This window comes from Lissotriton vulgaris, chromosome 9 (genome assembly GCF_964263255.1).
Source record: "Lissotriton vulgaris chromosome 9, aLisVul1.2, whole genome shotgun sequence".
Lineage (NCBI taxonomy): Eukaryota > Metazoa > Chordata > Amphibia > Caudata > Salamandridae > Lissotriton > Lissotriton vulgaris.
The window spans coordinates 964766793-964838881 of record NC_141697.1 but is presented as its reverse complement, the minus strand read 5'-3'; positions in this window follow the sequence as shown (position 1 = coordinate 964838881).

Sequence of the window (72089 nt, the reverse complement as noted above, 5' to 3'; positions counted from 1 at the left end):
TATTTTTCCTCTTTCCTCTGTCCCTCTCTCCTCAATGGAGGGTGAGAAGTGTGATATCAGCTGCGGGGTCTCTAGCAAGGGGGGAGCCATGGAGGCTGCAGCGATAGAGATGGAAGATGTCGGAAGTCCGGATGAATCTGTTTTAGAACCACAGCAGACAATAGAGGCATTGGAGGCATTGGAGCAGGGAGAGGCTCTGCAGAAGAGTATGGCCTTAATGTCAAGCAGTTCTCTGGTTGATGGCAGTGGCAGTGGCGTATTGGTGGCAGCCTCTTTGGAATCCATGTTTTCATCCCTGTCATTAGATATAAAAAAGGGATTTGAGGTCTCAACTGCCAACCAGACAGAAATTGGGAATTTCTGCGAATCTGGAGAATAAAATCGATGGACTTAACGCCAGGACGGTGGTGTTAGAAGATGCGGTAGCGGGCCTCTCACTAGATCTTGACAAGGCCAAAGCTAACATTACTAACCTCAAAAAAGAGGATCTCGCCCTGTCTGAAAGAATGGAGGTTTCGGAGAACAATGCTCGGCGCAGTAACCTCCGAATCCTTAATATTCCAGAGGGGAGTGAGGGCACCGATATAAAGCAGTATATCATCACGCTTTTAAGAGATTCCTTAGGGCTTGAGCAGTCGGTAGAAGACCTAGGTACTGACATTCAAAGAATTCACAGGGTCCCCTTTAGAAAGAACCCACAAAGATCTAAGCCTAGGAAAATTCTAGTTAATTTTCACACTTATTCTCTTAAAGAGTTTATCCTTAATCAAGCCCTAAAACAGAAATCCTTGAGCGGTAAGGGGTTCACTTTCCAAATAAGATCAGATCTATCTAGGGCAATCCTGGATAAACAGTGGGAGTTGGGGAGGAAGTTAGACGCCTTTAGGAAGTTAGGGGCCGTCGCACAACTCAAGTTTCCAGCTGCATTAAAAATAATGCATAACAACAAAATGCACAACATCAGATCTGTACAGGATGCAGACGAATTGTTGCTGGTCTTGGGTAAAGAGGAAGGTCCATCAGGTTAGCCTTTACCGAATCCTGGCCCTCTAGTAGAGTCTCCTTCTCTATCCACTAAATTTAATAGTGGGAAAATTTGTTTTGTAGAATAGGTTGGTATTTATAATCCCTTGTAATTGAAAATAATGCTGATTTTTAAAAGCCTTAAATAAAAATAAAAAAGGGAAAATATAAAAAAGGGGAAATATATATATATATATATATATATATATATATATATATATATATATATATATATATATATATATATATATATATATATATATTAATTTCTAATCACTATTCTGTGGACAAGCTATTAACCTTTCTGGCATCTTGGGCTCTTTGCAAGGAGTAGAACATTGCGGGAGTCTGGAGGGGCTCTATCTTCTGGACTTGCTCCGGATAGATAGGGCAAGAGTTTCCCATGGAGGGGGGATGGGTAGATCAGGGCACGGGGGAAGTGGGTGGGTGCTGCAAGGGAAAAAATCAAAAAAGTTCCCTATTTTCTTCTTGGAGTGTTCTCTTATTTTTTTTATTAGAGAGATTTTTGGTGTAATTATCGCATTTTCGGATGGGTTTCGGAGGGCTTTGGCTGGCAATTGTACAGATGAATGGGGGAGGCAACTTCTTTTATGAATAGTCTGCGGATTCTCTCCTGGAATATGAATGGCCTTCGCACCAGACCTAGAAGGGACAAGATCCTGTAATATCTTCGCGACTCTGATGCGCAGGTCATTGTTCTCCAGGAGACGCATCTGACAGAACCGGAGATGCTTTCCTTGGCTAAAAAAAATAGATGGATTGATCTATTTATTTATTTATTTATGTATTTATTTCTGAGATTTATAGAGCGCGAACTTATGCCCTTGGGCGTCTCGGCGCTGAAAACTCAGTTCATGACTATCCTGATGTTGGTTCCCGAAGGGTTACTGGTTAAACAGCCAGGTCTTTAAACTTTTACGAAAAGAGAACAGGGTGTGACTTAATCTGATTGACAGAGGAAGAGAATTCCAGAGTCGGGCTGCCGAAACTGGGAACCTTTTGTCTCCCCAGGAAACTGTTTTAGTGCAAAGAACAGTTAATTGGTGCAAGGTCACCGATCTAAGTTGTCTTGGAGGACAGTAAGGTATTAGCTGGTTCTATGTTTCTCTACAACACAAACTATGAACAATAGGGGAGTCAAGATACTTTTTAAGAAATTTGCAAACGCCCGCCTTATATCTAAGTTAGCAGACCCAGGTGGCAGATGGGTTATTGCAACAGTAAACATTGCAGGGGCACAAATTGCAATAGTAGGATATTATGGTCCGAACCAGGATGACCCCTCCGCTTTGAAATCCATTTTTTCTCATCTATTGTCCTACCCAGAACCCATTATTTTGGCTGGGGATTTCAATATAGTTTTGGATCCCCTCCTCGATAAATCTCCAAATAGTCGGGCCTCAATTCCCTCTAAAAATAGGGCTTTTCTATTGGATAATATGAAACGGTATGGCTATTTAGATGTTTGGAGAATAAGGTCTGGACAACAACTGGGCGTTTCATTTCAAAACTATAAATATCACCATCAATAAAGGATTGATTTTATTCTGATTAGCCAGACACTGAAAAGTGTAGTAAAAAACATTTCATACCATCCCGACCATTCAGCTGTATGGATGGTAATGGAAGGTTTTCCCAAAGTTCCCTCTAGAATCTGGTTGTTTGACCGCTCACTTCTTTCAGTGCAAGAGGAGACTTCCTTTCTTGAAAATGAAACTGAGTGCTTTATGAACGCGAACATTGGCTCTGCCTCACTAGGATGTGTTTGGGATTATATTAAGGCCTTTTTAAGGCGCCAAATAACTAGTAGGGTCATTTATACGAGGAAGTTATATAGAGAGGAGGTATCTTCTAGTGAGGCTGAAATTGTTAAGATACAAGGGGAAATCGATTCGCACTCAGTCGCCTCGATCAACACCTTAAAGGAACTACAAAACACGTTATTGCGTGTAAAGTGGCACTTGGATTCATTGTTGATTGCACGTGTTCTACAAAGGTGGAAAGCCAGTAAAATTGCCAATTTTCAATATGGAGAGGGAGCAGGGAGGCTCTTATCCTGGAAATCCAAGACTGACCAGGTTCGGAATAATATTGGTTCAATTACTCATGATAACTTGGTTTATTCTTCAGATGAAGACATTAGTAGAATTTTTGGGATATTTTTCCAAGATATCTATAATGAGGATAAATGTATTGAGGAGGATTGTATTGAAGACTGGTTGAATGAGATACCATTGCCATCGCTGACCTTGGAACAACGTGCCTCTTTAGATTGGGTAATCTCACGGGACGAGTTCAAAGCGGCTATTCTGAGTAGTAAGAAGGGAAAGGCGGCGGGCCCGGATGCCCTTCCCGCTGAGATTTATAGGGCCTTGGAGGAGGCAATTGTTCCTTTCTTAACTACTTTATTCAACCAGATCCTCCAGGAAGGGATGTCACTCCCAGCTTCCTGGGATAATGCAACCATAACTTTGATTTTAAAACCTGGTAAACCAGCATCAAGTTGTGGGTCTTATAGACCGATTTCCATTTTAAATGTTGACTATAAAATCTTTGCCTCTATTATGGCCAAGAGATTGGGGTCGGTTGCAGGTGACATCTTGCACCAAGACCAGAGGCGTTTTGTCAAGAGCTGACAACATTTTGAACTGACCTATGATCCTATAGGGGCTATTGATATTGCATCTACTGACTCTATCCCTTTGGCTGCTCTTACGCTCGATGCTACTAAGGCCTTAGATAGGGTGAATTGGTCATACCTGTCGGGGTCTTACGTAAATTCAACATCGGAGATAGATTTCGTCGAGCGGTGAGATTGCTATACCAGAATCCCTCAGCCTGCCTCCTGGTGAATGGAGCACTATCAGACCCATTTAACATCACAAGGGGAACACGTCAGGGCTGCCCTCTCTCCCCTCTCCTGTTTGACCTTTATATTGAACCCTTCGCCCAACAGCTGGGATGACCTTAATATCAAGACTTTTAGGTACAGGGGATGGGAGAAGATGGTGGCATTTTTCGCTGATTACATCTTGATTTTTTCTTCAGAACTATGTACAGCCCTTCCATCGGTCATCAAATTGGCTCAGGATTTTGGTGAAATCTCTGGCTATGAGGTTAATGCCTCTAAAACAGAGTTTCTTAGCCTAAAATCTGGATTTCAACCTCCTTCATTGTTCTTGTTGACAAATGAAACCTGCATTATCGTCCACTTTGTTGTTTAATATTTCTATCCTTTGTTTTTCTTTTTTCCTTTGCTTGTTGATTGCCCCTATTCTTTGCTTAATTTGCTCTCTTTTTCTTTGTCTTTGGTTTTTGGTGCATTTTGTAGTTTTAGTATTTTGTTTGTCACTTGTGCTGGATAGGTTATCATCCTTGTTCAACCTCATCAATGTGATTTTGTCCACAATGGCACCTGTTTTGCCACATGGGGGTTGATGGTCCTTCTCCTGGTACTTTATCTTGACCAGACCGCACATCCAAGCTTACTTCTATCTAACATTATGGTGGACATGGAAATGTTTAGGGAAAAGGTATGCGCCCTTCTTATCTTATATTTAATACAATCTTTGTGATATCTCCCAGCCGTCCTCTCTTTGATGCCTTTTTCATACTTTTCCAACTTGTTTTGCATCTCCTCATAAAATCATTGCATGTTTTTTTGCTCCCCATGCTTCGTTAACTCTTTTTTATTTCTTCAATCTCTTGCACAGCTTTTTAGGTCGAGCCTGGGAAGAGAATGTGGTGCTCTGCGAGACATGCTGTATTTAGGTTTGGACTTCAATCCCCGCCCATATTCCGCCCATCTTTTCAATTGGCTTCTCTTACTGTCCTTTCTAAATCATTGCTTTTAATTCATAAATATGCTTAGAAGTCTTTCCTTAGAACCCCCCTGTCTACTTTGCAACTTCCCATGAGTACTGGACATTTTACTTGTGTTGTTACATGGTCTGTTTTATCTACAGTCTGTGAGGCACTATTTTCTTTAATGTTGCAGGCACGACAGGCTCTCCCTAGCCCACCCTGTTTTCATGACAGTGCGGCGGCGCCCCATCATGGACGCTGAACTTTATCTTTAAAAAAGCTCCCTGCAAAGCACCGCACTTCTGCACGTGCTATGCTGCTTAACAAAGGCTTTTTATTTGTAAAAGCACACCAATCTGTTGTGTAGTTCCTATAAATCTATATAGGATCTCTCCGATTTAGGCAACATAAACTTAGGGATTGGTGTGCAGACTGATTCTAGACACCCCCAGATGATATGAGCTAGCTTACAGTGCCACTACAATCTCCTAACCTTACCAAGGAGTGAACAGTTTCTGGCAACTATTGAATATGACAACTCTGACCCCTCAGGGATCGTGGAAAAAGTATGCTACTATTCGCTCAGTCACTGGTGCTCACTTTGTTTCTGAGAGATATGCAGGTTAAATGTTGTCGACATTTTCAATAAGCATTTATTAAACCAGCGTCATTCTAGTATAAAATATGAGTTCTTCAACAGCCAACAGATATATACGGTTACAAGCAGCAGCAGAGTAAAGAAAAGGTAAAATTCTATCATAGTACTAAAACAGTGAATACATGCAGGCATATAGATAGATTTCTTGTAAAGGTAAATACCCAGGCAGGCTAGAAGTACAAGAGCTGGCTGAATGGAGACAATATTTAAATACATAAAAAATGTAAAAAATGATTACTGCAATGGACTGAAATGATATCAAAAAAGATATACTTTAATATAGATATAAAAGATAAACGTATACATAAAATTAAATAAATTGCACAATAGACATATTATATCATGAAGTTCATTTGAATCTTTTCAGAATATATAAAAGACTTCACAGAACATAAAAAAGATTCTTTTTCTTCAATAATCTTCTCTAATTGTAGAGAATATGGCTGTATATCGTGTGTCTACGCGTTTCGACAAAGTCATTTGTCTTCCTCAGGACAAAAATGGATGTTCAGCCAATTTTTCTAAACAGAAAAATACAATGATGACATTTAGATAAATTTAAAATCACAGTGCATTGCTCTCTTATAAACAATAAAATTATTTTTAAAATTAATCAAGTTACTCAGCCAGACTAATGTAGTGATACAAAACACATTTAAGAAACGTAGTTGGAGAAAAACATACATATTTCATCTTTCACGATTATTACAAACAGAAATCTATTCTTAACATTAAAATTGCAGACATGTGCCATACCTTCATAGAAGTTGGTGTGTCATTCATAAAGTCTAATATTCTAGAGAAGGTCACCCTAACTCTTACTTAGAACTATTTAAACCCAGACCTATTTTGTTGTTCCCTATGTATTTTATCTAGCATCTCATTTGGGTTAGTCTGAGCATAAAGGAAAGCCTATACAGGATTATGTTTAGTTTATGTTACTTCATCAAGTTATAAAAAGAGACAGGTTCAGGCTATAGATAGTATGGAGTAGGTGGTTGTTATGGGAGACGCATCTATTAATCCAAGAGCTTAAAAAGGATGACAAATCAATATTTCCAAGTTACTATAGCGTTAGTAACTCACTGAGTTCATACAGATTTAAACTGATATCTAATAGGAAATCAGACAAAAGCATGCTTTTCGCACTTTTATTTTCAATAAATCTTCTTACCTAAAATAGTTAATGACCAGAAGGATACAAAGTAGTTGTAGGGAGTAAGGCACCTTTCCTTTTTAAAATCCAGAATCGGTATGTGATAACTATACAAAAGGAATCAACATATTGGTATTTAATTTCCTATTGCAATTCACCTAAGGTAAACATGATTCTTTCTCTTTCAATTCATTGATTATGTCAGGTACCAATCTCACCTGTTTACTCAGTGTTCACTGCCTCCATCTTACTACCACCTATCGCTACTTTTCGTCTCCTCTTTTTTAAAACAAAGGAGGGAGGGAAACCTCAAGCGTTTAGATCCATTTCCGTAGTCGTATGGCGGTTGGTACACAAAGGTGTTTATGGCTAAAATGAAATCATGATTATAAGTTTAGTGTGCTCTAGAGATAACATTTTACTGGTCTGCAGATCTTGGTTAAATCATTGGTATTTACGCTTGTCTCTTACATTTGTCATTTATTACAACAGGCGTGATCCTGAGCAGCCACTGATGGTTGTTTAAACGTGACGCGGCAATGGAAGCCGTTGCGTGTTTTAAAATCGCTCGCGTTCCTCGGGGGCTGTTGTTGTACGCCTCTTTTGTTTGTTTCGGTCAGAGTACGGCCCCTAAGAAATAGAGAGGTATACCAAAACGGGAAACCAGAATTAGCAGGTCTCAGACGGATTTAAAAGAAGAATGAGAACAGCTAAAAGTTAACGGGTTGAAAAACGGGTCTTAACAGGAAACAGTAGAGAGCTCAAAAGAAGGCTCCATACTGTCGAATGCGGGTTGCGGAGTAACGTTTAAGCTAATATGGGGTTTTCGCGTAGCGAGCACAGATCTTACCTTGGTTACGGTTCTGTGGCGCCTCGACCTCCCTCGACTCCTCGTTTCGGCAAGAATGATTAACTATAGTGCAACTGACGGCACTCTTTTATTTCCTGAGTAGGCTCCGCCCATCTGAAACAACCTGAATTTGTACCGCCCATTTTTAAAGCGATACTTTGTTTATGGGTAACATGACTATGGGCCCTGGGGTAGGATTGCTGTGTACATAACAACGAGTGGGACATCAAAGTCACTGATTAGGGTTACGGACGACAGAAGACATAGAGATAGCCTTCCACCCTAAAAGCCACTCGTAAATGACATTTTAGCATAAGATTATTAGTTCATCTACAGAAATCCTGCTTATCAATGTTAAAATTATGATGGTATTAAATTATCGCATTCTCCCACGGTAATTCATGATTCAGTCCATGACTGAAGGTCCCGAGGGTAAAGATCCAAAAGACCTCTCTCTTTTTGCGAATTTTATCTCCACCTTGATTCTTTTGCAACTGTATCCTCTCTAAAATACGCCATTTCAGTTCTTCCGGTTTATGGTTGTATTCTAGAAAGTGGTTCACTAAAGGTGCGGTGGTTTTCTTAGTTTTGATGGCTGACCTATGCTCCGTTAGTCTGGTTTTTATGGCACGGGACGTCTCGCCTACGTATCCGAGATTGCAAGGGCAAACAAGTAAATACACAACGTTCTTTGTGTTGCAGTTCCAGAGTTCCTTAGCTCTAATTTCTGTTTTATTGAACTCCATTGTTTCGCCTGCATTGATGGTATCGCAGGATTGACAGGAACCACAGCGAGAGGTACCTTTGATAGCATTTCCTCCGTTGATTGATTTTTGGATGAAAGGGGTACTTCTAATGTTGCCCTTATAGCGAGAGTGCACTATTTGATCTTTTAGGTTTGTTTCGCTTATGGGCAAACATAGGTTTCTGTAATTTTCGTTCGTTATCATCAACATTTAGTAGGTGCCAATTCGAGTTGATTATCTGCCTTATCATGGAATCCATAGTCGAGTGTTTAGTAATGCATACTAATTTCGGATCTGTCTTTTGTTTCTGTGAGTGTAACAGAGTATCCCGATCGTAAAATTGGGCTCTCTTGTATGCTCCTCTAACTAGCCTATGTGGATATCCTCTTTCTATGAACTTGCGCTTCATAATTTCAGCTTGGGTGTCAAAATCCTGTATGCTGGTACAGTTCCGCCTTACTCTCAGGAACTGAGAGAAGGGGATGCTGTCTTTCTGACAACGCGGATGGTAGCTTTTGAAATGCAGAAGAGTGTTGCGAGCAGTGGGCTTTGTATACAGGTCCACTTCAAGAACCCCCTCTTTATTTTAGACGTTTATGTTGATAAACTCAACTTTTGATTCACTGGTATGTGCAGTGAATTTAAGATTCTCATCCGTTAAATTCAGCCACAGAAGAAATTCGTCCAAAGTCTGTTTCCCATCGGTCCATATAAAGAAAATATCATCGATATAGCGATGCCAATGGGAAACAGACTCGGAAAATGGTGCGATCTCATTGTAGATGAACCTACTTTCAAATAAGATCATGTAGATGTTAGCTATTGATGGGGCCATTGAAGCCCCCATGCCTACACCCTTGATTTGCAGGAATAGTTCTTCGTCAAATTCGAAGAAATTTTCTTTCAACACCAAAGTCAAGCAATCTTTGACGAATGACTTGGAGCAAGGAATTTTGTGTTGATGGATAAACCACATTGTGGCATCTATCGCTTCTGCCTGAGGTATATTACTATATAATGATTCCACGTCTAGAGTCACGAGGATATCATTACCTTCATTAAAAGCTAAATTCTCAACTTTTACAATCATATCTCCAGTGTCTTTTACATATGATTTTGATAGTGAGATATAAGGGCGTAATATTTGGTCCAAATATTTCGACAGAGCTTCCAAAGGGGTACCAATTGTAGAGACAATTGGTCGATATGGTGGATTTCTTTGGTCCTTGTGGATCTTAGGTAGACCATAAATACAGGAAACCTTTTTTTCTGATTTATTCAGGAAGTCGAACTCTTTTTTATTTATTATACCTTCACTCAACGCTTTTGTAGTTAGCCTATTTATCGTTTTCACTATTTTCTCGGTGGGGTTAGTTCTGATCTTTTTATAAAATGAAGGATCATTGAGCATGTTCATCATATTTTCTTCATATATATTACAGTCTACTAGGACTATACCTCCACCCTTGTCGCTGTTTTTAATTATATTGGTATCATTGTTTTTTAACTTTTCGAGGGATTCGTGTTCTTCTCTGGATATGTTGTACCTAGGTTTTGGTATGAATTTTAAAGCTTGATCAAGTCGTTTCAAGACGACTTTTTCAAAAATACCCACTTCGGGTCCTACCTGCTGTAGAGACGGAGTGAATGTTGATGGTAAGGCCACAATGTTGTTGCTCATATTATCTAGATCCAATGGATCATTTTGTAGGAAAAACTTTTTTAATCTTATTTTTCTTAGAAAAGAGTGGATATCTTGATAGAGTTCAAAAATGTTCACTCTTGTATGGGGGACGAAAGATAAACCTTTGGAGAGGAGGGACAGATCAGAGGACTCAAGATTATAGGAGGACAAATTGAAGATAGGGATTACATCCCGTTCCTCCAATATTGCTTGTTCCTCGTCTCTAGGTACTGTTGAGGTTCCTGGGCATATTGGTTGGCTTGATAATTGCCCCTTGTGTGGTTCTGGAACCGGACTTTCTGACGGCCTCCTCTCCCCCCCCCCCGGTGGCCTAAAAAAGGTTGACGCATGTTCCTTTGACCATTTCTGGGATTAAAGGGTCTGTCATCCTGATATCCCATGCTATCTTCTCCCTCTGAGTCTGAGTTTGATGCTGAGGAATGAGAGAAATTGTTGATCCTATGTTGGAACGTGTGATTATTTGTTCCAGGTTGTGACTCGGTTTTATAAAAACCTTCCACAATGTAGGGGTATGTTTTCTCTACTGAATAGAATCTCTTATCTTTCACAAACTTGTCTTCCTTCCTCTTCTTTAAATATTCAGAAAATGATAGAATGTCTTTTTTGATTGTTTCTAATTGTTTCTCAGCTTCTTCTGCAGTTGTAGATTTTTTCAATTTATCAGCGACCAGTAAAATGTTATCTCTAGAGCACACTAAACTTATAATCATGATTTCATTTTAGCCATAAACACCTTTGTGTACCAACCGCCATACGACTACGCAAATGGATCTGAACGCTTGAGGTTTCCCTCCCTCTTTTGTTTTAAAAAAGAGGAGACGAAAAGTAGCGATAGGTGGTAGTAAGATGGAGGCAGTGAACACTGAGTAAACAGGTGAGATTGGTACCTGACATAATCAATGAATTGAAAGAGAAAGAATCATGTTTACCTTAGGTGAATTGCAATAGGAAATTAAATACCAATATGTTGATTCCTTTTGTATAGTTATCACATACCGATTCCGGATTTTAAAAAGGAAAGGTGCCTTACTCCCTACAACTACTTTGTATCCTTCTGGTCATTAACTATTTTAGGTAAGAAGATTTATTGAAAATAAAAGTGCGAAAAGCATGCTTTTGTCTGATTTCCTATTAGATATCAGTTTAAATCTGTATGAACTCAGTGAGTTACTAACGCTATAGTAACTTGGAAATATTGATTTGTCATCCTTTTTAAGCTCTTGGATTAATAGATGCGTCTCCCATAACAACCACCTACTCCATACTATCTATAGCCTGAACCTGTCTCTTTTTATAACTTGATGAAGTAACATAAACTAAACATAATCCTGTATAGGCTTTCCTTTATGCTCAGACTAACCCAAATGAGATGCTAGATAAAATACATAGGGAACAACAAAATAGGTCTGGGTTTAAATAGTTCTAAGTAAGAGTTAGGGTGACCTTCTCTAGAATATTAGACTTTATGAATGACACACCAACTTCTATGAAGGTATGGCACATGTCTGCAATTTTAATGTTAAGAATAGATTTCTGTTTGTAATAATCGTGAAAGATGAAATATGTATGTTTTTCTCCAACTACGTTTCTTAAATGTGTTTTGTATCACTACATTAGTCTGGCTGAGTAACTTGATTAATTTTAAAAGTAATTTTATTGTTTATAAGAGAGCAATGCACTGTGATTTTAAATTTATCTAAATGTCATCATTGTATTTTTCTGTTTAGAAAAATTGGCTGAACATCCATTTTTGTCCTGAGGAAGACAAATGACTTTGTCGAAACGCGTAGACACACGATATACAGCCATATTCTCTACAATTAGAGAAGATTATTGAAGAAAAAGAATCTTTTTTATGTTCTGTGAAGTCTTTTATATATTCTGAAAAGATTCAAATGAACTTCATGATATAATATGTCTATTGTGCAATTTATTTAATTTTATGTATACGTTTATCTTTTATATCTATATTAAAGTATATCTTTTTTGATATCATTTCAGTCCATTGCAGTAATCATTTTTTACATTTTTTATGTATTTAAATATTGTCTCCATTCAGCCAGCTCTTGTACTTCTAGCCTGCCTGGGTATTTACCTTTACAAGAAATTGTTGTCCCTGACCCAGGAGTCGCATCCGCATCAGGGGGTCCTTGTTACCTACAAGGCATATAGATAGATGACAGTAATAATGCGTACTTCTACAATGCAAACCCTAGCTAGATGTACCTAAGTGTACCTAGCATGTACGTAGGTGTGTAGACAAGAATCCCCTTTGGATAGAAACAACCCCATTACCTGATGTGGGAGAGCAAAGGACCCCGTCTTAGTTTCAAGATGGACACACCGCAAGGGATGTCAGACCACTGCGTGCTGTATTGTCTGCATGCAGGGACCTCAGTGTCTTGTGTCAGAGTGTCAGCATGAAAGTCTTTTCTTCTATGCTTTGCATGGTGAAGATGTGTGTGGTTTCTGGACCAAGTTCACATGTTGTACTGCAGAGCGTTCTGGGGGATAATGTCCATTCAGAGACAGGAAAAAGACAGTCACTACACCTATCCAAAGGACTAGGAAGAGTAGACCAATTGTAATCCAGAGCTGTAGCCAGGGAGAAACAAAGTACGTTATTTTTTTACAGCCAAAGGTAGATATTATAATAATTTTCTTTGCGGGAAACATAAGTTTGCAGTGACTCAGGTTCACTAATATCCAGTGAGACGGCATCAAAATCGATGAAGTAGCCAGACACTATTTGATCTATGTTTGGTAGCTCAAAAGTTTTTGTTGAACTTGCAGATGAATCGGTGTGAGAAATAGTCACATAGATGTCAGTATTAGGCCACATTGAGAGTGAGTGCTCATTTGTAATTTGGAGTTGTTCAGTTTCAATAGGTACGAGTTCCATTCCATTGTAGGCAACTCTGTTATTTCATAAAGTAGAATCTTCAAATGTTATTAACCTTTCTGTCTGAACCTTCTCTATGGTAGCGAGAGGAGATACTCTATTCGGTAGCAGTAATGTGATTAAAATGTTAATCTTCTCATAGTTTCTATACATTTTCCGGGCTATACCCTTGTTAATATCCTCAGGGTACTTCACAAGTATAGAGAGAATGTGTTCCAGGTTCCTATGGGGATATCGCCGGGCAAGGAGAGCACTGAAAAGCTGCAAATTACCTCACGATAGAGGGGGTTGGGGTATTCCAAATTTCCAATTGTATCATTGGATGGCAATAATGCAAGATATGGATATTCTTTTATTACCGGAAGTCCTCATAGATGAGTTTTTATCTCCGTCAATCTATGAAATGCTCCTGGGCACAGAGGCTAAACAGTGTCTAAATCGGATAATAGAGCCGAGTTACTATAAAAAAACAAATTTAAGACAGTAGAAACCGCTTATCTGATTTGGCGATCTATTAAAAAGAAATTTCGGATTAGTACCAACTTAAATCGGTATACCCCTCTACAGAATTGTTCTATTATTCCAGAGATATTTAATGACGGGGTAATGCCTAAATGGAACACTCTAGGTATCAGGAAACTAGGAGATTTATTCATATATAACAATTTTGTTTCTTTTGATCATGTATTGAATACCTATCAAATACCCCTTGCTGATTTTTTTAAGTATCTTCAAGTACGCAGCTTTTGTTTACATAAAATTTCAAATTCCTTAATTTTTTTAGGGAGTATTGATATTCTTGAAGCAATTAAAAAGCGACAAAGAATAGGACCTCTATATCAAATAATCTTGGAACAAAGGGAGGATGATTTGGAGGCCATAACGATTAAATGGCAGAGCAAAATGACTACCCATAGTGTAAATATAGAGAGAAGCTTAGTAATAGCCAAAAATGTTTTACTGAATGGTTCGCTCATCAGCCAGCATTATATGTCTGTTTTTGGGCTGTATTATACACCAGCGAAGCTAGCAAAATGGAGCTCTGGGCGTGGGACAAAGTGCAGCTGCTGTAACTTACGTGGGGCTGATGCTGTACACATGTTTTTTGACTGCCTGAAACTGGTGTGATTTATTGCAGAGATAGAGCATTTCTTTGCAGTAAAACTGCTTAGTCAAGTTAAACTAACAGCATCAATGGTAATTTTTGGATGGGATGAAAATTAGGCAAATGTAACCTCTGATACGGATATAGGATTTATGTTTGTTTGTATGTCTGCATACCGCTTCTGCATAACATCATGCTGGCTTGATGTAGAACCACCTAACTTTATTATGTGGCGAACTAAGCTGTTGTCAATGTATTATTTAGAAGCTGCATTGTATAAAATGAAAGGTATTACTAAGAAAACATTTGGGCGTAAATTATGGTCTCCAATCGCAAAATGGACTGGAACATGAGAGGTCTTAACATTTAATTTCTTGATATTGTAGGAATATGTACCAAGTAGAGTAGCACTCTCTTAGGTTCGCTCTGTTTTGGTTTCTGTTGTGTATTGTATTGTTATTTTATGTACTGCTGCCAATTGAAAATTCAATATAAAAAAAAAAAGTAGCGAGAGTAGATCAGCGGCAACCCAGGAGCCGACGCCACCTGCTATTCTGTATCGGCCACATAGTTTGGTTTGATCAAACCTTTTCTGCCTGAAAGAGGCAGAAGATGTACTGTTCTTGCTCCTTCGACACCCAGGACAGGTACAGGCGGCTTTGTAAGATGGTCCAAATTCATTTTTTGTCCACAATCATTTCTCTGACCAGATCCCCAATCTTTGGGACCCAGGCAGGTCTTGCCAAAACTGCTTTAACTTCCCCTGTGGTGGTGCATTTTACTTGGACGATGCTTTGTAGTGCCCATAATTCACTGAGTTCCTGTAAAAAGGCCAAACGATCATTGATGTCAAATGCTTTTTCATACGCCACTGTGCTGCTACAATCGACGTCGGGTACCCATATTCTCGTCCCAAGCATGATCTTTTATGGAGTACGGCCTCCCGGGGAGCTTCATGGCATGTTATTTTGTGCCCTCTGGACCCTGTATAGGTGGTTGACCTAACTACCACCGAGCCTAATACCCTTGCTCTTAAGGATTGCTTTTGGTCTTGGCTTATCCTCTCCACAATTGAATTTCCCTCAGGATGATTTTGAGAGGAGTACTGCAATGCTGCACCTAAACTTCCCTTGGCTTCCTTGTACGCCCAAGAGCTGAACGTGTGGCCAGAGTCAGAATGTAATTTGCAAATTGTGTATGTCCCTATGACGACTCGCAAATCCTTTATAACAGTTCGGCCCCACAGGAATCAAGAGTATGAATCCACTGCCATCAAGTTGCACTTGTAAACCCTGTAAGATTGTAGGGAACTACAGTGGTCTAAATAGACATATGCGAGAGGTCTGTCTGATATTAGTAATGGTGTTTGTGGTGGACTTACTACGGAGGAACCCTTCATCTCCTGACACATGTCGCACTTAAGGACAAAGCCCTTGGGCTGCTTGGTAAGACCTGGCCACCAATAATGTTGTTTCAGAAGTGAAACCGTGCAGTAATACCTACGTGTGCTGAGCCCAGACCCTCATGTGCCGTTAGTATTAAACCTAATCTGAGATCCATTTGGTATTACTGTATCCCTCACTCCTGGAATTTGAGCATACAGTTTATTTTGTGCATCTAACCTATAGGAGTATACTTGAATGGAAAACCTTTTGGCAAGGCTGTGCTGTTCTTATATGAAGCAATGACAGCTACCGTTATCTGTCCATCTACTCTTGTGCTAGAATGAGTGATTGCAACTGTGGCAGCAGTTCGCACTATCACCTTGGTGGCTTCATCAGCCAAAGAGTTCCCTTCAACGTGCACACCAACACGTTGATGACTCAGCGTATGAATCATGTGAGCCCTCGGCAAACATTTTTTTAGCTCTGCCACTTGTTCTCAAAGTAATGTATGCATTATTGTGCAACCTTTTGAATCTCTAAATCCATTTTGGCCTAGTAGTGAAGATATTCATTGTAGGACTGGACCCAATAAAATGAATTGCACATAATTAGTGTGGTGAATGTTTGATCCTTGTTTTAAGTGCCAGTATCAGGGCATTATGTTGTGCCAGCTGAGGTGTCCAATCTCCCAGAGACTGCGTGCGCGTATTGCTAGGACGGAACTTACTGTCCAACATATGTCTCTTTACAATCGCACAAGTTGCGCTGTTTTGTAGTTTACTTCCTATGGCTGGCTGAGTTGAACTGTCAGTATAAATTATGTATTCATACTGATCTAGAGGAATTATTTCATTTGGGAGAGGATAATCTTGTTCGTATTGCAAAATGCTTGTGCTTTTGGTGTAGAAATAAATGTGTAGTCAACAATTGTTGCAGTGAGAGAATTAGACCATTGTATCCAGCGCGGATGCAGTGCTTTAGTGTTAGGAACGCTTCCTTTTCTAACAGCCTCTAAGGTTAGTACCGGAGTTACGACAATTATTTGTTTCCCCTGAGCCAGTGCTCTTTCTCTCACTACAGCAGTCTGCACTGCTGTCAGTATATTTTCCGGTGGTGCAAAACACATTTCAGCGTTTGTGTACAAATGTGATTCGTATGCAATTGGTACAGTTTTGCCTTCATTGAAGGTGAGGTGTGTGTACCCTGATTGTCCCCCGACTATGTGGATTACCAAATTTGTGGTGTTTACACATGTGTGTAGGTGCTTGGATGCTATCATGTCGGCTTGCAAGGAACAAAGAATTTCTGTATGTTCCTGTCTCTAATGTTGAACTGAGAAATCAGGTCTGATAATGTGGGAATCCTAAAATGGATTGTATGTTTTTCAGAGTCTTTGGAGGTTGGAGCAGCGCACATTTTTCTAAATAAATTGCTGCCAGACTGTTCCCTTCATTTGAAAGCTCATATCCTAAAAATAGGACATTGAATTGGGCAATTTTTGTTTTTTTATAGTTACATTTGTAGCCCTGTGAGGCAAACCCCAAAATGATATTGTTCACCTGTGCCAAATAATCCAATAGTTCATCATCAATCAGATATATATCATATATATAGGACAATGTCTTCTCAGCAAAATTTTGAAGTAACTCTGATACTCTTGCTGAGAACAACCTCGGGCTAATTTTATACCCTTGGGGCAGTCTACACAATTGATTCTGAGAGTCTAGGGCTGAGAATGCTGTCAAAAATCTGCTCTCAGGCTCTATATTTTGGCGAAAGAATCCATTTGAGATATCTAGTGTTGTTTTGTATTTTTTCCACACAATGTTATTTATTAACCCTTTCGCCACGGCCCCGGTGCGGCTAGGGGGTGGGCTTGGCACTCCCTCACTCATGACGGCACCACGTTCTCATGACTCATGGGCGGCCTGTGCTCATGACGGTGTGGAGCCACTCAGCCAGTCAGTCAAAACACTTTTATTCGATAAATTAATATCACTCAGTAATTCGCCCGCACAGGCGGGGAATTAGTGCCACATAGGCGGAGCGTGGGCGGGCGGCAGTTGCATGACGGCTCGACACCGTCATGAGCACACACCACCAGTGGCTCATGACGGCTGGGAGCCGTCATGAGCATGGAAAGGGTTAATGCAGCACTATGTGCATTTTGTACTGCAAATGTTTTTGTGCATGTGTTGAAATGCCTGCAGTCTAAAACAAGACGGTATGAATTGTCAGGTTTCATTAAGGGAAACAAAGAATTATTCATGGAGGAGGTGCAATTTTCTATTACACCTTGGTATTCAAGTTGATCCAATATCTCCCTGACTTTTTTTTAACATCATGTTTTATTGGGTACTGTCTCTGTGGTGTAGTAGTAGTTTTTACTGGGATTTCATTGTGAGGGGACTCAGCATCCCACCCTATATGACTGCGGTATAATGCAGGAGCTAGTGCTACCGCCCACTCCTGCGGGTATGAATGTTTTGGGGATATTGAAAGGAGGTCAGAGAAGTCTAGTAAAATTACTGTTTCTCCCTTTGGGCAGTCCATAACAAACTAAGGTGGCCAATCTTTTTCTGCTAAAAGAATGTTGTATGCAAAGGACAGGTTCTCCCAAAAGGTACCTTTAACATTTCTTTTTTTAAGGCCTGCTACTTTTTTCTTTTTAAATTGAGGTTTACTCTTTGGTTTATCTTCTTTTTTTGATAATGTAGTCTGAAATGTGATTTGTGTCTTTTGACTTTGCTCGCTCTTCTGATCTGTGTTCTGACCGTCCTTCCCTCTCGGAGTTTTTTGATGAGCCCTGAAAGGAACGAGAGGAATGTGTATCATTATCCTGATACCTGTCAGGTTTTTTAATGTTATTGCGGTTTCTAAGGTTATACCTTCTGTCGGAGGTAGCTCCTGTTGAGGAGACCCACCCTGTGATTATGATAAATTTTGCTTATTATCCCATTTCTTTTTAGAAGATTCTGGTGCTTGCTTAGTGTTATCCTTTTCAGGATTACCTATTGCTTGTGGTTTCATAGGTCTACCTCCCAAATGATCTCGGCCAAATTCAGCCTGTGTATCTTCGATAATTTTGGGTAAATCCCACTCCTGTTGTGTAGGAGTGCATTCTCTCATGCGGTGGCATATAGCCACAGCAGCCGCCTCCCCTTTTATGTTAGTTAACATAATTGTAGATCCCTGGGAAAGATTACCTATTAATTTAATTCCTAAATTCAGAGCAGGTTCTGCTCCATACTCATTCTGTATTCGTCTTAATATTCTGGTATTACTGCTAATGAAGGGGTGCCATGAATCCTGGTATAGATGGCAGCGAAGACTGTACCCCTTTTCCGAAAAAAATTAAAGACCTGGTTCTTCTCCCAGATCAGATCTTCTCCCAGATCTAATAACTCTCGTTCCTCCCCCATTCCTTCCTCTGAGATAAGGTCTTCAGCGCCGGGACACCTCCGTCGGAGGTAGCTGTGCGCTCTATAAAACACTAAATAAATAAATCCTCTATCGGGGAAGCTATCCCCATTGGCAAGCATATCACTAATATTCTGTGTTTTTCTTGTTGGCCTGTGTGTGGAAACACTGCTTCTAATTGTGGTATCTTCTGTGCTATCCAGAAGGGCATTTGCTTACGTTTAGTGGGCATTCTTCCCATAATTGCGTTCAGTGTTTGTGGGGTGATTTTAGTTGCAGTCCCTTGTAGTTGACCTGCTGGAGGAACCCTTGTGGGCTGAATTGTGAATGTTCTGATAAAGAACTGTGTCAGATTGCTGTAAAGTTTGCTTATTTCTTTGCGAAGTGGACGTAAGTCTGCTATTGGTAATGTATCAACTTCTGGATGTGGTGTGTAAGCAGCCAGAACCGGGCAAGTCACTCCATCTCTGCTGAGCGGACAGAGTCCCAATTTTTCTGTTATGTGTGGGAGGGCACCTTTGAACTAATTATATGCTGTTGGTATGTGAGTGGAACTTCTATGTCCTCGTATGGACAGTATTCTTCTGATTATTCATCCAGAGTATTAGAAGGAAATGTATTTGTGCGTGCATCTGCAGGTTGGAATTTAACCCATGAATAGAATGCCCCTGTCCTGAATGACTTGTGGGCCTCAGTCACGAATATTATGGTCCCCCCTAGTGCTGAGAGACCAAAATTGTCTAATGTTGTACTAAGTGCATTTCTGACATTTTCTGAAATGTTTAAAGCACCTTCCTGCTCTGTCTCTCCCGCTGCATTTGCAGGTAATGCTGCCGCAATGTTATCTTTGACAGACATTGTTAGAAATAGTTTCAAGGAAAATAAGCTAATGTTTTATGCACAATGTAGGGAAGTATAATCCTTCAAGCTTGAACAAACCTACAGCGAATACATAGAATATACCTACTCAACTGTGGTGGATTTTGTTTTACCTTGCCACATCAGATATCTCTGGATCTATACGAGTAGGAGTCTCTGAGAAAGCATGACTGAACTAGTCAGAATTGACCATTAAATAAGAACCAAACCAATGTTGGCAGCTCAATGTCGTGTAGTCCCTATAAATCTATACTGGATCTGCACATTTTAGACAACATAAACTAAGGGATTGTTGCCCAGACTGATTCCAGACACCCCCAGAGGATATGTTAGTCTGTAGACCAGCTACTTCACAGTGCCACTACAAACAGCCAACCATACCAAGTAGCGTATAGTTTCTGGCACCTATCGCACCTGACAACTCTGACCCCTCGGGGATTGTGAAAACAGCATTCGTGCTCCTTTGTCTCAGAGAGATATGCAGAATAAACGATGGGGACATATAAAATATCTGTGCTGCAACAACCATGAGACATAAACATATATATATTGTTATAAGCACCAGCAGGGTAGAGAAAAGGTAGAATTCTACCCTAGTGCTAAAACAGTGAATATATGCTGGCATATAGATACATGACAGTAATAATGCGTACTCCTACGATGCAAACCCTAATTCGATGTACCTAAGGTTACCTAGCATGTTTGTAGGTATATAGCCAAGAATCCCCTTAGGGTAGACCCAACCCAATTAACTGATCTGGGAGAGCAAAAGCCCCTGTTTTGGTCTCGAGATGGACACCCCGCGAGGTGGATTGTCTGTGTGCAGGGACCTCAGGGTCTCATGTCAGTGTGTCAGCATGGAAGTCTTTTCTCCTCTGGTTTGCCCAGCGAAGATGTGGTGCTTATATACCCGAAAGGTACCCTCAGGGGTTCTACCTAGAAGTGTGCTATGGGCATGTCAGGCAAGGATGACAATAGTGGTGACCCTTATACAGAGTTATTATGCAGAAGATGGTAATCCTGCTGCGATACTGAGAATCCTCATGCATAATAAATAAGGCTAATTTTCGGAGAAAACAACACAACATTTATGTAGCACCTAACTAGGTAAAAGGTCAGCGCTAGACCTGTTATGTAGAATAATGGTAAGACAGATGTAGGTAAAGGGTCATACAACTACCTACATCTATATTGGGGTACATTGGGGTTCATAACAATACCACCCTTTTACTTTAATCGCAGACGCGCGCGTCTCTTTAGACAAGCCACATCTAAAGAAAGGGGCATGACCGCTATTAAAGTGAAAGAGTGGCATGGGGCTCTTTTTACAGAATTGTCCATCACCGCGCTTTCACTTTGATGGCAGCCATGCACCTTTCTTTAGATGAGCCGAGTCTAAAAAAAGGGGCGTGGCTGACATTAAAGTCAAAGCGCAGCACGGGGAGCTTTTATAAAAATAAATGTGTTTGTTAATTTATACAATGCTTTTTTTTGTAAACATGTCCCATACTGTGCTTTCACTTTAATAGGAGCCGCTCACCTTTCTTTAGATGCAGGTCGTCTAAAGAAAGGGGGTAAGTCGTCATTAAAGTGAAAGCACAGCATGGGGCGTTTTTACAGACAAGCATTTGTAATGCAATAGGTCTTGCATTGCAAGAGTTTAAGCTATTGACACTGTAAAAGGCAGTGCCTTTAATTTATGCTTTAAAAAACAAAACATAAATAAAAGGCATTATCATTTACAATGCCAATAGCTCAAACTCTTGAAGGTGCAAGACCTATTGCACTGCAACTGCTTGTTTTATTGAGCCCACAGGGGACCCTCCTAACCTACAAATACTTTAGATGGGAAGTGCTTTACAACCATTTAGTCAAATTAACATTTTGAAGGGATCCTCAAATTCATGTGGAGTTCTGCGCTTAAACTACTGGGCAGTGCAGGTTATTCGTTCTTGGTAATAACCAGTTGTGCAAGCTAGTATTTAAAAATGTACCCTTCCTCTTCTTTATCAAAACTGTAATGATTTCTTCAAGTGTCAGCCTTTACGTGCACACAACAGCTGACCAAGGTCAAGCACTTAAATTCCACCAGTTTCATATATCCCACACAAGTGCAACTGCTCCCGGCATCCGCTGCTGATGGATGGCAGTTAATAGAGAAAGTCCACAAGAAAGAAAGGTGAACTCTCATTGAAGCCAGTCTAGAAACACATGTAGTCCAAAAAATCTTTTTTTTATTAAACTTTTTTTTTTTAAACCGGCACATGTGTATACTTCTGTGTCAGCTTTCAGCAGGGGTGTCCAATCCTGCAAGCCACTCATTGCATGGATGGTGCTCCCGGAAATAGACATCCATGGTAACAGTCTTCAGTGTCTCGTTTGCATGAGCAATCAAGTATATGCTCTCTGTGGTTTAATCACGTTGCTCAATGCTTTTCTGCAAACGCAGGGCTCTTGTTACTATGGGATAAATTTAACAGGAATGGATGACTCCATTTACATTGAAAGTAACTGTCTCAACAAAAACTCATAGTTAAGAGATGTATAGGAAATGTGCCAATTTTTATATATTTGAACATTTTCATGTATTGATTTAAGATATGGCATTTCATTGTTTTTTCCTTATGGTTTCGAGTCACAATTTTGGACTACATTAATTGTTTTCAGGAGTATATGTGAAGTTACTTTAGTATGTCTTTTATGTCATTTGAACATGGTGAGTAGTCCTTTGTCAATATCTATTACACTTTTAAATATGGTGCCTGATTTAAAAGCAAACAAGGTTATAATCAAGGCATTTGCCGAAACACGTTATCCTCTTTCGGTTTGTTGCCACTTATCATTAATTATATCTATGAGTGCTGTCTCTTCAGTTAAACTGTTGCTGAAGCTTGGGGATTTAATACAGTGCGATGCAGGCCACCCGAGGCGTGCACTGGAGTCAAAAGATGGTTGCTCCTCTTTGTTACTTTAAGCTTGGATTATATATAAATATATTTTAATATATTCCTTTTTAAGTTTAATGTGTATTACAATATACATTATTTGTCTTGACGGGTTTATTCGGTTATAGTGTGGGTAGCGTTTCATTAAAAACATAACTTTTTATTTAATTTGTTTTTAAATAGAGCGTTAAATGTAAACTATTTTTATATTTTTGAGTTATTATACGTGATATTTAATTTTTGCTATTTTTCCAGGGTGTGAGAATAATGGTATTGGGTAGGCAGTGTTTTACTTTAGTGACAGATTAATTAATATTAATTTTAATAATCAATACGTGATTTATTTATTCTTTTTTAATAATTTAATTAATTTCAATATGTTGTATTGTATGTAATATTTCAAAACATACCATATTTTACCAATTAAAAAAAAAAGTGTTTCCTTTTAGCCGGATTGAGTGAGTAATGTTTTATTAGTAGCAGTGTACTTTATGAACATACTGAAAGATTTTATTGCTATTCATTTATTTTTTAATTAGTATTGTAACTTTTTAAAGCATCATCAATTTATTTTTGGGATATAATAATCCATAAAACACAATGCATCAAGATTACAGGAATTGAAATGAAAACACTTAGGGCCCGTTTACGAGTTTGGCGGGGTGGGAGCAGGACCGCCACACTGCTGCTCCACTCCCACACCACCAAACCTATGTACATACTGCCCGCCAGATTAAAACTTTCACAGTCAAGGGTGGCCAGTTCTTTGGCAGTTCCACTGCGGTGCCTATGAAATAGCCACCGTATTGGGAGTGTCAAAGGCAATACCTGCACTTCATGGACTGGTGAAGTCCATGCCGTGCAGATACTGGGGTGAATTCACACAGGGGGGCAAAACATGTGCCGCCCTGCATGCATCCCATGGCCCTGAGGCCACAGGGCACCCTATAGGGCCCCGTATAGGGCCCCCTATGTTTCCTCTCTGCCACAGATTTCATGCAGTATGAACCGCCAAGAAAACTGTGGCAGAAAGGAAACTCAAAATATGCTTGGCAGGACCTCAAGGCAGCTGCTCCACCTCCTGGGATCTCTTCTTCACTTTTACACTATGAATGCGGGTGTGCCAAGCAGCATGAAGAAATGTGGTCATTGCAACAACAATCACCTCTCTGGTGTCAGAGCGTAAAGCGTGCAGTGCAGGCACTTAGGGTAGCTAAATACCGGTCGGTAATGGCCAAAATTCGGTAAATTTGCCTTTACCGACTGGTATTTAGGCATTTGAGATGTAGGAGGCCAAATTTAAGGATTCGGTAAATATGAATCAGTAAATACCGATTCATCATTACCGAATTCTACATTACCGAATCAGTATTTACCGAATTCATATTTACAGAATCGGTAAATAAGAAATGGTAAAAATGGGAATAGAGATGTAGGTAACTTCTAAAATACAGAATTTCATTAAATTCAGTATTTATGAGTCGGTAATTACCATGGATAGAAAGCAGGTGGTAACCAGGTGCAGGCCATAAAACAGGCCCCAAAATACAACAGTGTGATCAGAATGGCGGCATTCTACCTGATAGCAAGGCGGCTACGGCTACAGGCAGCAGGAGAGAGGCACTGGAGACAGGAGGAGCAATTCTACAGACAGCGGATCACACTCTTCTAACTTACTGAGGCAGAGATCCATGAAAGGTACAGGCTACACCCCCACTCCATCCTGGACTTGATAAGGGACCTACACTCACTCCGGGAGCACCCAACACCAAGGGCGCACGCCATACCACCACATGTGCAGGTGCTCTGTAGCCTACACCTGCTTGCATCTGGCAGTTACCAGGGGTGATAGCTGCTGTAGGAGGGGTGTCCCAGAGCTGCCTGTCCTGTGTCTTCAGGAAGTTCCTGGAGGCCATGATGCAGAAAATGCATCTTTACATCAGCTTCCCTGACACACATGCGGAACTGCTGAAGACAAAGACTGACTTTTACCAAATAGCACAGTTCCCACATGTGATCGGCTGCATTGATGGCACACACATCCCAATCTGCCCACCTGCAGCCACAGAGTACATCTACAGGAACAGAAAGTCCACACACTCAATAAATGTGCAGGTAATCTGTGATGCTGCCAACATAATCACAGACATCGTGGCCAAATTCCCAGGTAGCACCCACGACTCCTATATCTTCCAGAACAGTGGGATCTACACACGCCTGACAGCCGGGGAATTTGGTAAAGGATATCTTTTAGGTAAAAAACTGTAACACACCCTAATAGAAACTGCAGATGTAGGTGTTGTTGTGCTTGTGACTAATGGCTCTCTCTTTTCCACATAGACGATAGTGCATATGCAGTCCGCTCGTTCATCCTGACACCCTACCTGAACCCATCAACCCTGAGTGAGAGAAGATACAACGTGGCACACAAATCTAAAGTTGTGGAGCGCACCTTTGGGCTGTTAAAAAGCAGGTTCTGCTGCCTCCATAAAAGCGGAGGCGCACATCAGTACTCACCCCTCATCTGCTGTAAAATCATTGCAACTTAAGAAAGGAACAGCAGTAGAACTGACAGATATTGAGGATGACGATGATGAATGTGCACACCCTGAGCCCAACACAACAGGAGTGGCACAAACAACAGATGGGAGACAGAGACGGGCAGAGATCACATGCAACTATTGCTAAGTAAGTAAGGAGACACAGCCAGTTGTAGTATGTACACAACGTAGTTTAATTATTTTGCACTACGCCAGTACACAAAGTCCCAAATGTGCCATCCCAATTGTAGCCATCCATTATGGAAGTCCTGGGTTACTTCACCCATTCCAGGTCAGGTGGTTTGTGCATCCTCAGTGTTTGCGGGCACGCCTACCGGTGCTCAATGCTAATGGCTGGCTGTCCTCACTGGCAGTGTGGGCAGTGCCAGCCCCATAGAGCCTGCTGCTCCTCCGGGTGTCAGGAATTGGAGGAGTTATGCTGCTCCTACTGGTGCTCTCCTCGCTCTCCACCACATCCAGAGCAACAGTATTTGCTGACTGACTAGTCAGCAGCACCTCCACTGCACTTGTCACCCTCACAAGGCCCCTGGAGACTTCACTGCTGCTGTGTGCCAGTCCCTTTTGCATTTTAACGCAGTGCCTGCGAAGCAGGTGTGTGGCTGTGGCTAGACGCTTGACTGCCCTTGTGTGTTGTTCTGCCCTCTGGCTCTCCTTCCGCCTTGTTGTCCTGTCCTCATCCAACTTGCTGCACAAGAGCAGCACAGACTGGGACATGTCTCACATGCAGCCATCTCCCTCATTCCCTCCGCCATTGAGCTGATGCCCTTTTTAATGTTTTCAACATTGACATTTAGGTGCTGCATCCGCCTTTGGAAAGACTGGATGGCCTTCCCCTGCATCTGCTGTACTTTGACCATACTGGCCTCCAGTCCGCAGAAGACACCAGGACCCTCACCATGTTGGGATTGACTGCTGTCTCTGGACCTGCGGCGTCTGCCACCTATGTGTGCCCCATCAGAGGTGGACTGCTTATTGGCATTGCTGTCCTCAACTGCCACGGTTGAACTGTCATCCCCCAACGTGTCCCCTACAGAAGACTCCATTTCCATTTGTGTGTCTACGACATGCCTCTTGGTTTTCTGAACTGCAGGTTTTCTTGCAGCTGGTGACACTACCAGTTTAGGTGAGGACAGGAGTAGAGGTGAGCCAAAACGCTCTGGGGAGGCCTGCAGCTGTGGTGACGCTGGAAGGTCTTGGGAGGCCTGCAGCTGTGGTGACGCAGGAAGGTCTTGGGAGGCTGGCTGTGCTGTTGATGCAGCAGTTTCCTGGGTGGTTTGCCCTGCGCTGGTGCTCGCCTCCTGTGTGTCTTCCCTCTCTGTGGTGCACTCCCTTCCTTTTCCTTGAGACGCTTGTGAGATGCCTCGCCTGTGGACAGAAAATCTAACATTAGCTCTGTGTTCCTGCAGCCCTGCTTAAACAAATAAATTCACATCATTGAAACTCTGTCGCTATTACCTCAGGTTGCTCATCACTGATGTGTATCGCATGCCTTGTTCTTTGGTGTGCTGTATGACATGGTATGTGTTTCAATGATTACATCTCCCATAATGCATTGCTGGTATATTCCAAATCTGTACTAGAGTGGGGTTGACACTACCACATTGGGGAAGGGGAAAGGGAAGAGGAAGGGGTGGGGGTGATTGCTGTGCATGCTTCTTACCTTTTCTGCTAGCAGCTCGGGCTGAGCTGTCTGCATCCCCAATCCCACAGACGCTGTCTTGTTCAATGGTGGAATACACCAGCTCCTCAAGCTCTGTCAGGGCAGGTGCCCTGTTCCTCCCTCCTCCTGTCAGGATTGCTTCTTTGTGGAGCTCAGCCATCTTCCTCTTAGTCACGCTCTGGAGGTCATACCAATGTCCCGTGGGGTCACTCCAATTGCCTGTATTGCCATCCAGATTTTCCTTTTGGCAGATTCTGCCACCTGCAGGGACTGCTTGCCAAATAACTTGTGGTGTTCCTTGACAACCTCCTCCACAAGGACCTACAGCTCCATGGTGCTGAATTTGAGCTTCCTCTTTCTCTCTCCACCTTCCCTGTCAGTATCTTTGCTTGCCATTTTGCAGTTTTCCAGGAGTAAAAGTTTCCTAAGGGCTCAAGGACTCTGCTCTGCTCTGCTCTCCCAGCCTCTCCAGCAGCTTCGGATTGAGTGCACCTGCATGGGTGTGGCCACTTCCTGGTTGGGAGGAGGGGTGGTTGCACCGGATTCCTTAATTGTTTCTGTTTTTGCATTTCCGATTCGGTATTTACCGAATCAGAAATTATAGATCGGTGTAGGATATTCGGTATTTCTTTACCGATTTTTACTGATTCCGCATTTTTTACCGAATTTTTACTTATACCGATTTCTAATTACCGATTCGGTAAAATTCGTTAAAAATCGGTATTTGGGATTTACCTACATATGGCCCTTAATGTCAGAAACCCAAAAGTTTACCCACAGATTGTAATCATCGTTTGCGTGGCCTAGCATAAGCAGACAAAAGAAAGCAAAGTGAAGAAGATTTTCTTCAGCTAGCTTACAAGAGGGGCACATACCAGAGCTACTATACTTCACGCCACATTTCACTCAAAAACTATTTACCGGCAGGACCCAATACCTCCATTTTAAATAAAGTTGCAAATTGGTAGATCCTGGAGGAAGTCAAAGAACAATTCATAAGCAGGAGTGATTTTTATATCTAAGACAAGGTCTTTCAGGCTCACAGTTTTGACATATTTCAATTCTCTCAGCCACAGATGCTCTTTTAAATGATCTATAATCATAGTGAAGAACTAGTTTAGCTGTGTCCAGAGTATCCCAGAGGGAAGACAGACCTAATTCAATCAACAAAGACTTAATATAGGCAAAGCAGGTGATCTTCTCACAACCCGGAGATTTTAGAAGTGGCTTAATCGAGACTCCTTAGATTTCCAGTTAATTTGTGAACCAAAGTCTATGTCAGTTTGTTAGAACCGGGGTCTCTAGTTGGCATTGGTTTGCACACTATCCAAGTAGGGACCCTATCTCTAGTCAGGGTACCTACATTACACACTAAGAAAAACCTGTTCTCACACCCTTTGTAGTTTGGCAAGAGCAGTCAGGCTTATCCCTAAAGGCAATGTGTAAAGTGTTTGTGCAACTCATTGAAAACACCATAAAAGCACTCCACACCAGTTTAGAAAATAGCCACTAATTATCTGAGTTTCACAAGACCAAAATGGCAAAAAAGCTAACATTTTCAAATAACCTTACGGAGTGCTCAATATTAAGTAAAACTCTGGTTCTTAGGAAACAATAGCTCCAGCTGGCAAATCGGGTCACGCTTGACTGGGACAAATCCACAAGTTCCGTTCTACCGTAGGCCGTAGACCACTGCACAGTACCTTGGATATGTCAAAAATCAACCAGGATGCGAGGGGCAGGGGAGGTGAGGCGTAGCAAAAGCAGGGACGCCTCGGTTACTTACTGCTGGGCAGAATCGTTTGCGCTCGGGGTTGGTGGGTTGTGCAAAGATGTGAGGCGTGACAGTAGCAAGAAAGGTGCCGGTCCCTGGAGGCACTCTAGGGTCGCTTAGCCACTAATGCCCAGGGACGATGCAAGGCGCAGCGGAGGTAATGCGTCGGTTGCAGGTGTGGTATCTCGGTTCCTTACTGCCGTGTGGTATCAAAGATGAAGTTGATGGTCAAGCCACGAGGCCTCAGTTTCGCGGTGTTGAAGTCGAACCAGTGGGTAACATCTGTGGTGTTGGAGCGGTGCATCAGGGACATCGGGGCGCGGTGCTCAGGACTTCTGCAGTGGCAGTTCTTCTGAGACGCTGTTCTGATGCCGGAGCCTTTGCTGTAAATTCCTGTTATTGCATCAAGTGGGGACCATGGCTTTGGTGCCGGCAGCATCAGACTTTCAGACAGGCACTGGTTCTGAAGTTGCTCAGTGTCATTTCCTTCTCGTGGCATGGAAATTCACTTTCAAGGGCCCAGAAACTGGAAATGGCATCACTTGGCAAGTAGGGCTCTTTGTAGATGAGCCCAGGTGTACAGGTGAAGTTTTGATGCCCCTAAGATGTCCAACAGGAGGCAAGCTCAACCCTAGCTCTTGGAGAAACTTTAGAAAATAGAATGCAGAGAGAAAAGACCAGTCCTCTCACTCCGAGGACAGAAGCGGCAGGCCAACACTGCAAAGCAAACAGCAAAGTGGTAGTCCCTCCTGCAGCCCAACAGCTCTTATTCTTGACAGAATGTCCTCAGTCCAGAAGTGTTGTGAGTATATGGCATCAGAGGTCCAGTACTTATAGCTAGTTTGGCCTTTGAAGTAGGAAGACTTTAAAGAAAGATCTTTGTAGTGCTCATGACCCTGCCCGTCTTGGTCCTGGCTCCAGACACACACTACAGGGAGTGGAGACTTCTTTGTGTGCAGATGAAGGGTTCCTCCGTAGTAAGTCCACCACAAACACCATTACTAATATCAGAACCTGTTGTAATTCCACGCGAAGAGGAAGATGAAGAATTGCCTTCAACAACACAAAAGGGTCGTGAGGTATGGCAGTTCTTCACCATACCCAGTGGTGAAAAGAAAGTCTCTACAAGATTTGTGAACTGCAACCTCTGCGGAAAGGAATTGTCTGATGGCACCGCAAAGAAATATAACCAAGGAACCAAGGAACATCAAACATGTGAAAACATATCCACACAATCCACAAGTGGGTATATGTGAAGATGATCAGGGAGAGGGGAAAGAAGAAGCTAAGATGCTGCAGCTGGATCAATGACTTCTCATGCCACTCCATCAGAGATCACAATGGCAGCTCCCTGCAGCAAACTGGCGAGGCATGGTAACCCACTGCGCCACCTGCCACAAGCTTGTGATAGTGAAGGAGAAGGATGTCACCCATTTGTTCGTACAGGTGAAGAAGCCACTGCTGTTAATTTTTTCACATTTTGTTTTCATCTGACTGGTCTACGGCACCGTTGTAATTTGAAAATGCATAGTTTCTACATTTTTGTTTTTTGGGTAAAGTTTGCTTCAATTTATTTGAAGTAAAGAAAAAACTAAAATGTTTACCAAAACATAGCAAAAAATGGTTCTTGTTAGAATCACCATTCAATCAAAGAAAGGGCTATGCCTGACTCTTTATTGCTCTGGTGTGTTTTTGTTTATGCTGTGATAGGTGTATCAATAACTCTGCTTAAGCGTGTGTTAGTGTATGTAACAGTGAGTCCCAGAGTGTCTCAGTGTTTATATGAGTGAGTGTGTCAGTGTGTCAGTGAATGAATCAGTATGTCAGTGTATGTATCTTTGAGTCCCAGGAGTGTGTCAGTGTGTGTATGAGTAACTTTGTGAGTGCATCAGTGAATGGATCGGTGTGTGTATGGGTGTGTCAGTGTATTTATCAGTGAGTCCCAGGGTGTGTCAGAGCATATATGAGTGAGTATACCAGGATGATTCAGTGGATGTACGAGTGAGTGTCTGAGTGTGTCAGAGAACAAATGAGTGTGTGCTTGGGTGTTTCTGTATATGTATGAGTGTGTCTCAGTGTGTCTGAGTGTATGTATGAGTGAGTAGCTTGTTATGTCAGTGAATGTATCAGTGTGTGCATGGGCTTGTCAATATATTAATAAAGTGTGTCCCAGGGTGTCGGAGTGTATGTATGACTGAGTGTCTGAGTTTGTCACTGAATGCATCAGTGTGCGTTCTGGTGTGTCAGTGTATGTATCAGTGTGTCCATGGGTGTCTGAGTGTATGTTCCAGTGAATGTGTGAGTATGTCAGTGAATGTATCAGTGCGTGCTTGGGTGTAGCAGTATATGTATCAGGATGTAGGAGTGTATCTTTGAGTGACTGTCTGAGTGACTAAGTTAATGTATCATTGTGTTTCTTTGACTTTGTTAGTATATGTATGAGTGTGTCCTAGGGTGTCTGAGCCTACGTATGTGTGAGTGTTTGAGTATGTCAATGAATGTATCAGTGGGTGTCTGTTTGCACCAATATATCTATGAGTGTGTCTTGTGGTGTTTGCCTGTATGTACAAGTAAGCGTGTGAGTGGTTCAGTGAATATATCAGTGTAATTACTCGGCTGTGTCACTATCTGTATGAGTGTATCCCGGGTGTCTGGGTGTATGTATCAGTGAGTGTGTAAGTGACTTAGTAACTGTAGCAGTGTGTTTAGGTGTGTCAATAGATATGAGTATGTGGCAGGATGTATAAGTGCATGCCTGGGTGTTTTCATGTACACAACAGTGTCTACCTGGGTGTATCACTGTATACATGTGTGTGTGCCTGGATGTGTCTCTCTATGCATCGGTTTATGAATGGGTGTCTTACTGTACACTGTAGTATATACATGGGTGTTCATGATGTGTTACTGAGTGTGCAAGTATATGTTTCACTCTGTGTGTGTCAGTGTATAGATAAGTGTGAGGTTGGGAATACCAATGTATACAACCAGTGAGTGCATGGATGTGTCAGTATGTGTATCAGTGTTTGCTAGAGTTTGTCACTATATGGAGCAATATTTACCTTTGTTCCTCATTTGATGTTTTATAAAGGGTAAAGCTGTGTTTAGCCACCTACATTATTGCAATGTAAGGTCCCATTGATATATGGCAAAAGCGAAAAAACATAAGAAAAAGTTATTGTTACATGTAAAAAATTTGGATGCCAAAGTTTAAGTTTCTGTAATAAAAATGTGCATGTTAATAATAACAAATCACACAGGTACAAAATTGTGAAACAATTATACATTTTATTTAACTGTCTAATTGCCCCCTTTTTGCTGTGCTCAGTTTTCATGCTTGTACACTATTAACAGTGTACTGCATGAAGCTTCATCCTTGAACAGCAGGGAAAAAACAATAACTTTTATTGTAGATTGTAGAAATAAAAGCAGAATTGCAAAGTATGGCACTATAAATAACACTATGCATTGCACCGACTATAACTAGTAGCTACAGCTGCTGAACTAATCTAAAGAAATATATTGTAAAAAATGAAATGTTATCATCTTGGAAGTAGTCTTTTACTCAAAATAGATATAAATTATAATTGAATAATGCATTAAACACTGATGATCTACGAAGACCAAAAACTGAATAACACTTTGTGAAGAGAAATCCTTCTTAGAACTTTGGTTGAAGAAAGAAGAGGTATGAATTTGGAAGTTTGAAAGGCTATTTTAGTTTCAATATAAGCTTACTGTCATTGAATCCTGTATCTCCACTTACACTTCTTAAATACACAGCGTAATGTCCTGAAGTTATATGAAGTCCTTCATGTAGTGCTTTGAAGTTTCTAATATACATTTCCATTTTAGAGCCATCTGCTCTGCATCGTTGCAGCATTAGTATAATGTATTTCCCAGTTCTCTGTATCTGCAATGGAGACAATCTGATCTGCAATTTGAGCAGGTCGTGCTTTGGCTAGCCTTTTTGCTCAGCCTCTCAAAAGGCACAGTTTTAGAATCTGGTAATGTCAAGTAGAGAAATTACTCAGAATGTATTTCAGTGGTGGATGTGAAAGAGCTGTCTTCACAGTCATGGTTCTATTTGTAACTCAGTCCAACACAACGTCTTAATTTGTTGAATTGGATTTACAAGATGTGGTAAAGGAAACAGTACACTGAGAACATCATTTGCATAGCAGTTGACGCCTGAACTGTTTTCAAACTTGTATTCTACAATATCACCCTCATTTTCTACTTTTTTCTTCTTAACACCTTATAACTTCTCCTTGTTTCATTTCTTTTTTTTGAAAATCTGTTGACTCTTTTGTAAGCTTCCATTTTGGACAGAGTAGCTGTTTTTCATAAATAGGATAAAGACCTAAGTGTGGAGCGTACAGACTTCTTAACCGAATGTACTATCTTATACAGCTTGCATCAGTACTAACTTTCTTATCGTCAAAATCAAATGAGAACAAACCAGACAATGTTCTAACTCAGGATAATGCTACATATGACATATCTTCTTTAAATGCTCTGCTTCCAGCACTAATAAAAGCTGAATCTACACTTAAACTTTGACATTTATGGAGAGTTACAGCTTATGCTAGAGACACTGGAAACTGATGCCGCCACTCATATAAGTCTTTCAAAAGCAAAAAACATACACTCATCAGACAATCTGCTTCACGCTATCAATCTGATCTAATTTTATGGCTAAGTTCTCAACCTCATCCCTATTTGGAATCTTAATTAAATCAATAACTGTGCCCATAGCATCATTTACTAAAGTTCCCCACATTTAAATTACGCAGCAAAAGTACTCAACACTTTTAACACATGAGTAAACAGTTTTCTAATTTTGCAGTCCTCGACACAGACTTTTCCAAAGAATCCAATTTTGTTTGTAGTTTCTCTCTTAGTAGAGTCAGAGTCAAAAAGGCTTTATTTCGACATATAACAATATCTTAAAAAGCATACATACAATAAAAAATACTTTTCAGTGCATTTAAAATAAACCGTAACTTTCTGCTATCGGAAAATGGATCTATAGGTTTTAAAATAAGCATTTGGTTTAAAACAGACCATGGTAAAAAATGTAATTAAACAATTTGCCTAAGTCTTTTTGACCGGATTCGCCATGCCCACCCAAGGTACTTCGAGGTGGCACATGCGTAAAAGGTACGAGTGTCCGAATAGAGAATCCTTAAAGCCACGTTGCAATGCCTAGTGCCCAGAGTACGACACATGGGCTTGAGCCATTTTGACCGTGGAACTATATATGCAGGACACTCAAATGAAAAGTGGGGGACAGATTCTCTGCGCTGTGGGCAGAAGGGACACCACGGAGCAGTCTGGTATGGGATTTTCCAGTGACAAGTAAATTCCATTACAGGGAGAAGACCAGTTCTGAATTTAAAGTACAGGGACCTTTCCCAAGGGGCTGAGATAGTGTCCAGATACAGTTCTCTAAAGGGGGTATCTTTGGACTCCATGAAATTTCTAGTCGACTTGCATATCGAGGTGGAGGAATTCCTTCTATTTGTTACCCAATTCCAATAAAGTTGTTTTATTGTGGATTTGGGGGGGGCTGACTGTTGGTGCCATGCTTCTTCCAGCCCCAGATTGGTAAGTAAGGCTTTAATATCCGTTAGCCACTTTATTTTCGCCCACCCTGTCGATCTTAGTATCTCCCGTAGACCATCCGCATAACTTGAGAGTTCAGGAACTCTCCAGATGCGAGCCCACAGAAGCAAAGGGCGTAACTTCGCTAGGTCTTCTATAGCCCGACAGCCCATGTCCAATTGCAGAGGCAAGATGGGGACAGAAGGGCCAAGGGACATCAGGCTTCTCAAGAAGGAATTCTCAGCTCGAGTAAGGTCTTTCAAGTTCGACATTCCCCATAATTCCGCCCCATACAAGGCAGCACTTACTCCTCTGGCCGCGTAGATGTCCAATACTGCGGCTATGGGTTTAGTTGAGGCTGCTCTCTGCTCTTTTAGCAGGGTCCCGGTTATTCTTTTTAGGTTTAACAACATCTTGAGCAGATGCTGGTCCCATTTCATGGAATCCACCAACCTGATGCCCAGATAATCGAAGGTTTTAGTCCTGTCCAATGCCACGGAGCCCAATGTTGGCGGAGGGCCCAGTTTTTGCGGAGGGTTCAAAATAAGGTACTTTGTTTTGTCTGTATTTATACAGAGTCCTCTTTGTTTGCAAAAATCGTCAAAGCCTGAGAGAAGCTGTTGTAGGCCCATTGGCGATTTTGACAGGAGCAAAGTATCGTCCGCAAAAAGCAGGGTGGGAATGGAGCGACCTGCCAGACGAGGGGCATCTGCTGGAATCCTTAACAAGTGGTCCACCACCCCATTAACATAGAGCGAAAAGAGTGTTGGGGCAAGAACACACCCTTGCCGCACTCCTCTGTTCACATCTATTCTTCGGGTTTTTTGGCCATTGGGACCCCAGCGAATTTGGGCGTAGTTGTTTTCATGAAACTTCATGACCAGGTGGAGCAGGTAAGGTGGTAGGCCAAGATCATTAAGAACCTTCCATAGATTATTTCTGGGGACCAAATCGAAGGCCGTCCGGAGGTCGATGAAGGCCAGATATAATGAACCCTTCCCAATTGTGACGACCTTCCAGTAGATCATAAGAAGCCTTAACGATTGTTCAATTGTTCCAGTGCCAGCACGGAACCCTGCCTGAAAATCCGAAAGGATCCTGTTCTCATCTGCCCATTGCTGTATTCTTGTTAAAAGAACCTTGCCTGCGACTTTTTGTGAGCAGTCGATCAGGCTGATTGGCCTGTAGTTCCCTGGATCTTCTCTCGAGCCTTTTTTGTGAAGGGGAACCACTTCAGCGGCCATCCAAGAGGCAGGCAGAGGTGCGCCCTCCAAAGCAGCATTCAAGACCGAAGAGATCAGTGTGCTCCAATCATCTATGTCAGCTCGGAGCAAGTCACCCGGAAGACCATCGGGGCCAGCCGCCTTGCGTGGAACCAGAGATTTTATTGCACTTTCCGCTTCTATCTTAGTAAACAGACTTTCCTAGGATCTTTCCATCACTCTAAGGGGCTGTGGTAAAACGAAATCCAATGCTTCAACTGCGGTTGCCGTATACAATTTCGAAAAATGTGTGAACCATAAGTCCTCGGTTATGTTACAGGTGATAACTGTATCAAGGGGTCTGTTCTTCTTGTGAACTAAGTCCCAGAAAGCTTTTGCGTTTTTTCCGCCGCTGGCAGTTCGGAGATCCTGCCAGAACTTGTCTTCCCAGTCTCTCTTTGCTGTTTTAAGCTCCGATTTATAGCCCTTCCGTTCAGTGGATATTAGGGTGGCATTTCCACTTTTCACCGCCAGTATCAGGGCTCTCTTCTTGGCACGACACTCCTTCGTGTACCATCCTGACTTGCCTTGTTGGTTATTGCGATTAGGGTTCCCATTTTTTACTTTGGCCTTGAAAAGGTCCCCAATTGAGAGTGAGACCTCACAGAACAATGCTGTAATCTGATTAGGGCAAATAGGCTGACTTTTTAAAATGGCACAGGCTGTGGAAGTAACAGTTCTGATACATGCCATTTTCTCCTCATCTATTGCCACTTTGTCCCATTTCAAGCGTCTTAAGCAGTTTGTTGGGACCACTCCTCCCAATGGCCCTGTTGCAAGAGCATCATGATTTCCACTTCCAGGGAAGTTCTCTTTCCACCAGGTTGATAGGGTCAAAGAAAGGGCGTTATGGTCACTGTCCAGGGAGGGTAGAACTACCATATCCTTCATGTGTGCCCACAAGGAAAAGTTTAGAAGGATATAATCGATCCGGGAAGAATGACCGACCCTGTTATATGTATGAGCCCCCACTAGGTCTGATGGTGTCCTCCCATTGGCTGCCCTTAGGCCGTGCTCTAAAGTGAGGGAATTTAGTTGGATGATTCTGGGGGTCCAACTATTTATGATGGGCAAGTCAAGTGACGGGACACCTCTCCTAGAATCTTCATCATTTAGATCCAGGGATTCATCGGGTAACAAAGGCTCGAATGTGCAATTGAAGTCCCCCATGACCAAAATTAGGGAATCGCTACAGCACTCACCCAGGGCTACCTCCAGGTCCAAGAGCGTTGGTGACAAAGCTCTCCCGGAGGCCCCTCGTGTATAGATGTTAATAATCTCCAGTTTTTCTGCTCTCCTCGGGCAAGTTACAGTGAGGTGCATCAAATCTGGAGTTTTTTGGGGGTGATGGTGTACCCTCCATCCCAAAGTAATGTTTATCCAAACCAAGAGACCTCCGAAGGGGCGACCTCTTCCCGAAGCTGGAATTTCTGCCGGGACAAAAAAGGTGGCATTACCTACTCGGTGCCTTGGTTCTACGCACCATGTCTCTTGAAATGCGCAAACTGAGTGGGGTTCAACGAGCGCCACCCAGTCTGGGACATCTAGCTTACTGCTTAAGCCTGCCACATTCCAACTAATGATTTTCAAAGGGGCATGATGCTGGGGCTCATTATAACCGCTATTCCCACCCTGAGGACCCGAAATTTGAGGTCCAGCCACTAGTTCAAGTTTATCTGTCCCATCACCTGAAGGAATGGGCAGGATTGGGGTAGGCGAGGGATGGGGCACCACAATATTGGTCAGCGGTACCTCCCCTACCAGAGAAGTTGTGTTAGCCCTTTGGGGGGAGACATTTGTTACCTCTAAGGTGTTAAGTCACCAGCCCCAACCCTGTGGAGTGGTTGGTTGGGAGGGGGTCCATACCCTTGCTCTAGGATCCAATGTTGGATAATGAGGGAACCATACGCCTCTACCCCCATCTTGAAAGAAATTATTATTATTATTGAGCCCCATTAAGGGGGGGGGGTGGTAAAAATACCCCAAATCCCTAGTTTGTATGTCGCAAAAATTGTGCTGCGACTGTTGGCTACAAATCATACCAGCAGCTCTGGGATCATTGAAATTGATCAACACACAGTCCCCGGTAATAGCCTTGCGTCTGTTACCGATCCAACCCACCCGTCGGACGAAGGCTATTCTGCCATCAATGTGCCCTGGGAGGGGTCTATTAGCTTTTAGCCAGGAGAGCGTCTTGTGTTTGAGTTCAGGATAGGACTCACAAGAACCCTCTTCAAGCTCGGGTACCCCTGTTAGGATAACCACATAAGGCTTACAGCCAGGCGGAAGGCTAGCATTTGGCGTACGCCGTTTTATCCTGTCTTTGGCTGGGGATTTTGTTGTGGTTTTTGCTGGGGATTTGGGCGCTGCATGCGAAGCAGAAGTAGGAGGGGATGTGATTATGATTGTGGCGCCCTTGCTTACGGTCACTGTATCTCCAGTTGCCTTAGTTTTGGAAGTGGTAGGCTTGGGATTTGCAGCAAATTTGACCTTAGGTGCCTTTGGTGCATGGGTGCTGGATTTGTTCATTGGACAGGCCATACTAGACTCAGGGGTAGGGGTCGATGGGGGGGGTATGGTTCCAGTATTAGGTTTGGGAGCCTTAGCCAAGGCAGGCGTTTTTAAACTAGGTGAGGGCTCAGGGAGGGCTGTCGGAATAGACGGAACTGTTGGAGCGGCACCACTCCTTAGCCCACCGTTTTCTTCAACCTGGGTTTTAGCGTGAAATTTAACTAACGATTTCACTGCATAAAAGTTGTCCAGCATTGACTGCTCAAGTGAGGCTAGTTTGCGTGTAAGGCCATCGATCTTATCTACGAGTGGCATCACCACAGACTTAATAATGCTCTCGACTTGGGGGAAAATGCTAGCATCTATAGGAGCCAATTGCCCAGGAGTACCCTCGACAGCAGAGTCTCCAATATGGGACGCTTGGGGTTTTGAGTGAGGAACCTGATTCGGGGTAATACCCCCTTTTGGTGTGATGTTCCTACTAACCTTACTGTGAGGTTTTAGAGAGCCTCCCCTACGGGGACTAGTGGGACGCTTTCTCTTCTTTTGAGGAACGGTGCCTAGGGTTAGATTCCCTACAGGTACAGTTTCAGGGACTAGCACTCTAGGAGTGTTAGTATCAGAATGGCCTGCAGTGGATGGGGAATTCACAGCTATATTAACAAGCACATGGGGGCTCGAATCATCAGGGGTATTGGGAGTACGATCTGGAATCTGCCTCTCTGGTGATGGAATACTAAGAAGAGAGGAAGTGGAGTGTGTCGGGTCGAGCACAATACTTGGAGCTGTGGTGGTTACCCTTTCTAGACTAGCCCTAATCCGACTCACTCTCTCGTCAATGGTGGGGGAATCAACTATTAATAAAGGAGTTGATGGAATATGACCAGGGCTATCAGCTAGGGCAATGGCGCCCAAAGAAGAGCGCTTATTAGACGTGCTAAATGAGTCCCGAGACAACCTTCGCTCTGCCAAGATTATCTCTTTCTCAACTATGGAAACAGCACGGGTTATGAACTGGTCCATAGTACCTAAAACAACGTCTCCAGCAGATTTCTTTGTCTTGCAAGACCGGGTTCCTGAAGCCATAATCCTGGTGGCTGGATATCCGCTTTATGGAGCCAAGGGATGTGGCCCAGCCCGGCCTCCTCCGGCCCCGGACGGCCACAGACGGTCCCGCCCTTGTCCCGGGCTTCTCCCGGCGCGCTCCCGCTCGCTCCCGCGTAGCGGTAGAGCAAGTGTTGGTATATAGGTTGTGTGATTGGTGAAGGGGCGGGGCTTGCAGGGAGAGCGGCCCAGGTGTTAGCTGCCGGGCTATCAGGGACTCCTGGGATATGGAGTCCCTGACCACGCTGCTCGCAGCCCTGCAAGGCTTACCGGCACCCTTGGCGTCTGCACGCACTCCCGATATTCCTCTGCTTCCAAGCAACGAAGCGGGACCCGCGGAGCGGGTCCGGCGAGGAGTCGTTGGGTCCACAAGAAGAAGGCTGTTCCACCAGCACACGGGCAGCAGGTACGCAGGAAAAGAGTCCCAATGAAGCGATGGGAGCGAGGGCTTTTAGCTCCGTAGGTGAAGGGGCGGGGCTTGCAGGGAGAGCGGCCCAGGTGTTAGCTGCCGGGCTATCAGGGACTCCTGGGATATGGAGTCCCTGACCACGCTGCTCGCAGCCCTGCAAGGCTTACCGGCACCCTTGGCGTCTGCACGCACTCCCGATATTCCTCTGCTTCCAAGCAACGAAGCGGGACCCGCGGAGCGGGTCCGGCGAGGAGTCGTTGGGTCCACAAGAAGAAGGCTGTTCCACCAGCACACGGGCAGCAGGTACGCAGGAAAAGAGTCCCCTCTCTCTCTTAGTAGTTTTGCTGCTTCTTGGTGCTTCATTTTATCGACAGCTGTCAATTCTAAAATATCTTCTTTCTACGGTTTCAGTAATTGTTCGTTGAAGTTGGAACACTCTTGAAGTGTAGGCATTATACAGACTATGGGTTTGTCTATTTCAATGAAATTGCACAATAGTTCTGCTGCTGTGTTGTTAGATGAAAATAGTTTTTTGATAAGTCGAATTTCCCAAAGCACCTTTCCCCTCTTTTGTCAGAACACCTACTCTAATGTCCTTAACGATTTCTGCATATTCCACATTGGATGCCTGGTGCATATTCTTCACTAGTTCCTTGTATTCAAAGTTTAGCCACATTTTACATTTCCAATACTTCCTAACAAATTGCTTGTTTCATTATGGGACGTGTCTTCAAAATAGGCTGTCCTTTGACAGGGATAAGTTGCAGTAGGTCACGGAAGACAATTAAATGCTTTCCTCGAAATACCACGTCATACTCAGTGCCTAAAATCTGCTGCATTCTTATGTTTACGAAGGAATGCATTACATTGAAACCATGCTCACCTCATCGATGATTAAAAGCTATAATTTCCTCAAAGTTCTGGACACTTCATGCCTAGCTTCACCCGATAACGTCTCGTATTCCAGTTTATTCTCGTGTTCAACAGGTAGAATAAGTAGTCAGCATAAAAGTGATTCCTTGAATGTTGTGTCAGCTAATCCAGTTCGTGCTATTAGTACACATGATATATTTGATTCTGTAGACTTCTGTCTATAAGTGGTAAGAACTTTAATTAGAAACCATTTGCCAGTGCCAGCTTGACCACTGATGTATAGCAGTATTGGTTTAAACAAAGAGCATTCACATGTGTTCCTCTCATGCACATGCTCTATTTTATTTTTTACTTCAATATACATTTCTTTCTGTTTATTGTTCAGTTTTGCTATGAATTGTTCATGCTTGTTGCATTGCAGTCTCCAGCTGACACATGGCTGTAGCTGCTTCATGTTGAATAACTGGTTGTCCAAGTGGATCTTGAATCAGTGGTCCAGAACTTTGGATGCTTTGTGAACTTTCTTTACCTCAGCAGCATTGGATTATTTCTGTTCCATCTCATCTTTCAACATTTGCAAGTAGTTTGAAAAGACTGGACAGTGAATACTGTCTTTTACAACCTTGAAAGAATCTTCGTAGCAGTCGTAGTCTCCAAGTAGTTCTGATTCATTTTGCCATGGTTTGAACAGTTGCAGAAGAGCCAAAAAGAAAAACTCTGTTCTGTCTGCAGTTTGGCAACTCAGTTTTCTGTATTTAATTTTGTTTTGTTTGCTATGTCTTACCCAACAACTGTCGCATCCAACTACTGCATATTTTCCTTCCTCTATATTTTTCGTTACATTCCTTTTGAATCTGTAGTGTTGAAGTACTTCACATAGGCAAATGTCGTCCAGGTATTGACTTCTTTGGGATAGTATGTATCCCATATATTTGACTTCACAATATCCCTGGTTTCTGCTCCAAACTCTGCTAAAAACTGAGGGGCATATTATCAAGGGGGTTTATCTCCGCTTTTTTGGATTTAAAAGCCAAGAAAGCGGAGATAAAATTATCTCCCTATTACCTAGCTGTCGCTAACACCAGTTAGCGACAGCTAGTAGGAGATAGCGACCATCTTGGGCCCCGCTTTGCATGTCAGTGATATTTATCACTAATGACATGCAAAGTGGGCATGCCAAGATGTTAGCGACTGGAAACAGTCACTAACATTGCTATCTCCTATTACCAACTTTTGGAGATATTCGCGCTAAGCGCAAATATCTCCAAAAGCTAACACCTGCCCCTGAGCAGTTCTTAGCCATGTTATCCAATGGGAGGTGGATAACATGGCTAAGAGCATTAGCTCGGTAATGCATGAATATCACTGACTTTTCAGCGATATTCATGCATTTCGGCCGATTTTTATCGCTTAGGAGATATACCTTGATAATAGCAAGGTTCCTAAGCGATAAAAATCGCCGCAGCTGGGCGATAAAAATATCGCCGCTAAACCAACATAGCGATAATTATCGCTAGTTGTTGGTAATATGCCCCGGTATTTCTGGGAAAGACTTTAACACCCTATTTCACGTACTTGCAAGATCTAGACTTACCCAAACAAATCCCCTTGGCTTTGAGAACAAACTGGCTGAGCTCAATTGGTCACAAGAATCATAGGAGTCCATCTACCTATGGGTAAGCGTGTTCAAGCTGAAGCTGTACAATGTCTTTGACAGACTCTTTTCAGCAGAAATCTCCTCCCACATTCCCTTCATCTGTCTTCTCTAAATTTTTAATATATGAAGTGATGTACCGGCAAAAGTGATGGAGTTATCTGCAATAAATTGTATATCAATATTTGTATTTCAATTATTCAGAATCACAGCATTGTAGTCAATAATATATTTGGAGGCGGCTGTACTTCTCAGGTTGTATGTGTTTTTGGTGATTTCCATGTCAATATATGTCTGAGTGCAGATGTAAAGCTGTTCACTCTGCCTCGGAAAATGACAAGTCGTAGGAATCCAAATCGACATTGTGTATACAATTTCTCTTTGCATCTGTATTTTCCACTACAGTACTTCCCACATGTACGGGTTTGAATGCATAGAACTTGTTGTGTCAAGTACCTATCACCAACATCTTTTGGAATGGCACGTCACATACTATTGTATGAAAAAGAAGACAGAGACATCACTGTCTGTTCCAAACTTCGGTGAATCTTAAGAGCATCTGAATATGAGGAGCATCTCTTGCTTGTTATTCTTTTCACCAGAAGAAATCAGTAACTTCACCAAGGGGAGGATTTGTATTGATTCAGATGTAAGAGAACATGACTTGGAACATGTGGTTAAACTGTCTACAAACATTAGTGGGATTCAAGGAGCAAAGATCTCCAGCTGTCTTTACATTGATGTCTTTAATGTTTTTTTTTCTCCTTACAAAAATTCAAGTAGGTCATCCCAGGCGTACTCAGCACAACTGAGTGTCAGAAACCAAGTAGGTGCATGTAGATTTTTCAACATACATACATGACAGCGATACCAATACTTATTGGTGCCACACTGACACGCCATCAAATAGGTCAAATTGTACTCCAAGCTTTCATCCTTCGGATGAACTTTGGTAATCAATGTGTTGTCAGACACATCTTAATTATTAACTCCTTTCTTCAGTATATGGTAAAGTGTATTTGAAAGTCCAGACAAGTCACTCTAAAAGAGAAGATGTAGATGGAGAATATATGGAATGCAAGGGTGAACTCTTGGATCCTCTGAATATAATTGTGTCAACTGGTATTCAGCTGCTGCTTCTGTACAGGGCGTTCATCATAGCGGCCACCTGCTCCAGTGAATTTGAATTTAAATTTGAATTAGAATTTATTTTATTGCACAGTTAATAAAAACTCACAATATTAAGCAATAGATAAAAAGTCATTGACTGCTTAAAAAAACTTTAAAAAAAAAAAAAAGTATTGCACATTAATAAAATCACTAAGAGACTGTAGTAAATTAGTAAGTCTTTTTCCTGTTGGCCGTGACCTTAATACTTGTAGTTCTTGTGATTTATAATGCCGTTGGAGAAGTCGCTATTCTCTTGATATGATACATTTTTGCACCCAACTGTCTTTTCATTTGGTCTTGTGAGTGAATTCTTCTTTTATTGTGATTGCCGTGGCTTTGATAGATGTGGGCTTGTTTTTTTTTTAAAAATTTTTTTTTAAGGCCATTAGCGGAGTCCGCTATTCTCCTGTTGCGATTGGGTTATCCACCCGAGTGTTGTTTCATTTAGTTTTTTGGCCACTATGTCAAAGAATTTGACTGTTCTACAGTTTAACTGGGTCTCTTTGGGGTTGAAACAGAGCATCACTGCCTGCCTGCAGGTTTTTACGCCCTTCTGGTTCCAAATGGGCCGGAGCATGGAACGCCTTGTGTCCACGAGAGCTTCGCAGATGCAAATGATGTGTATAAGGTCCTCCTTCGCAGATTGGCAAAGGCGACATGCGTTTGATGGATTAGGCCTTTTCCAAGGTACCAGATGACGTGCTATGGGTATTTTTAGAACCGGCTGTCTCTAGTTGACAGAGGTATGCACTTCTGACAAATAGGGACACACCTTTTCTAGTCAGGGCAAGGGAATCACACCCTTTGATAACCCCTGCTCACCCCCTTGGTAGCTTGGCAGAGCAGACAGGCTTATCTCAGAGGCTTTGTGTTAAGCATTTATGACCACATACAGTAATAAAGTGAATACACTACAAATGGACACGACACAAGAGTATTATAAAAATAAGGATTTTTATATAAGGCTTAGCACAAGACCAAATAACGACAAAAATATACCACAATCTTAATAAATACTCTTGGAAGGAAAAATAATAGTTCAAGTGTAGTTTCTTCTTAGCACAAAAGTCTTTAGTATCAAAAGCAACTCTTCTTAGTTAAAACACAGTTCTTGGCAACAATGTAACCCACACGGGAGTCACACGACGTCGAGGCAAAGTTAATCTAAAGGGTTCGGCGTCGACCGCGAGGAGCGCTACGTCGAGCCCGGAGTCGCACAGACCCCCACAACACAGTAACTTGGAAAAGCGAAGCACACGATGATCAGCGGCGTCGAGATGTCCGGCGTCGCGTCTTCGGCGTCGATGTCGATGGTGATGTTGCAAGAGTGAGCTGCGCTCACGGCGTCGAGAGGGCTCGAAGTCGATGCGATCAGCAGCGGTGCAGACACGAAGTCACTTGGAGCTGGAGCCGAACTTGCTACTCACTGGCGATGCTGCTGGCGTCGATCGGGCCCGGCGGCCGGCGTCGAGGGAGCGGGACACTGGAGCCGTTACTCACGATGTCAAGCTGGATTCGGCAACGTCCGTCGGCGTCGAGATTGCTGGTTTCTTTCAGAGGTGCTGGATTCTCAAGTTCCAGCAACAAGCACTTTTAGCAGATGAAGTCCTTTAGCCCTGTGACTTCAACAGGAGGCTGGCACTCTTCCAGCCCTTGGAGATTTTCTTTAGCAAAGTTTGAGAGTACACACTCAGTTCCTCTCTCCTGGTTCCTTGGCAAAAATAAAGAAGCAACTGCAGAATTCCCCCCAGCAAACAGCACACTGGCAGAAGGGGTAGGCAAGTCCTTGGATCAACAGGCTTCTTGTCCTTGGTTCAGGTTTCCTTGTCAGAAGTGATCTAAATTCTTGGTTCAGGGGTCCTTCTCTTATACCCCTTTTTGGCTTTGATCCCTTTGTCCATGCAGTGGAATTTCCCCACATCCTGGGTCTGTTGTGGGTGTAGCCAGGCAGAGGCACCTGGCCTATTCACTGAGCAGGGCTGGGTCCTCAGATGCCCAGCAGGAGGTGGAGCCAGTATTGTCACTGGCAGGAGCAGAGCTATCGGCCTCCTGGCAGGAGGTGGGGCCAGGATCGTCCCTGGCAGGCACAGAGTCATCAGTCGCCTGGCAGGAGGTGGAGCCAGCATTGCATCAGGCAGGACAGGCTATCAGGAGCTACTCTTCCCCTACTCTCAATGCAAATGTCCCACTCATCCCACCTGACTCACTCAGACCTCTGGAGCCACCCAGCTCCTGTCACACACACACCAAACCAGCAGAAACCAGAAATAGTTAGACAAAAAAATAGCCACTTTCTAAAAGTGCTATTTTCAAACCCAGAGTCCAAAAACCATCCACACCAATGGATGCGTGATTAAACCCTGAGTTCAGGGATACCAAACTCGACATTGCACCATGCTCCCCGAGCTAGCTAGGATTATAGCATTAATAATCCTGGCAGCCCACTCTAACTAATGGAGAGCAGGTTACCTTACAATAGTGAAAAACGATTATGGCTGTAATTCACTATTAAGACATGCCAACTTGGTCAGGCTTGTCCTACCTTATGCTTACAATGCACCCTGCCCGTGGGCCTACCATAGGGGTAACTAACATGAAGTTAAGGGAAGGTTTTGGGACTGGCAAGTAGGTGTACTTGCGCAGTCAGCGTGACAGTACCAGACTGCACGTAGGTCTAGCAATGGCAGACCTGTAGACATACATAGGCCGCTCCTGTGGGTGGCACAACATGTGCTTAATTCAGAAACTCTGTCCATCACCACCCCTTGTTGTTAAATATGCAGGCCCACGAGCAGCATTTGTATTTACAAGCCCTGGCACTCCTGGTGCACTAGACTAGGGACTGACAGTAAACCAAATAAGCCAAACATGGAATTCAATCAATACAGAAATGTAACATAGGGAGCACTTTCACTGTGGCACTGATCAGCAGTGGCACAGTGCCCAAAGCAATATACCAGCAAAAACATCGTAAACAGAGGAGGCAACAGAAAAAAGTGGAGGAGAGACTCAAGCCAATGATGTCAGGTCTAACAAGTGTCCCCTCCAGCTGAAATGTGGGGAGAACTACCCTTGACCTAGGGAGTCCTCATCACTAAGGCGGAAGAATCTGGACAGACCCTCAGCATTGGCGTGATCTGTACCAGGGCGGTGTCCCACCGTGAAGTCCATCCCCTGTAGGGAAATGGACCACCTCAACAGCTTTCGATTCTCACCCCTCATCTGCATCAACCATCTGAGGGGCCTGTGGTCTGTCTGAACCCGGAAGTGAGTCCCAAACAGGTAGGGTCTTAGCTTCTTCTGCGCCCAGACCACAGCAAATGCTTCTCGCTCTATCGCACTCCACCTCTGTTCCCTGGGAAGTAACCTCCTACTGATGAAGGCTACAGGCAGGTCTCGGCCCTCTTCATTCACCTGAGCAAGAACAGCCAGCACGCCATGCTCTTAAGCGTCCGTCTGGACAACAAATTCTTTAGAAAAGTCGGGTGCCTGGAGTATAGGTGCTGTGCACATTGCAGTTTTCAGGGTGTCAAAGGCCGTCCGACAGGCGTCAGTCCAGATCACATTTCGTGGCTGCTTCCTGGAAGTCAGCGAAGTCAAGGGGTGCACAATGTTACCATAATCCTTGACAAACCTCCTGTAGTAACCCGTGAGACCTAAGAAGGCTCTCACCTGAGTTTGGGTTTTGGGCGGTGCCCAAGCCAGGATGGTATCAGTCTTGGGTTGCAGGGGGGCCACCTTGCCGCTCCCTACCTGGTGCCCCAAGTACACCACAGAACCCTGCCCAATCTGGCACTTACTGGCTTTGATTGTGAGACCTGCTCTGCGCAGGGCCAACAACACTTCCTGGAGGTGGGCCAAGTGTTCCTCCCAGCTGGCGCTGAACACTGCAATGTCGTCCAGGTAGGCGGCACTGAAATCCTCCAGTCCAGCCAAGACCTGGTTGACCAACCTCTGGAAGGTGGCAGGGGCATTCTTCATCCCAAGGGGCATCACCCGGAACTGGTAGAGCCCATCTGGTGTGGAGAATGCTGACCTCTCTTTTGCCCCATCAGTTAAGGCGATCTGCCAGTACCCAGACGTTAGATCAAACGTACTAAGGTACCGGGCAGCCCCCAACCGATCTCTGAGCTCATCAGCTCTGGGGATGGGGTGCGCGTCAGTCTTGGTGACTGAATTGAGTCCTCGGTAATCCACACAGAACCGAAGTTCTGGTGAAGCACCAGGCGCTGCAGCCTTCGGGACCAAGACCACTGGGCTGGCCCAAGGACTGCTAGAGGACTTAACCACCCCTAAGGCAAACATTTTGGAGACCTCCTCCTTAATGTATGCTCTGACCTTGTCAGTCACCCTGTAAGCCTTGTGCTTGACAGGAATGCTGTCCCCGGTGTCCACATCATGGACACACCAATGAGTGACACCAGGAATCAAGGAAAACAGATCAGGGAATTGCCCCAACAGTTGGCGACAATCTTGCTGCTGCTCAAGGGTCAGTGTGTCAGAGAGGACAACACCATCCACTGACCCATCTTGCTCTTTTGCATACAGGAGGTCAGGAAGAAGCTCACTCTCCTCCTTCGGACCTTTCTAAGTGGGGCTTCAAACGGTTGACATGCAGGACCCTCAAGGGGTTCCTGGGAGATTTCAAGTCCACCAAGTAGGTGACATCGCTCTTCTTCTCCACAACCTTAAACGGTCCAGTCCACCTATCCTTGAGCGCACAAGGTTCCACAGGGGACATGACCCAAACTTCTTGACCAGGCTGAAGTTCGACCAGAGTGGCATTCCGGTCGTACCACCGCTTCATCTCTTCCTGGCTGGCCTCCAGATTTGCTTGAGCAAGATCTCTGAAGCGCCTAGTCTGGTTCCTAAAGTCCAGCATGTAACTGTATACATCCTGGGGAGGTTTCCTGGGAGATTGCTCCCAGCCTTCTTTGACCAGACTCAAAGGTCCTCTTACCGGGTGACCATACAAAAGCTCAAAGGGGCTGAACCCTAGAGACTTCTGTGGCACCTCACGGTAAGCAAACAGCAGGCATGGCAAGAGGACGTCCCATTTCCGCCTCATTGGTTCTTCAAGACCCATGATCATGCCTTTAAGGGTCCGGTTGAATCTCTCAACCAGCCCATTCCCTTGAGGGTGGTAAGGAGTGGTGAACTTGTAGGTTACCCCACACTCCTTCTACAGAGACTTCATATAGTTGGAAATGAAGTTGGTGCCCCGGTCTGACACCACCTCTCTGGGGAACCCCATGCAGGAGAAAACACCCATCAGTGCCCGTCCCACCACGGGCCGTCACTGTTCTGAGAGCGATGGCTTCCGGGTACCGTGTGGCATGGTCCACCAAGACCAGGATAAACCTGTTGCCCAGGGCTGTCTTGGGGTCCAGGGGCCCAACAATGTCAATCCCCACCCGGTCAAAGGGGGTACTGACCACTGGAAAAGGTTGGAGGGGAGCCTTCTGCTTCCTTCCGCTTTTCCCACTCGCCTGGCAAGTGTGACAGGTTTTACAATGGATGTCTACATCCCTTCTCATCTGAAGCCAATAAAAATGGGTGACAAGCCTGTCATAGGTCTTGTCCTGCCCCAGATGACCAGCTAAAGGAACGTCATGAGCGAAACCCAGTAGGAAGGCTCTGAAGCGCTGGGGTACCACCAGCACACGGGCTGACCCAGGTTCAGCAGCCTTAGGCTCGCTATACAGGAGGTCGTTCTCCCAGTATACAAAATGTGACCCTGACTGATCACCTGAGGTTTGGGCTGAGGCCTGCTGCCTCATACCCACAAGAGAAGGGCACACTTTCAGTTCTGCACAAAACTCTTCCCTGGAGGGACCACCATCCTGCTGCCAGTGGGTCAGCTCGGGCAAGTCTCCCAGTTCAGCAACTTGTTCCCCTGTGGGCTCCAGGGCATCCCCCTCAGGGTTTACCTCCTCCTGGACCACGGGAACTATGGGGGCCGGTTTCCCGTGCCTCCTGCCTCTTCTCTATACAGCTGGGTCCTGGGCCATACTTTCAGGCTCCGGGACCCCCTCAACACCCTTACTTGCTGTCATGGATCGAGTGGTTACACACACCCACTCTGGCACACCCAACATTTTCAAATGTGTCTCCCTCTCCACCTTAGCCCAAGGGGAGTCTTCCAAATCATTGCCCAGGAGACAATCAACAGGCATGACGGGCCTCACAGCAACCTGAAGAGTATCTGAAACTCCCCCCCATTCAAAGGGAACCTGAGCTACCTCACACTCTTTCTAGGAGTTGTCAGCAGCTATCACAGGGTAGAATGCGTGGGGAACCACCTGCTCTCTGGACACCAAGTGACACTTGACAGCTGTCACACTCACTCCGGTGTCTCCACTCTATGGCCATTAATGGTCACCCACTGCCTATATTTAGTAGTGTTACTAGGCAGAGGGGGTGGAGGGACCATTTCCATGTCTCCTAAAGAGACCAGGGACATCTCTGCGGGAGCCCTCCCACCAGGGGCAACCATCTCCTCCCCTCCCAGGGCTACACTCGCCAACTGACGGGGGGTGCACGTGGTGGTGCATTAGAGTCCCTCATGGGACACTGGGGATCATAAAAACGATGTCCTACCTGCTTACAAACATAGCAGGTCATTGAGCCCCTATGACAGGTTTACCTGTCGGGACCCCTGCCTTCTTCACAGGGGGAGGCTGGAAACCTCTCCCTTGGTGCCCTTGGGGATTACTTTGGGGCCCTTTCTGGGACTCCTTTTGTTTACCCTTGTCCCCCCCACTCTTCTGCTGGGGACCCTGCCCGCCTTTGGCTGAGGATCCCACTGGACCCTTGTGGACCCTGGTACTGACCAAGCGGTCCGCCTCCTCAGCAAGTTTTCTAGGGTTAGATATATTGCTATCAATAAGGTGCTGGCGCAGCTCTGGAAAACAGTTATTAGACAAATGCTCCCAAGCAAATAAATCATAAAGAGCTTCATAACTTTCCACTTTGCTGCCCTTTATCCAACCATCCATGGCTCTGCAAAAAAATGACACATATTCAACCCACGTCGTACCAGGCAACTTCTTACATTCTCTAAAGGCTTATCTGTAATTTTCTGGGGTTAGGCCATACCTCAACATTAAAGCATCTTTCATATGAGCATAAGACATCCTATCCTCAACAGGCATGTCTAACAGGGTATCTCTCCCCTCATTCACAAAGCGACCCCACAACCCCGCTCCCCAATCCTTCTCAGGGACCCGGTGGGCCAACAATGCTAACTCATATGCTTTAAACCATTGACCAATATCTTCATTCTTATGATAATCTTTGATCACATCTTTGAGAAAATAAAACCTACTTTCTGCAGGCACAGATGGGATGCTGCCACCAGAGGGATTCAAGTCTAACTCTTTAGCTTTGAGCTCTAGCTCCCTCAACCTTGTGTCACGCTCCAAAGCTAACTTTTCTCTTTCAAACTCCAACCTTTTGATCCCCAAATCAGCTTCTCTCCTACCTCTTGCATTTTCTAACTCCAACTGGCCATTTATTTTAAGTTTTGCCATTTCCATGTTGTATGCTCGCTCCTTCTCCCTTTCTTCTCTTTCTTCAGGAGAAAGACCTTTAGAGGAAACACTGCTACCGGGCGAGGACACAGGCCCATTCACTGGCACCTCCTAATCCCTTCCACTGGCGGTACCACCACCGGATCAGTGGGATTCCTGGCCTCTAACCAGGCTTCCAATGCTTTGAGATATTCCTCCTTCAATGAGATGCCTGTGGTAGGAACTTTAAACTTCTTGCAAAAGGATTTCAGCTCCTTTAATTTGTAGTCGTTTATCTTTGCTCTATCAAATTTCTCCACAACAACAACAGGGGCAGTGACTCCGGCGTCACTCATGGTCGAAACTGGCAGTGTTCAAAAAATCAAGCTTCAGAAAAGCGAAGAACAAAAATAGAATCCTTCCAAATTAGATTGTGGCTGCGCTATGGTCTGCTTTCACTATGTAGCGCACACTAATCACTGCACATGGGTCATAAATGCAAGATTCAAGTCCTCACCGCTGCGTCCAATGTTAGAACCGGCTGTCTCTAGTTGGCAGAGGTATGCACTTCTGACAAATAGGGACACACCTTTTCTAGCCAGGGCAAGGGGATCACACCCTTTGATAACCCCTACTCACCCCCTTGGTAGCTTGGCAGAGCAGACAGGCTTATCTCAGAGGCTGTGTGTTAAGCATTTATGACCACATACAGTAATAAAGTGAATACACTACAAATAGACACGACACAGTAGTATTATAAAAATAAGGATTTTTATATAAGGCTTAGCACAAGACCAAATAACGACAAAAATATACCACAATCTTAATAAATACTCTTGGAAGGAAAAATAATAGTTCAAGTGTAGTTTCTTCTTAGCACAAAGTTTTTAGTATCAAAAGCAACTCTTCTTAGTTAAAACACAGTTCTTGGCAACAATGTAACCCACACGGGAGTCACACGACATCGAGGCAAAGTTAATCCAAAGGGTTTGGCGTCGACCGCGAGGAGCGCTACGTCGAGCCCGAAGTCACACAGACCCCCACAACACAGTACGTTGGAAAAGCGAAGCACACGATGATCAGCGGCGTCGAGATGTCCGGCGTCGCGTCTTCGGCGTCGATGTCGATGGTGATGTTGCAAGAGTGAGCAGCACTCACGGCGTCGAGAGGGCTCGAAGTCGATGCGATCAGCAGCGGTGCAGACACGAAGTCACTTGGAGCTGGAGCCGAACTCGCTACTCACTGGCGTTGCTGCTGGCGTCGATCGGGCCCGGCGGCCGGCGTCGAGGGAGCGGGACACTGGAGCCGTTACTCACGATGTCGAGCTGGATTCGGCGACGTCCGTCGGCGTCAAGATTGCTGGTTTCTTTCAGAGGTGCTTGATTCTCAAGTTCCAGCAACAAGCACTTTTTAGCAGATGAAGTCCTTTAGCCCTGTGACTTCAAAAGGAGGTTGGCACTCTTTCAGCCCTTGGAGATTTTCTTTAGCAAAGCTTGAGAGTACACACTCAGTTCCTCTCTCCTGGTTCCTTGGCAAAAATAAAGAAGCAACTGCAGGATTCCCCCCAGCAAACAGCACACTGGCAGAAGGGGTAGGCAAGTCCTTGGATCAGCAGGCTTCTTGTCCTTTGTTCAGGTTTCCTTGTCAGAAGTGATCTAAATTCTTGGTTCTGGGGTCCTTCTCTTATACCCCTTTCTGGCTTTGATCCCTTTGTCCATGCAGGGGAATTTCCCCACATCCTGGGTCTGTTGTGGGTGTAGCCAGGCAGAGGCACCTGGCCTATTCACTGAGCAGGGCTGGGTCCTCGGACGCCCAGCAGGAGGTGGAGCCAGTATTGTCACTGGCAGGAGCAGAGCTATCGGCCTCCTGGCAGGAGGTGGGGCCAGGATCGTCCCTGGCAGGCACAGAGTCATCAGTCGCCTGGCAGGAGGTGGAGCCAGCATTGCATCAGGCAGGACAGGCTATCAGGAGCTACTCTTCCCCTACTCTCAATGCAAATGTCCCACTCATCCCACACTGACTCATTCAGACCTCTGGAGCCACCCAGCTCCTGTCACACACACACCAAACCAGCAGAAACCAGAAATAGTTAGACAAGAAAATAGCCACTTTCTAAAAGTGCTATTTTCAAACCCAGAGTCCAAAAACAATCCACACAATTGGATGCGTGATTAAACCCTGAGTTCAGGGATACCAAACTCGACATTGCACCATGCTCCCCGAGCTAGCTAGGATTATAGCATTAATAATCCTGGCAGCCCATTCTAACTAATGGAGAGCAGGTTACCTTACAATAGTGAAAAACGATTACGGCTGTAATTCCCTATTAAGACATGCCAACTTGGTCAGGCTTGTCCTACCTTATGCTTACAATGCACCCTGCCCGTGGGCCTACCATAGGGGTGACTAACATGAAGTTAAGGGAAGGTTTGGGGACTGGCAAGTAGGTGTACTTGCGCAGTCTGGGTGACAGTACCAGACTGCACGTAGGTCTAGCAATGGCAGACCTGTAGACATACTTTTACTAGGCCGCTCCTGTGGGTGGCGCAACATGTGCTGCAGGCCCACGAGCAGCATTTGTATTTACAAGCCCTGGCACTCCTGGTGCACTAGACTAGGGACTGACAGTAAACCAAATATCATACACAACAAACAATGAGAAGAGGGTCTAAGGGCAGGTTTAACGACCAACCAGGTACGTACCCCAAACACAATATCATAACACTAAATTATACCTGGGGGTCAAAAAAAGTTAGTCATTCAACATGGATCACAAAACCAATATCATGCAGATAACACCAGTGAGAGAACACCATGCAACACTAGTTTATGCTGGCCAAGTCAAGGCTCAAGAGCATATGGAGAAAAGTATTCCCATCAGAAGCCACACTATACCGCCCTCTTTTTCATCATTTGGGTTCTCCTTACCCAGGAGACAAAACGGCCGGTCTGATGTTACCATGACCGATAGATGTGACAAGTGGGTGGTATGTGTTGTTACAAAGAATGGCTACTGAAAAAAAGCAGTGTATAGTGATAGGAGTGAAATAGTGAAGGGTTGTACTAAAATTAGGTGAATCAGGTAGAAAAACAAATTTTATTAGTATCTCCCAATCCCTAAGGTTAAAAAGCAAGTGTAAGTGCGGGTTTGAAATAATAACCGTACTTAATAATGGTCAACATGTTTCTGCAACTTTAGAAAAGAGTTTCAAGTGCATTCTTCAGGACCTTATGGTGTTAAAACTACTGCTTTATGTGAAAGAATAAAATGATATCACCTGAAAGCTCCAGGTAATGTGTTCAACCATATACGGTTACCACATCATAACACCTGGCATTGGATCCAAACAGAAAGACAAACAAACAAGAAAGAAAAAGGAACATGAAAGTGTCATATTCACATGGTCTATGTCCATTAGTACCAGCGTGCCATGGTTGCGCATTCACACTTATCGGGACACTCACCCATAAGTAGTGGTTGAGAGGCTTCACCCCCCCTGGCTGTGGCTCAGGTATGTGGAGCACCGCTCTAGAAAATGAGTCGTTTTTTGAAAAAAGTTAAAATTAAGAAAAGAAAACAAATGTGGCTCAAATACTCCATTAAGTATAAAGTGGATTGCTCAGAAAATAACCTTGCTTACACCGATCCCCAACGATCGGTTGTGTGACTACGTTAACCAATCCCAAGTATATTGTGCCTCGCAAGCGTTCAAGTTTAGCCTGGAAGGATTCCCTGCAGGGATTAAGAAGGGCTTCCTGCGCTATCTCTCTCTTGCGTTTATATCTTTAACGTGTGTTGATTTTGCATAACTACAGGTTAGCTCGACACATGATCAAAGGTGTCTGTAGTATTTTACATTTTAAAGCGTTGCATCGCTAGATATTTGGACAGACCAGGGTTAACGGAATGCTCGTTACAGATTTTAAAGATTTCTACGAGGATTATTGCCTGCCCTGTTTGTCTCATGGGACGCGTGACGATTGTTTGTCAACCGCGCGTTAGCTTGTTGCAGGCACATAAAGGTCGTGCTGTCAGCTCACCTGACCGTCGGTGTCTCTTGACAGTCGTCTGAGCTGTCTGGGGGGGCACCGCTCGTTGCAACGGAGCGATGTTTATGCGTTCGCGTTCGCTCTCAGTCAATGGAATCACATGATCAGATGCGGTCATGTGATTCTAGGAGCTCTGGAAGATGTAGTTCCAGGGTCGATGTTTTGTTATACAATGTATTGGGGGCATAGCATTGCGCTGAGTGAACGATTATGCATCAATGGGGTGTTTATAATAAACGTGATGGAAAACCCACTGGTTAGAAGTGGTAATAACATATATCGAAAAATATTTTGGAAAATTGTTATTAAGAATTCAAAATTAAAGGTATCGGACAGAGTGACCTGTATCCTTCTACAAGATGGCAGGAAATGGACACTTACTGATGTACCTATTTATAGGAATATATGGTTGAATATTCTAAAAATAAAGCAAAGGAAATATATGCGATATTTTAGAACCCAGCTCAAAGGAAGGAAAACAGCACGGACTTGTATTAATTAACAGCAATAAAACTCATGCTTGAGTATTTATTAATAATAGTGCGTGTGTGGGGTTTCTAAACCTCGTGCATTCGATATTTAATGTGTAGCGTAACATTATTTACACGAGTGTTGTTGTGAGTACAGAACAGAACAAAAATGGGATGCTTTTTCTAGAGGGACATCCAGGGTATTGGCTCGTTGAGTCCTTCTTTGTCACTATTTAATCTGTAGACCCATTTTTGTTCGATCTTGAATAGAAAACGACTGATGTCAGCACAGAATTCGGGAATTTGTGGTTGTTCAAGTACTGTCCAGCAAAATTCATCAGGGCCATGTCCTTTTTCCAAGAAGTGTGCAGTTAGGCGAGTAGCCTGTTTCCGACAACGTACTGTACTCTTGTGTTCTTGTATCCGTGTCCTTACTTTTCTTGTTGTCATGCCAACGTATCGGAGATGGCACGGGCAAATTATCAAGTAAATCAGGTTACTACTATTGCAGTTAGTAAACATGGTTTGAGTCCATGGTCTATTTGTCCCTATATCAATGCTGGTGGATTTGCAAGTCTGGGGACATACAGTACACGCCCCACAGGGATGATGACCTACGACAGGTGGCAAGTCCCACAACGTGCCCACTTGTCTGGATTCTTTGTTACGTGGACGCGTGTGGACCAACTGGTCCTTGAGATTTTGTCCTCTCTTGAAAGCAAAGATTGGTAAGGGGATATCATCGCCTACAGATTTTAAGATCGACCAGTGTTTCTTAATGATCTTTTGCACTTGGTTCGATCTGCTGTTAAATGTGTTCACGAAGGCAATCCGATTGGTTTTTTCTTTTGGAGGATATATCTCAAGTAAAGACTCTCTGTTATTATTGGATGCCCTCTTTTTGGACTTACGGATGATCTTCTTTGGATAGTTCTTCTCACTCAGTTGTATTTCCAAATTCTGTGAGTGGATCTTGAAGGCCTCTTTGCTGGAACAGTTTCTTTGCACCCTGAGAAACTGGCCAAAGGGTAAGTTGTCCCTTAGTGCTCGAGGGTGGCAACTGTCGTATCTCAAGAGTGCATTCCTGGCCATCGGTTTGCGGTAGAGTTCTGATTCTATACCGTTTGGAGTTGCATGTATCTTCAAATCTAGAAACGCCAAGGACGTCCGGCTGTATTCAATAGTAAATTTGAGATATACGTTCCTGCTGTTCAACCACTCATGGAATGACACTAGATCTTCTTCCGTGCCTCGCCAAACCACCAGGATGTCGTCAATGTATCGTTTCCATGCATGTATGGAAATGATACATTATAACGGTATAGAATCAGAACTCTACCGCAAACCGATGGCCAGGAATGCACTCTTGAGATACGACAGTTGCCACCCTCGAGCACTGAGGGACAACTTACCCTTTGGCCAGTTTCTCAGGGTGCAAAGAAACTGTTCCAGCAAAGAGGCCTTCAAGATCCACTCACAGAATTTGGAAATACAACTGAGTGAGAAGAACTATCCAAAGAAGATCATCCGTAAGTCCAAAAAGAGGGCATCCAATAATAACAGAGAGTCTTTACTTGAGATATATCCTCCAAAAGAAAAAAACAATCGGATTGCCTTCGTGAACACATTTAACAGCAGATCGAACCAAGTGCAAAAGATCATTAAGAAACACTGGTCGATCTTAAAATCTGGAGGCGATGATATCCCCTTACCAATCTTTGCTTTCAAGAGAGGACAAAATCTCAAGGACCAGTTGGTCCACACGCGTCCACGTAACAAAGAATCCAGACAAGTGGGCACGTTGTGGGACTTGCCACCTGTCGTAGGTCATCTTCCCTGTGGGGCGTGTACTGTATGTCCCCAGACTTGCAAATCCACCAGCATTGATATAGGGACAAATACACCATGGACTCAAACCAGGTTTACTAACTGCAATAGTAGTAACCTGATTTACTTGATAACCTGCCCGTGCCATCTCCGATACGTTGGCATGACAACAAGAAAAGTAAGGACACGGATACAAGAACACAAGAGTACAGTACGTTGTCGGAAACAGGCTACTCGCCTAACTGCACACTTCTTGGAAAAAGGACATGGCCCTGATGAATTTTGCTGGACAGTACTTGAACAACCACAAATTCCCGAATTCTGTGCCGACATCAGCGGTTTTCTATTCAAGATCGAACAAAAATGGGTCTACAGATTAAATAGTGACAAAGAAGGACTCAACGAGCCAATACCCTGGATGTCCCTCTAGAAAAAGCATCCCATTTTTGTTCTGTTCTGTACTCACAACAACACTCGTGTAAATAATGTTACGCTACACATTAAATATCGAATGCACGAGGTTTAGAAACCCCACACACGCACTATTATTAATAAATACTCAAGCATGAGTTTTATTGCTGTTAATTAATACAAGTCCGTGCTGTTTTCCTTCCTTTGAGCTGGGTTCTAAAATATCGCATATATTTCCTTTGCTTTATTTTTAGAATATTCAACCATATATTCCTATAAATAGGTACATCAGTAAGTGTCCATTTCCTGCCATCTTGTAGAAGGATACAGGTCACTCTGTCCGATACCTTTAATTTTGAATTCTTAATAACAATTTTCCAAAATATTTTTCGATATATGTTATTACCACTTCTAACCAGTGGGTTTTCCATCACGTTTATTATAAACACCCCATTGATGCATATCGTTCACTCAGCGCAATGCTATGCCCCCAATACATTGTATAACAAAACATCGACCCTGGAACTACATCTCCCAGAGCTCCTAGAATCACATGACCGCATCTGATCATGTGATTCCATTGACTGAGAGCGAACGCGAACGCATAAACATCGCTCCGTTGCAACGAGCGGTGCCCCCCCAGACAGCTCAGACGACTGTCAGGAGACACCGACGGTCAGGTGAGCTGACAGCACGACCTTTATGTGCCTGCAACAAGCTAACGCGCGGTTGACAAACAATCGTCACGCGTCCCATGAGACAAACAGGGCAGGCAATAATCCTCGTAGAAATCTTTAAAATCTGTAACGAGCATTCCGTTAACCCTGGTCTGTCCAAATATCTAGCGATGCAACGCTTTAAAATGTAAAATACTACAGACACCTTTGATCATGTGTCGAGCTAACCTGTAGTTATGCAAAATCAACATGCGTTTAATGATATAAACGCAAGAGAGAGATAGCGCAGGAAGCCCTTCTTAAACCCTGCACGGAATCCTTCCAGGCTTAACTTGAACGCTTGCGAGGCACAATATACTTGGGATTGGTTAACGTAGTCACACAACCGATCGTTGGGGATCGGTGTAAGCAAGGTTATTTTCTGAGCAATCCACTTTATACTTAATGGAGTATTTGAGCCACATTTGTTTTCTTTTCTTAATTTTAACTTTTTTCAAAAAACGACTCATTTTCTAGAGCGGTGCTCCACATACCTGAGCCGCAGCCAGGTGGGGTGAAGCCTCTCAACCACTACTTATGGGTGAGTGTCCTGATAAGTGTGAATGCGCAACCATGGCACGCTGGTACTAATGGACATAGACCATGTGAATATGACACTTTCATGTTCCTTTTTCTTTCTTGTTTGTTTGTCTTTCTGTTTGGATCCAATGCCATGTGTTATGATGTGGTAACAGTATATGGTTGAACACATTACCTGGAGCTTTCAGGTGATATCATTTTATTCTTTCACATAAAGCAGTAGTTTTAACACCATAAGGTCCTGAAGAATGCACTTGAAACTCTTTTCTAAAGTTGCAGAAACATGTTGACCATTATTAAGTACGGTTATTATTTCAAACCCGCACTTACACTTGCTTTTTAACCTTAGGGATTGGGAGATACTAATAAAATTTGTTTTTCTACCCGATTCACCTAATTTTAGTACAACCCTTCACTATTTCACTCCTATCACTATACACTGCTTTTTTTCAGTAGCCATTCTTTGTAACAACACATACCACCCACTTGTCACATCTATCGGTCACGGTAACACCAGACCGGCCGTTTTGTCTCCTGGGTAAGGAGAACCCAAATGATGAAAAAGAGGGCGGTATAGTGTGGCTTCTGATGGGAATACTTTTCTCCATATGCTCTTGAGCCTTGACTTGGCCAGCATAAACTAGTGTTGCATGGTGTTCTCTCACTGGTGTTATCTGCATGATATTGGTTTTGTGATCCATGTTGAATGACTAACTTTTTTTGACCCCCAGGTATAATTTAGTGTTATAGTAAACCAAATAAGCCAAACATGGAATTCAATCAATTTAACATAGGGAGCACTTGCACTGAGGCACTGATCAGCAGTGGCACAGTGCCCAAAGCAATATACCAGCAAAAACATCGTAAACAGAGGAGGCAACAAAAAAAAATGGAGGAGAGACTCAAGCCAATGATGTCAGGTCTAACAGGTATGTTACCTAAGCGCATGTTTAGGAACTTATTTTTTGTTTTTTGTGTGAGGCACGTTGATAGATACTCTTGTGGCTTTGTGGTTCTGTACGCCTCGAGCACAACCCATCCGTGCGCTCTTTGGATAGGGTGGTTCTGTCCTCAAGTGAGGAGACCAATTTGATGACTTTTGACACAGTTTTTTAAAGGTCCCAAAATCCATTCTTGTTTCCCAGAGCGTTTTTAGGCCTAGGCTCTCCAGTGAGTTGGTTAGGTAGGCCCTTGCTGGTGAAGTTTCTTTGGTGGTAATTTCAATCCATAAGTTGGCGTTTAAGGATCCTTCCTCGGCCTCTTTAAGTTTGCGCCAGCTTTTTATATATTGACCTTTCCTCTCCACTGATTGTTTCAGCAGTCCGAATTCAAGACGAATTTGTGCGGGCGAAGAGTTTTTTGGAAGATGGAATATTGCCCTATATGCACGACTGATTGTGTTATCTAGCGTGCTTGCATCTCTACCTCGCATTGATTCGCTGCCGTAGGAGAGCATTGGCTGCAGGGGAGCTTTTATTACCTGTAAGAGAGGGGCTAATGTCCTGTCAGGGAGAGCTTTCTGCAGGGGCCTTGTTGATATTTGGAAAGTCATACCCTTCCTGCGAATGGCCTCTAGTTGTTGCTTGAAGAAGCCTTTACCATCTATTCTGACTCCTAGGTATTTATATGAGGTCACCAATTCTAATCTCTGATTGTCCAGGAACCATGCGGGTTTCCGTTTTTTTTTTATGGTTCATTGGCATGACTTTGGTTTTGTTCAGATTGATTGTTAGAGAATTTGCTTTCGAAAATGCGTTAGCTCTGTCCAGAAGGTTTTGAAGCCCGATAGGAGACCGGCTAATAAGGACCAAATCGTCTGCGTAAAGCAGATTTGAGAGCGTAATGTTTCCTAACCGAGGTGCGTGTGATGTTACTGTCTTTAGCTCTTCGGGAAGATCCGCGAGGAAGAGATTGAACAAGGTTGGGGCTAGGACGCAGCCCTGTTTTAGTCCTTTGCTTGTTTTTATTTTTCTTGATAGGTGTGTGCCAGATCCCAGTTTTATTTGGACCCAAGTGTCGGTGTGTAGCATTACCATCTGCTGTAGGAGGAGACCAGGGATTCCCCATGAGCTCAGCTTCCGCCATAGTTTGTGCCGGTCTACATGGTCGAATGCAGCGCTGTAATCAATGAAGCACACGTACAAGGAGCTTTTTGCCGTTTTTACTGCGTCGAACAGTAGGGTTAGCGCCATGATGTTAGTTAGGGTACCCTGGCCCCTCCGAAAGCCCGTCTGTGTAGCTGGAATGATGTTCTTTTTTGTTGCCCATGTTATTAGTTCCTTCAGGATGAGGCCTGCGTAGTACTTTGCCTCTACGTCTATCAGGGCAATCAGTGGGAAACAGTTGGGGAAAACAGCGGGCCGCTGAGGTTTTTTTACCCCACACGCTCATGGGAGATCCTTTTGCTTCTTTAATTTGAAAGAGCTAAATACCATCACCGATGATTTCTTTAAAATGTAGAGGATGGATGCTATAGTGTTCATGAATTTGTTCTGATTTTAAATGACCCATATTTTCAATCTGACCAATTGATGTTAAGGTTTCTTTCTTCATATATGTTATGCCTTGAACGTTAGCATTTGTATATTAAATATTATTTTCTCACAAACATAATGTTGCTTTTTTACTTTACTAACATCCACTAACTCTTGCCATATTTTTTACTCTTAGTAGAGACATCATTTACTAGAATAATAAGTGGCTCATCAAAATATCTCTGTACTCCTATAGTTTTAATATTCTTTTTGAAATCTAATGGCAAGTACACAATTCTACGTTTAGACTTTTCAGAAGCTCTGCTGGAGGTAATCTTCAATTTTTTGGTCCCATACGCACAATAGCGTGAAAAGGATGTATACATTGTATAAGAACTGATTATTAAACCCATACATCTTGAAGTTCTTGTGGAATTAAAGCAAATTCTAACTGGTTATCTGCTGCTGCAGTTGGCATTTTGTGATCCTCTAACTTATAAAAGCAGTGCTTACATATAATTTCTGTTACTCAAATCAAACCGCTATTCTACAAATAAATATACAGCAAACTGTTGCCACTTGCCTCTATTATCCTGTTCAGTTTTTGAGTACACAACTACATTGTAAGTTTGGCTTTCATAGTGAGTGTGCTGACAACAAACTTTGTTAACCTATTCCTTGCTCATAACGGCCGGGAGCCGTCATGATCACACCCGCAATTGGAATGTCTAGCACTGCGGCGGAATAAGCGCTGCAGTGAAGAGGTTAAACTTTGCAACCTCTTGTGCAAACTTTCCAATACTAATTTCTATATCCTGCTCCTCTACACCCACCACAATAATCAACTCTTCGTTTTCGCTTGACTCCTCAGGACAAAGGAAACTAAACTAAATATCTTAACACACTTTTTCTAGCTCTGCCACTGTACAATGCAGAATACTTCCTTTCATCGATCCTAAACATAAAGCAGGACTTTTTACATAGTTAAATCTCCTAACCAAATGTTGTACTTTGGAGTGGTGAACAGCTAACAACCTGAAATGATAAAAGGTGCTTTGACACCGTTTCTTTGATAGACATGACAGTGAATGTCCCTGTAAGTTACTATACTTCCTCACCTTGCATAGATCTAATCCTTGCAAAATTAAAAATTTCTATTTTCAAAGTTCTACGTAGAAACTCATGTGTAAAAGTCCTTAATAAATCAATTTATTTCAGACAAACACTGCAAATACACCTAAAGTTCTGTTTGTATACTGGGGCCTGTCTCTGCCTTCCTTGCACTTCTTCAGCTTTGACATCTACATTCCTAGGAACAACACCTTCTTTTAACTCATACCAATGACCAGTTAAATCAACTGCATGCACTAATGTGTTCTCTTGAAAATAGTTTTCCTCATTCATATAAGGTTCTGTTCTTTAGGCTTGTTTCCATTCACCTTTAAAAATGTTGCCGGAATTATTTCTGTTAATAAGCCTTTTTCTAAGTTTTTTTCTTCGTATACAGTACTGTTTTGTCTCGTGTCTTCATTCTATTCAATATTAAGATAAATAGTTGCCTCTTCAAAGCAAATGCTTTTTTAACAATACTATCAATATGTTGTTTTTGCTTATATGCAACACTACTACTCTTATATTTCTACATCCCTTTTAGTAAAATCTGTATTATTCTAGTCCGAAATATTTTAGCATGTTAACTCCTTAAACTGTTTCTGTTTCCTTGATAAACTACCTGTTTTTTAGAACATTTCCTACTGTCAGAAACATTGACTGCTTTCTTTTTTTCAGTTGAAGAGGAAATTCAATTTCTACTTAACAATTCACCCTCATTCTGCATTTTTCAGCATTTGTTTTCAGAAACTGCTTAGTATGCCTCCAAACTTCTCCTTTTAACCTCTGGACATTCTCCACCTTAATTTCTTGTTCTGTCTGGGTTTGAAGTTGGTAATAGTGTATTCTCAGATTTTTTCTTGTTCATCTCTTGTCAGGCATTCTTAATCGTTTTCAAATGCAAGTGGATTTCTAGATAGTAAACAAAGAATACATTCACCTCTACAGTAGTATGACATTAGCTATTTTAAGCAAGTAACTAACCATGTAAATAGTCATTTTAGTTTCTAAAAGGGACTATAATTCTCTCAGTATAGATTTATAAACACATGTTTTAGTGTATGCATAAGAGTGTGCTTAAGTGTGTTAGAGTATATTGCAGTATGTGTGGTTGTGTTACCATCTGCGTCAGTGTGTGTCTGGCTATGTTACTGTATCGTTCAGTGTGTGACTGGGTGTGTTACTGTATGCATCACGGTCTGCTTGGCTCTGTCAGTGCATGCATGACCAAGTACCTAGCTGTGTCACTGTATGTATGAGCGCACTACTGAGTGCATGGGTGTACGCAACAGGCTCTGATGAGATATGTCAAAGTATGCATCATACTGTGCCTGGGTGTGTCACTGTATGCATGTGTGTCTTTAGCTGTGTTACTGTATAGATGACTGTGTGCCTGAGTGTGTCACTATTTCAATGAGTGTCTGCTTAGATATGTATGAGTATATATAAGTGTGCACCAGAATGTCCTACGGTCAGCATCAGAGTGTATCTAGGTTTGTTAGCTTATGCATCACTGTCTGACTCAGTTTGTCATTGTATGGATCTGTGTGTATCTGGGTGTGTCAGTGAATTCATAACTGTGTAACTGGGTGTGTTAGTGTATGTGTGGGTGTGTGCCTGGGTTTGTCAGTATATGCATCAGTGTTTGCCTCGGTGTGTCAGAGTATACTTAAGTGTGTTTATGGATGTATAATTGTATGCAAGAGTGTGTACCTGTCTGTGTTAATGTACACATGAGTGTGTACTTGAGAGTGTTAGTGTATGGATCTGTTGGTGCCTGGGTGTTCTACTGTGTACTTTACTGTGTCTGTGGCTGTTCAGTATATGTCTGGCTGTACATCTACCTATAGCCTACTCTAGGGTTGATTATGTATAGAAAAAAGGCAGTTTAAGGCTTGGCAAAGGACTTTTAAATGCCTAGTGACCTGTCAGTAAAACATTGCACAGAGACTCTGTAGTAGCAGGTACAGGACCTGAAGGTATCAGAGCGCTGTACATGTTCACCAGTTGCTTTACAGATGGACACATTCATTTTTTTGTTTGGAAAGGGGCGATTAAGTGATTCGCCCAGAATCACAGGATGTTGAGCGTCCCTGCCGAGGTTCCAACCTGGTTCCCCGTCTTCGAGGTTGACCGCCATAACCATTAGGCCACTACGTCTCCCCTGAAGACGTACATGTCTGACTAGGATGATTTAGATTGTATATTTCAGTATTTACCTAAATAGGTCTATCTGTTCTTCTCTAGGTGTGTTAATAGAGGTTTAAGTAAGTATGTAGTTATGTCACTGGCTGGCTTAGTACCTCTATGAGTCTGTGTATATGTATGGATGGCTCACTTGGTTGTATAAGAACTTGGGTACATATGAAAGTGAGTGTCACTAGTCCCTTTGTGTATGTGTTCCTTGATGTGTAAGAAACTAACTATATCTGTATTTTACAGGCTGTCTTGGTGACTATATGGGTTTTTAAATGCCTATATACCAGCCGCGGCCGGCAGTGGGAGTACCGGCAGGGCGGTGACGTGGGGAGGGGGAGGGGCAGGGTGGTGGGTAGTAATGTATGGATTATAGAGTTTCCAAGGTAAGTATTTCGTTGAGTGCACTGCATCCCCAAATGAGATGCAGCAAGCACAATGAAATTTGTTTTATTTATTTGAATGTTTACTTACCTGTAAAACTCTGTAATCTATACATTTCTACCCCCGACCCTGCCCCTCCCCCTCCCCATGTCACCGCCCTGCAGGTATTCCCACTGCCGGCCGTGGCTGCTATATACGTGTCTGTATGGATTGCTTACTGGCTGTGTTAGTGAATATTGAGGTATGTAACTGTGTGCACAAGTGGGTCAGTTACTGCTAGATATATAAGTGCTAAATGGGTGTGTGAGTGAATGTTTAAGTGCCTCTCTGTTGCTATCTGATTGGGTGCGTGAGTGGTTCTATGGTTTTGTAAACAGGTATACGAGTCACAGTATGGGTGACAGACTGGATGTATAACTAGGCATATGTTTTGTAAATGTATGTGAAACTCACTATAGCGTTGAAGTAGATCTACTTACTTTTTATGCACATAGGATCTTCACTATGGCCTACCTATAACCTACCTTATGGGTGTAATAAAAGGGGACTTTAAGGCTTGGTAAGGAATTTTAAATGCCAACTCTGTCTGGTAGTAAACTGCACACACAGGTTCTGCAGTAGCATTTCAGAGACATGTTTAAAGGATAACTAATCTAGATAGCTCCCTTGTTTGAGTCAGCATTTGCGTGCATATCTTACTGAGTGTATGATTGTCTCTGTGCATGTGTAACTGGATATGTAAGTTACTTTTTCACTATATGACTGGCTATCATACAAACTGTACGAGTCTCTAAATATGCATTCAAGTACCTATATGGATTGCTTACTGGCTCTGTTAGTGAATCTTGGGGTGTGAAACTCTGAGTACAAGTACCTTTGGTGGTGCTGGATACATAACTACTGTGTGAGTGTTTGAGTGAATGTTAATGTCTCTATGTTGCTGTCTGACTGTGTCTGCAAGTGGCTGTATGCTTTTGTAAATAGGTATGTGAGTTGCAGTATGGGTGGAAAACTGGATGTATCACTGTGTGTACGGGTCTATAAGTGTGCGTGTAATTCAGAGTAGCTTAAAAGTTCATGTCTTACCTTTTAAGCACTATGACCTATCTACAGTCTAGCTTAAGGGTGACTTATATGTAGTAGAAGTTTAAGGCTTAGCACCATGTACTAAATGTCATGTTGGCCGTGCAAAAATACTGTATATACAAGCTCTACAGTGGCACACCCAAGAAATGTTTAAGGACTACTTGTCTGGATGGGTGACTTGTTAGTGTCAGTTCTTCAGCACATATCTGAACGAATGTATTCATATATAAGTACCGTTATGGATTGCTTACTGGCTGCATTACTAACTCTTGTGGTGTATAACTCTGTGTGGAAGTCACTCTGTTACTGCTGGATAAATAACTGCGGTATGGGTGAGTGATTGCATATAAAAGTGCCTCTGTCGCTGTCTGACTGAGTGTATGACTGGTTGTAAAATGCCTGATTATCTCACTACTTATTTTAGTGTTTCACTGCTTGTGTCATTGGGTACATTGCTGAATACCTGCATTTTGATACTCTTAACATACTTTTCTTCTCCTGTTCTAATCACTGCACTATTCTATATTTGTATCATATACTCTCATTTTATATACTCCGTCAATTTTTCTAAACATCCTACTCTATTCCATCCACTTTATATGTATTAATTCCCTCTCTATCAATTTTTTTTTTGCTACAGTTTAATTCACATACCTGTTAAATGTGATTGTTGGACTCCTTTTTTCTTTCTCAGTATGAGTTTGATTTTCTCAAAGCACAAGTAGAAAGTACACAAAAACCCCAGAATGGTACACCCCTTTCATACAAGTGAACCATTAATGGCAACATTTTAAACTTTATTTTCAAGGTTACACACACTGTGAACAAATAACAACATGGCTTTCATATTTTTTAAAATAATACATCTCTTCTGAATGGTCAGGATTGGTAACCCTTTCTTACCCTCATTTAGAGAAAGCCCAATTTGGTAGGTGTTTTGGGCAGGTCCACAGATCCACCAAGGCGCTCGGCACAGGAGCCCCTCCCGCTTAACCTTGTGGCGGATCCAGGTAGGAATCCCAAAACCTTTTTTAAAACTATCTCAAAAAAGTTTCACTTAGACAACACTCATGCCTAAATTTGGACCCAAATACACCTCATTCCCTATTTCTCCTACTACCACTCGCCCGTTACCTTTACGTTGTTGGTTTTTACCAACCCTTCCCCCATGGCCATGTAATTAACAAGTTCAGAACACTTTCTAGACCAGCATGCTAACTCCTAAATCAACTGCAGCAGTTATGGTTGAGTGTTTGCTGTTAGAGCCATATCTGATTCTCCATTACTTTTTGTTGATATCTGAAAATGCAATCACATATCTCCTTACATTTTTCTCAATAATACAACCTAGTTTTAACCACTACCATATTGTTTCAAATTTTACTGGCAAGGGATCTTTTTTACTGATTTCTTTTTCAAATCTGTCTCATTCTGCTGCAGCCTTATCCTGTGTGCTACTGCTTCTTCCTTTGAAAAGGGTTACTGTGTGGCTTGTGGACCATAGCAATGTGTTTTGGGCCAAAGAGTCAGCTAGACAAAGTAATATTGACAAGGACCTAGGTTTGCCAAATGTGGATATTACTTGGGTTGGCCCAGAGGCTTAAAGTGGCATAAGTTGCTTCCATTGGTTGAAAGCATTATAAATTGCTAATATCCAGTCCTCTTGAGTGTGCAAAGTAGTGGCATTGATCTTGGCACTCTTACGTGGGTAGTATTGGAAATCCCAATGCAGGATACCTTTAAAAAACTAATGGCACTTTACCTCACACCATCTTGGTGTTTTCCAACACCTACCAGAGGCAGACATGGAAGTGGTCACCTGAATTCTGTCCACAAATAGACAAATATAGGAAATATATGAATATTTCTGTTTCTGCATTCCTAAGAGGCATAACATGGGCTCTAGCTACATTAATAACCTACACTTTGACATGGACAGGATTTACAGAACTGGTGGAATGCATTTTACAGAGAAAGGCAACAGGGTGTTCCTGAACAATTTGACAGACTGAATCATGTTTTATGTGCAGTGATGACATACACATAATAAACACAGATGTTCTTTTCAGAGCCAAGCTATTCCACAAACACTTGTTAATTTTCTTTGTAATTCCTTTTCAAATAATTCTCGAATTCTCAGATACTTCACAGACCCACAAACCAAAAGCACACATTCAATGTAAAAAGCACAGCTGATATTTTCTTAAAGATGTTTCTGCATAGATCTATGGCTGTGTGTGAATGTGTGACTTGAAGAGTAAATGCCTCCGAGTGGGTCTGTGATTGCGTATGCAAATGTCAGTATCAATGTATGAGTGAGTGTGAGAGTGTATGGATGAGTATATGAGTGGATGTGAAAGAGTGTATACGAGTGTAATTGTGCTGTACCTGTATGGGTATATAAGTAGGTGTTAGAGTGTGTGTTTAGGTATAAGTGAGGGGTTGACAGTCTCTGCATAGGTATGTTAGTGGTTGTGATATTATGCATGTGTGTGTTACTGAGTGGCTGTGAGAGTCTCTGTATAGGTGTAAGCATACCTGTGAGAGTAACTGTATGGGTATTTGAATGGGTGTGAGAGTGTCTGTATAGGTGTAAGCATCAGTGTGAGATTGACTGTATGGGCACATGACTCATGTGAGAGTGTCTGTATGGGTATGTGAGAAGGTTTTAGAGGTTTGTTAAGGTTATGTGAGTGTGTGTGTGTGAGAATGTCTGAGTCTGAGTAGCTACGTGAACGTCTGAGTGGTTTTATGAGTTGTAGCGTGAGAGTCTAAGTGGGTCTGTGAGAGGGCACATGAGTATCTGAGTGGGTCTGTGAGTGGTTGCATGAGTCTCTGAGTTGGTCTGTAAGTGAGTGCATAAGTGTCTAAGTGGGTCTGTGAGTGGGTGCCGGAATCTCTGAGTGGGTCTGTGAATGGGTGCATGAGTCCCTGAGTGGGTGCATGAGTATATGTGTGGGTCTGTGATTGGCTACATGAATGTCTCAGTGGGTCTGTGAGTGGATGTGAGAGTCTGCAAGTGTGTCTATGAGTGGGTGCATGAGTGTCTGCATGGGTCTCTAAGTGAGTGCATGAGCATCTGAGTAGGTGAATGACTGGGTGGTGAGTCTCTGATTGGATGTGGGAGTGGGTGTGTGAGTGTCTGAGAAGGTCTGTGACTGGGAGCGTGATTCTCTGAGTGGGTCTGTGAGTGGGTGCATTAGTGTCTGAGTATCTCTGTGAGTGGGTGCATAAGCCACTGAGTGGACAAGTAAATGGCTGCATGAGTGTCTGAGTGGATCTGTGACTGGGTGTGAGAGTTCCTGTATGGGTACATCAGAGGGTGTGATAGCAGCCGCAGCCGCTAGTGGGAGTACCTGACGGGCGGTGATGTAGGAAGGGGGAGGGGCAGGGTGGGGGGGTAGTAATGTATGGATTTCGGACCTTAACAGGTAAGTAAACATATAAATGAATTACACTAATTTTGTTGCGCGCACTGCATCACCAAATGCGATGCAGTGCACGCAACAAAATTGATTTTATTTATTTATATGTTTACTTACCTGTTAAGGTCCGTAATCTATACATTACTACCCCCCACCCCACGTCACCGCCCGTCAGGTACTCCCACTACCGGCCGCGGCTGTGTGATGGTGTCTCTATGAGAGTAAGAGTGGGTATAAAAGTATTTTTATACTTTTTTAAATTCTCTTTTTCTTTCTTCCTTCCATGGGACAGGGATTTACGTATCTTTCTTCGGCCCTGTAAACAAAATAAGGTAAGTGCACAAATCTTATGTATTCAATTATTTGGGGTTTCAAGGGGAAGATTTTGTTAGTGTGGAGAGTTCTCAGAGAAAGAAAATGTACTTCCTATCCCTTCACCTCCACCATGTGATAAGGTTTTTTCCAAAGGTAGAAACACTGATAGAGAAAAAGAACCAGGCAATACGGTCCATTAAGCTATGAATGGAAACTCTGAATACCTTCTAAGTACAATTGTTAACCCTTTTATTAATCACTCGGGTTAACAACAATATTTCCTAAAACGAATAAAGAAATGAGCACCATCTTAGTTACCTCACCATAGTGATCAGCGATAGATTTTTCATCACAAAGGATGGCTATGAGTCAAATAATCAAAATATTTCTTAAAGGAAAGTAAACCCAATTCCCTTATGTGGGTTTAGGCTTTTCCTAGTGGGAGTCCTCCCACCTCCCGGGTGCTATGCCTCCCCATGAATCGCAACTGTACCTGGCTGAGCCACGCTCCTCCTAGAGTACGGCTGGGCACAGTGTTTGTCCAGTGGGGTCCTGGCTCTCTTGTAGCATTTCTCCCTCGTCGGTCTGCAACCGGGTCGGTCTTCTTGTAGGCCTGGTAATTTGGTAGTTCTCTCAAGCAAGACTTGTGGATCTGGTTCCTCTGTAGTGTTTTCACCCTCTTGCACCAATTTCTCTTCCTCTTTACAATGTGCCAAATCACTGAGTTTACCTATTTTGTTTTGTAATTGCTCAGCCTACTCTAACCGTTCATCTGCCTCACCCTTTGAATTTTTCTCCCAGACTTCTGTGGTCATTTCCAGCAAATCTCTGGGTTTTCTTCCATGATATTAGCTAGAAAGAAGAACAACTAAAACTACTTTTTGTTTGACCTTGGATTACAAAAAGAGCCAGAGGTAGTAGTTGGTACCAAATTTTACCTTCACTGGTTATAATTTTCTTTAAGGTCAACTTCAGGGAGCCATTATACACCTCGACTAGTCCGTCTATTTGAGGATAGTAAATTTAGGTCTTAATGCGTGTGAGATTCAATAGCTGACAAACTTGTTTCATTAATTGGGACATAAAAGGGGTCCCCTGATCGGTAAGGATTTCCTTATGGAAGCCTACCCCAGAGAATACCTCAGTGAGGTGCTGGGATATGACTTTAGTATTAGTTGATCATAAGGGGATCGCTTTTGGATGTCTTGTACCCTAATCTATGATTACCAAAGCATACATATTACCTTAGAGGTTTTAGGTAAAGGTCCTATTAGGGTCAAGACTGTGATCAAAGGGTGTTCCTATGATAGGAATGGGTTAAAGGGGTACAGATGGGAGTCGATAAAGATTCTTGTTTTGACACACTTCACACTCCTGGCAATACTTCTCTATATTAGCATACATTCCAGGCCAATAAAAGTGACACAGGATGGCTTGGGTGTTTTTTTTGAGTTTCAGCATGACTAGCTAATAGGCAAGAGTGTGAACAAAACATGATTTTTTTGTGGAAATAGTTGGGAACCAATAATTGGAGAGGATCCTGGGGTTTACCTATTCAATACAGAAGTCCCTTTTTTGTAATAAACGGAGGAAAGGGAGTGGAAGGATTTTGGGCGTTTTGTCTTGCCACGCATTCTGTAGGGTAAAGTCATTATTTTGGGAGGATTGTAAATCATGGTCTGATGCCCAGGGTCTGGTGTAGTGTGTTCTGAGGCCTGAGTTAGGGTTTTTCCCCTTTCAGCATCATTATGATTTGAATTTGTCAGGAACATTTCTATAATATGTAGGTTATCAATTCCTAGTATAATGTCCTCTGGGAGATTTCTCAGGACCCCAACCTTATTACTCCTATATTGTCCTTCTAAAGTAGTCAACATGAGATGGGCGACAGGAAATATCTGCACATCTTCATGTACACACCTAATAATTACAACTTTGCCTGGGTTTTTCTGTAAAGAATGGATTAGATCACCATGTACTACTGATTGATTACACCCAGAGTCTAAGAAGGCTGTTACCCATTTCCCGTTCACCCTCAAACTTACATAAAAGCATAGTCCAAACTCTTGGGTATACAAGATAGATTGGGGAGCATAATTAACCTCCATACGCTCGTCTACTGGTTTCTTAGCTGGGCAAAATCAGCCGTTTTAAGCTTAAAGTATACAGTGTTTAGGGTATCACCTGGTGAGACCCTCTCTTTTCTAAATCCCACTCTATACGCCTCAGCATCCATCCCCAAGTGATCCAGAATAATTATTTTGATATTGTCATAAGGGGTGTTCCCTTGAGCATTTACTATTAGATAGCAGCTTGGGCCTCTCCAGTAAGAAGAGGACTAAAAAGAAGGGCCATTTGTTTTTGGCCATCCACAGGGAAGAGCAGCTTGCTCA